Source organism: Populus alba, chromosome 9 (assembly GCF_005239225.2).
Source record: "Populus alba chromosome 9, ASM523922v2, whole genome shotgun sequence".
In the NCBI taxonomy this organism is placed as follows: Eukaryota; Viridiplantae; Streptophyta; class Magnoliopsida; order Malpighiales; family Salicaceae; genus Populus; species Populus alba.
In genome coordinates, this window is record NC_133292.1 from 2,158,602 (window position 1) to 2,230,199 (window position 71,598).

General features: G+C 32.1%; 5 protein-coding genes across 9 annotated transcripts; 3 read left to right on the forward strand and 2 right to left on the reverse strand.

Annotated features, from left to right (window-relative positions):
• The first annotated feature begins 14,382 nt into the window (after positions 1-14,382).
• LOC118034714 (uncharacterized) lies at positions 14,383-19,577 on the forward strand. The gene is made up of 7 exons (XM_035040068.2): positions 14,383-14,721; positions 15,148-15,203; positions 15,310-16,211; positions 16,668-16,860; positions 17,627-17,812; positions 17,941-18,317; positions 19,133-19,577. Exons 1-7 carry the CDS (start codon positions 14,552-14,554, stop codon positions 19,271-19,273), a joined length of 2,025 nt encoding a protein of 674 aa, XP_034895959.1. The 5' UTR covers positions 14,383-14,551; the 3' UTR covers positions 19,274-19,577.
• A 2,824-nt stretch (positions 19,578-22,401) lies between these two features.
• On the reverse strand, positions 22,402-33,690 carry LOC118034709 (E3 SUMO-protein ligase SIZ1). Of its 3 annotated transcripts, XM_035040057.2 has the most exons (18): positions 33,431-33,690; positions 33,203-33,347; positions 31,987-32,067; positions 31,612-31,654; positions 30,432-30,504; positions 30,117-30,279; positions 29,198-29,328; positions 27,849-27,917; positions 27,504-27,591; positions 27,357-27,432; positions 26,961-27,034; positions 26,636-26,743; positions 25,767-25,934; positions 24,848-24,952; positions 24,659-24,739; positions 24,295-24,502; positions 23,284-24,198; positions 22,402-23,123 (listed from the first exon to the last, which is right to left on the reverse strand). In XM_035040057.2, exons 2-18 carry the CDS (start codon positions 33,224-33,226, stop codon positions 22,984-22,986), a joined length of 2,547 nt encoding a protein of 848 aa, XP_034895948.1. In that variant the 5' UTR covers positions 33,227-33,347; positions 33,431-33,690; the 3' UTR covers positions 22,402-22,983. The 3 variants fall into 3 exon arrangements, with proteins under 3 accessions (XP_034895948.1, XP_034895947.1, XP_034895949.1); XM_035040056.2 differs by having other exon boundaries at positions 23,284-24,502; positions 33,431-33,689; XM_035040058.2 differs by lacking the exons at positions 31,612-31,654; positions 31,987-32,067; positions 33,203-33,347; positions 33,431-33,690 and adding an exon at positions 30,973-31,312 and having other exon boundaries at positions 23,284-24,502.
• A 15,283-nt stretch (positions 33,691-48,973) lies between these two features.
• LOC118034721 (tetraspanin-3) lies at positions 48,974-53,155 on the forward strand. The gene is made up of 2 exons (XM_035040080.2): positions 48,974-49,663; positions 52,651-53,155. The coding sequence occupies exons 1-2, from the start codon at positions 49,148-49,150 to the stop codon at positions 52,990-52,992; spliced, it is 858 nt and encodes a 285-aa protein (XP_034895971.1). The 5' UTR covers positions 48,974-49,147; the 3' UTR covers positions 52,993-53,155.
• Positions 53,156-55,110: 1,955 nt separating this feature from the next.
• LOC118034724 (L-ascorbate peroxidase, cytosolic) lies at positions 55,111-57,741 on the reverse strand. Of its 2 annotated transcripts, XM_035040082.2 has the most exons (10): positions 57,587-57,741; positions 57,363-57,499; positions 57,071-57,245; positions 56,936-57,001; positions 56,209-56,257; positions 56,036-56,118; positions 55,842-55,921; positions 55,603-55,705; positions 55,430-55,488; positions 55,111-55,323 (listed from the first exon to the last, which is right to left on the reverse strand). In XM_035040082.2, exons 2-10 carry the CDS (start codon positions 57,479-57,481, stop codon positions 55,308-55,310), a joined length of 750 nt encoding a protein of 249 aa, XP_034895973.1. In that variant the 5' UTR covers positions 57,482-57,499; positions 57,587-57,741; the 3' UTR covers positions 55,111-55,307. The 2 variants fall into 2 exon arrangements, with proteins under 2 accessions (XP_034895973.1, XP_073267665.1); XM_073411564.1 differs by lacking the exons at positions 55,111-55,323; positions 55,430-55,488 and having other exon boundaries at positions 55,518-55,705.
• An 11,067-nt stretch (positions 57,742-68,808) lies between these two features.
• LOC118034720 (probable receptor-like protein kinase At1g49730) lies at positions 68,809-71,286 on the forward strand. 2 transcript variants are annotated; one of them, XM_035040078.2, is made up of 8 exons: positions 68,809-69,049; positions 69,279-69,335; positions 69,538-69,793; positions 70,246-70,298; positions 70,376-70,443; positions 70,551-70,640; positions 70,780-70,849; positions 70,932-71,286. In XM_035040078.2, the coding sequence occupies exons 1-8, from the start codon at positions 68,986-68,988 to the stop codon at positions 71,234-71,236; spliced, it is 963 nt and encodes a 320-aa protein (XP_034895969.1). In that variant the 5' UTR covers positions 68,809-68,985; the 3' UTR covers positions 71,237-71,286. The 2 variants fall into 2 exon arrangements, with proteins under 2 accessions (XP_034895969.1, XP_034895970.1); XM_035040079.2 differs by lacking the exon at positions 69,279-69,335 and having other exon boundaries at positions 68,810-69,049.
• The last annotated feature ends 312 nt before the right edge of the window (positions 71,287-71,598 follow it).

Consider the following 71,598-nt stretch of genomic DNA (forward strand, 5'->3'; position numbering starts at 1 on the left):
TATTAGATGTATGGGTTGATATTTAAGTTAGTTTTAACAAATTTTTAGAGTGAATTTTTTTTTTTTTGGTTAATGTGGATAGGATACTATCTAAGATTGATGGATTAAAAGTTATTTAGATAACATGATTTTTGAGTATTTGAATTGATTTGATTTTTGTAATTGAGTGCCTTGTTTTTAAATTGATTTAAATCGGTGTTCAATTTTTTTACTTTAGTATAATAAAATGTTTAAGTGAATGTCTATTACTCAAATATTAATATATTCATTAAATGATGATATGTACATTAATATTTGCAAAGAATGATATGTTCAATCAATATTTATTCTTATATTATTTGACTTAATATTTCATCTTTTTGCTAAACTTATACACTCTTACTAGCTAATTGACCTGCGGGCCGGATATTTTTCTTCTAATAAAAAAGTTGAGCTTGGAAATTTTTTTAATATATTTTTTACATAAAAAATATTAAATATAAATTAAAAAGTTTCTAATTAAATAAACTAAAAACTATTTAAGTTGATTCATTAAAGAAAAAAATCATTAACAATAACTAAATACATATGTAGAAAAGTTAAAATGTTGATATAGATATAGATATTTGATTTCACAACACAAGTAGTTTACTCCAAAATAAAAACAAATACAAAAATCCAAAATTAACCTGAAAATAAAAATCTTTTCGAGCTTGATCTATTTGACTCCAAGATTGATCATTTTATTGATTTGAAATTGGTGTCAAAACTGATTTTTTCTCTACTTCTAAAATTCAATGATTTCTCTCTTTCCTTTCTCAAACTAGAAACTAAAAAATATAAGAAAAATAATTTTTTGTACCAAAATTGAATTGAAAAATCTTAAGGGGCTGAATAAATATAATATGTAAAGTTTAAGGATTAAAATAAACTTTTTGTGAGAACTTTGACACCATTATTCATTTGTGGTATTTTTTCTACTTTTGATCCTTCATCTTTTAGTTTTTTTCCTTATTCAACAAACTTAATTCAATTGTTTTTTTTAATTTAGCCTAAAAAAAATGCAAATGTGCAAAAAGAAGTTTGAATATTAAGATGAAAAAAAAAAACTTTAAACATTAGATTGATAATAAAATATGAGAGAGTGAACATTGCATATATGTACACTGAATAATTCATAATGTTTACAGTTTTGTATAATAATATGATCTCACCGTTAATTTAGCAAAGATCCTTGATCTAAATAAATAAAAAATCCATGAAGAACATGTAAAAAAATAACTTTTATTTGGTTCTTCGAAGAGATTTATATATATTTTGTACGTGGTTTTTTTTTTTTTTTTTAAAGGAAAAGAGTTAGTATAAGAGGAAATATACTCTCCCATTTACTTGTTAACATGACATATCAGACTTAAATATAATCTTAGATAATAATATCCATTTTATCACTTAATGAAAACATTAGCATTTAAATAACAGACATCTACTTAGACACGTGAAGAAGAAAGGTTTTGGATTTTCTTCTTCACAAGCTATGCCTAAACTTGACGCTATCTCCATATGGTACAAATACAAGTAAGGGAAGTGTACACATCACGTTTGTTCAACTTGATTCGTCACCATCTCATAGTTTTCCAAGGGCTTCTGGGCTCTGAATCTGGGCCTATTGGACCTGGGAAAGTCAGTGCACAGCCCACTCCACCAAACTTGTATCAAATTTTCAGAGAGCCTTGGAAAGTTCAAATTCATGGGAGAGAAAAGAAGGGATAGCAATGGAGGTTCATGCATTCCCTTTCATGGAACCCTTCTAGCCTTCATAGCCGTCTTTATCTATACATGTAGTAATTCTCAATTCTCCATATCTGTCTTTATCGAAGGTGAACCTCCCCTTAACGATCAATTTTCGTTAAATAAAGTAATATAGAAAATGAAAAAAAAAAAAAATATTCTGCATTTATCAAGCAAGATTAATCCAAGTAATATCAGAAAAAAACTATGTCACATTGAGTCTGAAGAGGCCCTACCGGTCTCCTATTTTTTACCCGACTCCGTCTCCATTTTCATGGATGCAAAATTCTCTTCATATCTTCTAAAATGGAAGCGGGTGTAATTGTACTATCACTAAAGAAAAGCCTGGTTTATTTACAACTGAATGCTAAATTGTAAATGAATTGTTTTAAAACTTCACAAAAGAATTCGAATAAGCAATGTCTAAAGTCTAAACTAAAACAAGAAACAGGCCATCATATTTGCTGTACACCATGTTTACGGGGAGAGGGTGAAAATATACCCTGGATGTTATCATCAATATCTATTTGGTGTCCGATGAGTTTTTCCCAGAAACATCAGTAAAAGCATCTGGGATTTTATCTTGAGAGCTTGTGCTGCAAATGTTCATGACGCCTAGACAACATTCTGTTATTTATAGCCCTCCCCCTTAGTTTAGAAACCCTACCAGAAACTCCGCCATGGACGGGGAGCCAGGAGGGTATTATGTTTTAGGATTCTTTCTCCGGTCATCAAGTTAGATGGAACTTCTATAATTCTATGCATTTGGCATTTCTACAGTAGTATTCATCGCAGGATTGAAGTCAAGACTGCCCAATTTATAAACAGCGGAAGTAACAAAGCATTACAGAGAATCTCAGGTCCCTTTGATCCTTTCCTCCATACAGGCGTCTTTGTTGCTTTACAACTAATGCATTCCGGGTTGCATCTGGCTGCTTAAGAGAGTTCTTCTTCATCTCTGGCATTAGATAGCAACCACACTTTCTGCCATAGCTGAACATGGAGATGCTTTCTAGCAGGAAACCTTTGTATATTTAATCCATGTGCAATGTGCAGGAGGGATTCAACACACTCTTATATGGCACATGAAGTTTCGGCAACAAGATTGTTAATTTTATGTCAGTTTCGAACAACATTATTTTGTGATATTTTTATATGTTTTGTGGATTTTTAACTAATTTTGGATTTTCTATTACGTGTAAGAACGTTAATTAATTTCTTTAAATATGAGGATTTTTTATTTTTATTTTATTTCCTTATCATGCAAGAAGAAAACATAATTAAAAAACAAAAAACAAAAGAATCCAAGCTAACTTAAGAAAACACATGTGACGACAAAGTTTCCTTGTTATTAAAGGAGAATAATTCGGCAATTTAATTGTGATTTCTAGTATTGGAAAGATACTAAAAGGCAGCAAAAAGAAGCATTAAAAGCAACATCATTTTCCTTCTAAAAGAATGATAAATACAAGGCTGAGATCATAATTACATTCTAACTTGGAAACCAAAGGAGCGACAACTTTTTTTTTTTAGTTCCAAGAATTATTGGGCAACATTATAGGCTATAAATAAGTCTTATATTAGATTTGCAATGTTTTATTTTATTCTTCTCTTCTCACGTTAGAACAAGAATTAGACTTAAGAATTTTATTTTTATTTTGTTAGTTATAACCCAAGACTTATTTTGGCTTAATTAATACTTTATTTTCAGTTAGGATTCAAAACTTATTTGGATCAAGGTTTGGGCTTACTAGTAAAGGTTTTGGATCAGTTTTGGTAAGTGGGTTAATTTAACCCACAATAGTAAATTCATTAGGGTTAATTTCTCAGAACTATTTAAACATATGTAAGCCTCAATTTCAATACTTTTTGATCAATAATACTTTTGAACTTTTTAGTTTAACATGTGAGAGAGAGTCTTGCATTCTTTGGTTCTTGAACGAACTAAATTTGACTTATCTAAGATTAACTCGTTTTGTGACGTCATTCAACTTCATTCAAATAATGATGGTGCCTTAAGACAGATTTTCATTTTGTCACTCCTATCAAATCTCTTTAAGCTTTATATGATCAGATCTTAGTCTTGATTGTCGGTTGCGTGACCACGAGGTTCACATCAACTAACCCATTCAAAGCTTCTTTTAATGCTTTTGCTTTTGACCTTGTGATTGGCCCATTTAAAACATGTAATGGGTCTTTGGTGTTCGTGGGCTGATCCACATCATAGCTTGTAATGAAATATGTCATCTTAGAAAACCTATCAATCACAACAAAAATAGTCTCTACCTTTCTTTAACCTATGTAAGCCTATAACAAAGTTCATTGAAATATCTACCCAAGGTTCAACAAGTATAGGTAATGCTGTATATAGTCCATGTGATTGTATTTTAGATTTTGCCTTTATACATGCAACACATTGTTCACATATTCTTTGCACATCTCTTTTTATCGCTAACTAATAAAAATATTCATACAATACATCCAAACTTTTAGCAACCCTAAAGTGACCCATTAAACCACCCTTGTATGCTTCATAGATAAGTAATTCACCCAAAGAACTAACAAGAACACACAATCTATTCTCTTTAAAAAAGAAATCGTTCATCATATAAAAATTATCAAAAGCCAAATGTCTATTTGCTTTGTAAGTCTCAGAAAATCAGAATCATTATCATACAACTCCTTTAGATACTCAAAACCTAGGAATCTAGGGTTTAAAAAAAACATACATGCGTGAAAGTGCATTAACCACCATGTTTTCTTTACCTTACTTATACTTGATTATGTAAGGAAAAGTCTCTATAAATTCAACATGTTTAGCATGTGATACGATCTAGGCAAGGTCAAATTTGGATTTTGACATAAAATGCTCAACTATCCAGTTTTACAAAAATAGTTATAATTCTCAATCCTACCGTTGGATCGAGCTGAAATTTTACGTGGAGGCTCCTCACATGTTTTTTGTACCTTGTGTTAAAATATTATATCAATTGGAGTTCAGAAAGGCATCCAAACACGGGTCAACAGAGGCTGTACGGGATTTGTTATTTACTTCCTTTTGACTTGTGGACTTCCTATTTGGCTAGGATTCTTTTCCTAAAAGGATGCGGCAACTTATTTTGGAAATCTCTTAATTCTACAAAGGTCTTTAATGGGCTGCAACATAGTTTCCAAGTGTGGAAAGAATGCATAAATGTTTCAGAATCCTTTTCTTACAAGGATTCCTTATTCATCCTAGCTACAAAAAGGAAAGAAGATTTCAGAACTAATTCTACCTTCAGATTTGATTCTCCTAGCTTATATAGGACTTCTAAAGGAGTAGAATCTGATCCTATCATATTTAGGATATTAAATTCGGATTTATTTATTTTATTGTTATTTTCTTCTTAGTTTAGGGTTTCTTTATATTATTTGGGTTTAATTGTAAGTGGGCATCATATAAGTCCATATAAGGGGTTCATTAGGGTTTATTTTAGTTTGCAGTCACTATAAATAATGGCATAACCAGACATGTAAGGTCAGACAATTCATATTAATAAAACTTCTTGTTTGCTGCACTTTGTGTGTGTGTGTGTGTGTGTGTTGGTGAGATAATTTCATTTCCATGGTTCTCTAAAGAACTGAAAACGACTTATCGAAGAACAACTATCTTCGTGGTATCATCCTTATACTTCTCGTTCGCGAATCAATATTTGTTGGGTGGGGGTCTTCGTTTCCAATAGTGCTGCTGCCTAGGTACAAGTTATCTTTGTGTCACATTCCTATCAAACCTGATTTACTTGGCTTTCCGAGAATTGGTGTCTTTGTGTATGGGTTGCATGACCATGTGATCACGAGGTTCGTATCATTTGGTATCAGAGCTTGGCTCCATTAATCAGGTTATATTCTTCTGAAATTTTCGTTTCTTGTTGTTTTTGTAAAAAAAAAAAAAAATCCTTAGTGTCCAATTTCTTCTTCTCTTGATTTGGTATCATATTAAAAAAAAAAGAAGTAAAGTTATTTTGTTTGGTTCCTGACCAAAATATATCAGTGACATTAAAAAAAGAAAAGAGAAAAAAAGAAAAGAAAAAAAGTCATTCAAAAAGGCATTCGTTTGTTTCTGCCCGAGAAAACTAAACAAAGGAAAATTTGACCAAATCAACTCGGAATGAGCTCAAATTTGATTATGTTATTACTGGGACCCTAATCGCACCACATATTGATTTCAAATTTGTTTGCTTTGGGTTTCAAATTCGGGTCTAATGAGGTCTGATTCATAACATTTTTGCGTCAGTCTATCAAACCTTATCGTAAATTGCTCAAATTTCAAATTCTGTCTATTTGGATTGGTAGAGCGCTATATCTGAAATTTTAGCTCAATTGGATATCATTGACTTCAGGTTCCAGATTCGGACTTAACTCGTCGTAAACAAGTCTGTTTTGCGTCAACTTTTAAAATTCAGTTTCTCTCTGTTGTTTTCATTTCTTTCAGTTTATTTTCATCATATCAAATATATTTGGGTGTTGTTTCATCGTTTTTCATGTTTTGTTTCTGTTTTTTTTTTATTCGAGTCTTCAGTTTCGTTCATATTTTGGATAGACTCGCTTGCTACTCGCGAGACTATAATCATAGTTTTGTTTTTTCTTGTTTTTCTGGTTTTTATTGCCTCTTGAGTCATATATACATATTTGGATTGCACTGGTAAGATTGGTTATATTTGGTGTTGGTTTCAGTTCTGCAAAAACCACAAGAAGGTAAGACGAGAGGTTTGAGCATGTGAGGATATTAAGAGTGTTTGAGCGAAACACAAGCGATGTGAGGATTTGTTTTCCACTAACCAATTTTTACAGGCACTATGTCAGAACAAAACAACACACCGCGCCCTCCCGATGAACAACTTAAATTCCAAATGCAAGTCATGACGAAGATGATGGAAAGAATGAATTTCACGATGAGGAATGTGTGTGACAGACTTGAGAAGGTGGCAAAACATGATAATGTGGCTGAAACATGTACCCAAGATGTGAGAAAGGTTGGGGCTGAATTGAAATCATACCATGGCAGTGGGGCTGAAAGGCCAAAGTGGGATGATTATGAGGATTTTGAAGAGGACGTTAATCATAATGGTGATGGTGGTTTTAAGGATGAGACCATAAGCCATCGGGAAGGTTTTCGACAGCTTAGAAACCGAAGGGATTTCATGTATTTTGATGAGTTGTTATGGCAAAAGAAAAGGAGGATTCAAAAGGAGAGGTGATATCAAAGGGACAGAAATAAAGAGATTGGTGTTCTAAAAAAAGAATCCAAGAGTTTATCTCGTATTCTCGGGGAGATGAAGCAAGAACTTGATGTGTTAACGGCAGCAGTCAATGCGCAGCAAGCTTCAAAAAGATAGGAGAAAAAATGTTGCAATGATGAAATACGAAAGAGAACGGGTGCTCTTTTCATCCAATGTTGTTGGCGACGATTGTTGGCAAGAAAATAATTCCAAAGGCTTCGAAATGAGGCTAAGTAATTGTCCATTCAACTTGTTGGTGATTCAAGGATGAATCATCTTGAAGAGAGAGGGAATGATATGATCCAGGCAATGTTAAATTCGGATTTTGACATAAAATGCTCAACTATCCAGTTTTACAGAAATAGTTATAATTCTCAATCCTACACTTGGATCAGGCTGAAATTTTACGTGGAGGCTCCTGACATATTTTTGTACCTTGTGTTAAAATATTATATCAATTGGAGTTTGGCAAGGCATCCAAACACGGGTCAACAGAGGCTGTACGCGTTTTGTTATTTACTTCCTTTTGACTTGTGGACTTCTTATTTGGCTAGGATTCTTTTCCTAAAAGGATGCGGCAGCTTATTTTGGGAATCTCTTAATTCTACAAAGGTCTTTAATGGGCTGCAACATAGTTTCCAAGTGTGGCAAGGATGCATAAATGTTTCAGAATTCTTTTTTTACAATGATTCCTTATTCATTCTAGCTACAAAAAGGAAAGAAGATTTCAGAACTAATTCTACCTTCAGATTGGATTCTCCTAGCTTATATAGGACTTCTAAAGGGGTAGAATCTGATCCTATCATATTTAGGATATTAAATTCGGATTTATTTATTTTATTGTTATTTTCTTCTTAGTTTAGGGTTTCTTTATATTATTTGGGTTTAATTGTAAGTGGGCATCATATAAGTCCATATAAGGGGTCCATTAGGGTTTATTTTAGTTTGCAATCACTATAAATAATGGCATAACCAGACATGTAAGGTCAGACAATTCATATTAATAAAACTTCTTGCCGCACTTTGTGTGTGTGTGTGTGTGTTGGTGAGATAATCTCCCTTTCATGGTTCTCTAAAGAACTGAAAACGACTTATCGAAGAACAACTATCTTCGTGGCGTCATCCTTATACTTCTCATTCGCGAATCAATATTTGTTGGGTGGGGGTCTTCGTTTCCAATAGTGCTGGTGCCTAGGTACAAGTTATATTTGTGTCATACTCCTATCAAACCTGATTTACTTGGCTTTCCGGGAATTGGTGTCTTTGCGTGTGGGTTGCGTGACCACGTGATCACAAGGTTCACATTAGCATGTCTCCTATTAAACTTACCTTGTCCTTTCAGAAGTTTCAAGGATCCATGATCTAAATAGATTATGAACTCTTTTGGACACAAGTAATGCTATCATGTTTCAAGTGCTTTTACCAAAGCATATTGTTCTTTGTCATAAATGAGATAGTTCAAAGTAACTCCATTTAACTTTTTTACTAAAATAAGCTTTTGTAAAGTAAAGTAAAGATAAAAATAGGTGCACAACATAATTTATCTTTCAATAGATTAAATGTCGATGCTTATTCATGACCCCATTAAAACCAACTAGCTTTTTAACAATTTCATTTAATAACTCAACTAATGTACTGAAATCATTCATAAATTGTCTATAAAAGATAACAAACCTATGAAAAATCCTTACCCCGCTTACTAATTTAGGAGTAGGTCAATCCTGGATGGCTTTAACCTTCTTCTCATCCATCTTGATACTTTGTGCAGTTACAACATAGCCAAGAAATATAATTTTATCCATGTAAAAGGCATACTTCTTAAGATTAACATACAATTTCTCATTACATAATACATTAAGTGAGTCTAGCCACAAATTTACTTATGATTAGGATGCTCATTCAAGCTCTTGCTATAGATCAGGATGTCATCAAAATACACAACCATAAATTTACCTATGAATGCATGCAATACATGATTCAATAATTGTATAAACGTATTAGGTGTATTTGTAAGTCTAAAAGGTATGACTAACCATTCATACAAACCATGTTTAGTCTTAAATTCAATTTTTCATTCATCCCCTTCTTTCATCCTAATCTGATGGTACCCACCTTTTAAATCAATTTTAGAGAAAATACACAACCTATGCAACTCATCTAACATGTAATCTAGCCTAGAAATAAGATGTATATACTTTACCGTTATGTTGTTGATAGCGCAACGATCAACATACATTATCTAAGTTCCATCCTTTTCTAGCACAAGTAACACGGGTACAGTACGTGGGCTCATACTTTTATGAATGTACCCTTCAACATCAACTCACTAATTTAGCTTTGAAGCTCATTTGCCTTATTAGGATTGCTCATGTAGGTTGGTCAATTAGGAATCACAACTCCGGGTACAAGGTTTATATGATGTTTTATTTCCCTTAAAGGTGGTAACCCGTTATGAATGTCATTGAAAAGTATATCATCAAATTCTTGTAATAAAGAAATAGTCATTATGGGAACAACATGATTAAGTTTGTTGGAGTTAAAGTAAACCTCCTTATACTCATGCAAAATTATTGGCTTGTTAGTATAAAACATAGATTTGATCCCACCCTTTCTTACATAAAAATTAGGTTGTTTCTTTAGTTTTTCCATATAATTATCATCAAACACTCTTACTTTCTTCACTCATTATGTCTTACCTCTATTCTCGACCATATTTGAGTTACTTTGTGAAGTGGTTGAATGGTTTAATTGGTTTTGGAATATGGCTAAATGTTTGTGTTTGTTTAGAAGAGTGGTTGAATGGGTTGCAATGAATTTTAGGTGGTGGTCAGATTTGATGGTCTTCTCTCCCCTTGTTCATCATTTTGGTTTTCTCTACTAAACATACCATCATGGCCTCATTCTCTCTTTTTAACTTTGATTAATCATCTTACACTTATTTGGTTGTAAGAGGTACAAGAATGATGGTTCTACCATCTCTTATAATAGTATACGTATTTCTAACTTCATCATGTGTTACCTTCTTATCAAACTACCATATTTAAGAACAAATCGTTAGGAACAAATCATTTTTTTGAACTCTAATATAAACTCTATAATTTCTTAAAAAACTCTTTGTAATTAAAGTTAGGAATAAATTATTTTTTCATTATGGCTTTCATGTCATCTCATGACTCAACAGGCCTTTCACCCCTCCTCTTGCTCAAAACAAGTTGATTCCACTATATTAGTGTATAATTTGTAAACTTAATGACAAAGAGTTTTATCTTTTTATGTTTTATGTAGTGATGAAAATCAAAGATCCAATCAACCTTCCTTTTCCACTCTATATATAACTCCAAATCATTCTTTCCATATAATGCAAGTATTTTCAACTTAATAGTGTCCAACTCTCCACCTATCCTTTTGGCAAAAAACTTCATCGTGGCCGAAACTCACATTCCTTCTTGCTCTGTTCAACCTAAATTTGTTTCCATGGCCAACAGATGCAAAGTCATATTCATCATCACCTATATTTGCATTATCATCAATAAAATTCATCAACATCAGTTTAACATTCTGCATAGCCTTTTAGACAGTATTTCCTCAATTATTAGCTCTACTAATCTATTGCTTAATCGAATCCATATCATATTTTAGCTTATTGGTTAACCTAGCCAAAAGTTTAAGTTATTGGCCAAAAACTCGATCTAAAAAGTGTTTCTAGTCTTTGGTGTCACAAACTTGTTATTTTCAAACAAATTTGAATCTATAAAAATTGATTAGTAGCATAAAATATATCCTCACAACTCTCGTGTCTCACATAAACCAAGGCTTTTCACTCTAATATGCCCAATATGCCTTATACCTCTTAACTTGCTTTTTTTTTTGTTCTTTCGGAAATGAAAATCAACAAATCAAAGTCAGGGGCTTTTGAAATGCAATCCAATTATGTATTTAGACTCAAAAAATCAATAAATATACTAAAAATAAGCAAAATAAAATTACAATTATGATTTCACGAGTAGCAAAATGAATTCGTATGAATTATGGATGAACTGAAGACTCAAAATAAAATAGAAGCAAAAAATTAATGAAATGCTTATATGACTCTTATTTAACCCAAATATAATTGAAATAGATTGATTTGGTTGAAACAAACAATAGATAATATGTTTTGGGCGGGTTGAAATTAGCTAAGAATTCAACAATTATATAATATTTCATGCAATTCATCATAAAAATAACATGAATTAGGTTTAATGTCGACAAATTTTGCGTTGCATTGAATGTTTGGATAAGTTGTTGATTTTAGAGATTCTGTATGGATTGGTTAGAATTAGCTATGAATTCATGCAATTAAGAGTAAAAATAACATGAAATATGTTGATTTTTAAAGAGTCTTACATGGCATTGAATATTCAGATAAGTTGCCAAATTTGGGGGTTTTGTATGAATTTATGAGTTGTCGAAATTAGCTATGAATTCATGCAATTATGGTTGTGCGTGGATAATTAAAAATAACCTGCAATTCATAGGTATAATTTCATTCAATTAAGCATGAAAGTAACATCAACTTGGTTAAAATTGGATAAATTTAGCATTTCATTGAATGTGTGGATAAGTTGTCGAATTTGAAGATTTTGTATGGATTAGTTGAAATTAGCTATAAATTCATGTAATTAAGTATCATTTCAAGCAATTGAGCATGGAAATAACATGAATTGTATTGAATTTTGCTAAATTTTGTGTTGCGTTGAATGTTTGGGTAAGTTATTAACTTTGAGGCATTTATATGGATTGGTTGTAATTAACTATGAATTAATGTAAGTATGTACCATTTCAAGCATACAAGCGTTAAAATAACATGAATTAGGTATATTATTAATGAATTTTATGTTGCATTAAAGGTGGCGACTCCTTATTTATTTTTACTATTAATCTCCCGTTACATTCTGAATAAAACTTGATTATTAATCAATACTTTAATTATTGTATCCTGGATCGATGATTAATTTTAGCTATCTCATTTTAATAATGGTCAATCTATTATCTCTACTAGTTTGCTAATAACATATAATAAACAACTATTGTTCTTGATAATTGAGAGGGTGTTTGGGAGTGTGGTAGCGGTTGCTTTTCAAATAGTTTTTCGTGCCGAAAAGCATGCCAATAATGTTTTTTCATTTTTTAAAAATTATTTTTGACATCAGCACATCAAAACGATCCAAAAAGTACAAACCACACTCAATTTTAACAAAAAAAAAATTTTTGAATTTTTTCAAAAAGCTGGTTTGGCCGCAATGCCAAACAGGCACTGAAACTTGATTGTTTATTTTGAGTATAAAACACTAATATAATTACTAATATAATTTACATGGTACTTAGTTAAGTTGTTGAATAATTATGATGCAATAAATATAAATATTTAATAATTTATAACTTGAAGTTACTATCATATGACCATAAAATTGTTATATTAAAGTTTTTTTTTTTCAAGAAGAATATGAGGGGAAAAGGAAAACTGATTAATATATCCTTATATTTTTGTGTTTTAAAAGTGTTTTTGAAAAAAATTAAATTTTTTTTATATTTTTATTTACTTCAAATTAATTTTTTTAAAGTGTTTATAGATCTTTTTGATATATTGATATTAAAAATAATTTTTAAAAAATAAAAAATATATTTTAATATATTTTTAAGTAAAAAGTATTTTAAAAAACAATCGCTACCACAATTTCAAACCCTCGTAATGTTAGACATAAAAAAACACATGAAAAATCACTCGTGTGATCTTTTGCATTCAAAATTTTCTCATATTGACCTTCATATGAATTTAGTTTATAACAACTCCTTGTACTATGCAACTCTGTATTTATTGAATCATTTGTACAACCTTATTATGCAACTTTTCCAACCTATATTTTTAAAAAATTTATTTATTTTTTGCTAATTTATTTTTTATGTTTTTGGATTGATTTGATGTACTGATCTAAAAAATAATTTTTTAAAAATAAAAACAATATTATTTTGAAGCATTTTTAAGTAAAAAATACTTTCAACCGCAACCACAATTACAACTAAAAATTCCAAACAGATTCTAAACTTACCGTTTTAAAAATAATATATAAAAATAAATGATACGTTGAGTTTTTAAAATTAATACCAACCAAGTAAAAAATAACTTGGTTAATAATAAAACTAAATGTATTTTTTAAATAATAAAATTTATATTAATTTGTTAAAAAAAGAAAAGAAATTGAAGATTAGAATCTCATAGAAAAATATAATTCTTTATTTTTTAAAATTATTTTTCTAAACAATAAAAACATACTAAATTTAATGTATTTAAATAAAAATAATTTATTTAGTAATAAAAATGAAACAAAATACTTACTTTTCTAACTTATAAATAAAGGGAAGATTAGAATCTCGTGTGCTTATCCTAAAAAAATACAATTCTTCAAGATGTTTAGATATTTAATAATACTTTATGTTTTTAATAATAAGAATAAAATACACATTTTAAGCATTTTTTTTAAATATTAAAGACTATTTAAAATTGTAACAAAAAAAAAATATTAGAATCTCATATTCTTCAATTTGTTTTTCATTTTTTTCAATTTAATATTTTTTAATATTTTTTTATTTAGTTGTGATAAATTTTAATAATTTAATGTTTTTGTATCTACAATCTAGACATTTTATTTGAGTCAATTAATAGTAACATCAGTAAATAAAAATTAACGGGATTTTAAAAACGGTATTGGATGAAAGAGTTAAAAGAGTAATTTTATAACGCTTAATTAGTAGTTTTATATTAGTTACTCATTATAATCTATTTAAAAGAAAAGATAAATACAAATACGTGAGAAAAAAATCACAAGTAGAATTTTATTTTTTCTCCCCTTGTGTCCATCATTGTTTTTTTTTTTCTTTAAAAGCAATTTTAGAAAATTATTAATGAAATCTTTTTGAGTATCATAATTGTTTTTTAAAAAAAATACCAACTTGTTTTTATAGTAAAAAAGTTACTGTAGATCAAGATCATTATCATGGTATATTCAAAAATATAATAACAATTGCTTTTTTAAATTTTTTTATATAAATATATCAAAATAATTTTTAACAGGAGCATATTAAAATAATTATAAAATATTAAAAAAATTAATTTTAAAAAATAAAAAAATAAAAATTTTTAAAATTATTTTTAAAATATAAAAATAAATAGATTAAACCCATAAAACTCGTAAAATATTTAAAATAATACCCGAAACCCCCAAAGGGTTTGAATTAGAGTCACGGATTCGGACTCGAAACAACCCAAACGAAACCAGGTAAGGCCTAAGGGCAACACGGTAAATTAAATATTTGAACAAGATTGGTGAGGTGAAGGACGAGGGTACTTCCCGTTTGAGCACCAAAAACTAAAAACCCAAGCCAGCCTGCGGCGAAAAACGCCTTGCTGCTCTGCCAATGAGTTTTTTTGACATGATATAAAGCAAGCAAGCAGAAAAGAGAGAAACAAGTAGCAGTGTTTTGTTGCAATGGAAACACGAGGTCCTCCAACTCCATCTTCCAAGTTTGCAGCGTACCAAAACCCAGCATTCTCTGCTGCCCTGACCGCCAAAAGCCTCCGGCCCTCTAAATCCGCTCTCCTCTTCATCGTTTCTCTATCCTCCGCTTCCGCCTTTTCTCTTCTCTCAACAATCTCCAGGTATCTAACCCCATATCTCGGAGGATGAAGATTCAACTTTTGTCTTCTTTTCCTGATGTTATGTTAGCTAGGTTTTTTTTCCTGCACAAATCAATATTGATGGAATAGTTTTTGATTGCCATATATAGTGGATGTGCTTTCTTTCTTATTTTCTGAAAAATGTTTGCCATTAAGAAGATACCACACAAGTTGATACTTGGAAACGGGTAATTGATTTTATCATCTGGTAAATAAAACCACTCAGGCATTGTGCTTTCAGTTGTCAGTCAAGTTTTACCCCTTGTGTTTCTCGGCGATAATATGTTAAGTTTGACAAAGTTCTTTTTGGTTTAATCACTTTTCAAAATTTTAAATTTATTCCTAAAGACAATTTGTTCTAGTTATATCCCATTTGAGTAACACTATATTGGCTTCTAAATGATGAAGGGAAAATGGGTTGATCGAAAAGATGAGCTTCAGAATTTTTTCGCAGGAAGTGGCTTGTAAGTTGCTGACTTTAAGCAGAATCTCCTCAATTATTATCTTAAATTAACTACATCCATTACTTTTACTATGTTCGGAAGTTAACTTTCATTATAATTGTGTCAGATTTGTTTGCAAAGGCAGCACAGGCAGTGGTGGGTTTATTATTTATTGGATCTGTATTCTCCATCTTCAAGGCCATCTCTTTGTACAGAGTAAAAATTGCTGGTGTGCGTATAACCTCTCCCTCTAAAGATGCTAGAGTTCAACCACAGCTAACAAACCGTCAATTGGGGCTTATAGGAGTAAAGCCAAAAGTTGAGCCTGTTGTATCTGAATCTTCAAAGAAACCTCCCAAGTCAAACCCCACATCATCCGCTTCCAATGTTCTTGTTCCAATTCATCAGCTAATTACCTGTTCGCATCAGAAGTCTCGAGTTGGCTCTGATAAATCAAATGCCGGAAGTGGAAATAAGATGACCTCTTTTAGCACCCCATCCAAATCACGGAATTCTCCATCTTTTTATCTTGTCCCTGGGGCCAATTCACCTCTGCCTTCTGTTCAGAGTCCAGTGATCGATTCAGCAGTCTCAACCCCTTGGTCAGATAAGCGAGCCTCTTATACTAAAGAGATAAGAACAGAAGAACAACTTGAACAATTCTTGGCAGAAGTAGATGAGAAAATCAGTGAATCAGCTGGTAAATATGCCACTCCACCTCCCACCATAGGGGGCTTTGGCATGGCTAGTCCTAATACTGTAGCAAGTCCAGCTAATACCTCTGGAGTTACAAGGAGCACACCCTTAAGGCCTGTGAGGATGTCTCCTGGTTCCCAGAAATTTACCACTCCCCCTAAGATAGGAGAGGGTGACCTTCCTCCACCAATGTCCATGGAAGAGTCCATTGAAGCTTTCAAAAATTTGGGCATTTATCCTCAAATTGAGCGCTGGCATGACCGCCTCAGGCAATGGTTTTCATCAGTTTTACTTAATCCTCTACTTGACAAGATTGAAAGCAGTCATATTCAGGTCTAATTGTTACTTCTATCTTTTCAGTATTGTGACTACTCTAACTCAGCAAGTCATTTTTTATCATACCATTGCTTATCATCTATCAGGCTATATTATAATGGACACTTGAGAGTTGACAGTGTCCAATAATTTGGCATATCCAATACATGTGCCATTTGCATGCTGGGAGCACAAAAATACACTTTTGTGCAGTCTGTCTAGACTCTATTTGAGACAGAAGCATATTTTATTGCTGAGTTATTTTTACTCATTTGAGAAATTTCATGGTGCATGGCCATTAATTTTCCATAATTTGCAAAAGCTTAAATTTTGCTTTGTCAATTTGTGTCCCTAATTTTGCAGAAGCTGAACATATTATATGGTCAGTTTCTATTTCTGTTCAATGTCCATGATCATTTTTTTTTCCTTAAATAAAATGTTTGATGCCCTTATTTATACTCATCATGTTTCTAGGTAATGCAAGCAGCTGCTAAGCTTGGTATTTCAATAACAATTAGTCAAGTAGGAAGTGATACACCTAGTGAAAATCCTGCTACTGTGTCTTCAACTGATAGGAAGGAATGGCAACCAACATTCTCTCTTGATGAAGATGGACTTCTCAGTCAGTTTCGTGCTACTCTTTTGCAGGCTCTTGATACTTCCACCTGTAAGTTGCTTCATCATAAAAATTTTGTTTTTAAAAATGAAATTTTTGGATTGGGGTTATTATGTGAAGTACAATCAATTGATTAACACAAGAACAAACACTCAAGAAAACCAGTGTTTGGAAAGCAACTCAATGTATTTAATCAATCACTAGTCATAGCATTATTTCAATATCTAATCAGGGTGCATATTTATAAGTGCCAAACCAAATAGACATTGTAACTTAAGCTTTAAAGAAAACCTCAAGTTTCTGAGATATAATGTTGAATAGGAGTAGACAATGGCTATAATTCTATTTTACATCCTACTTATACCGGGGTTGCAATAAAATCAACCAACTCTAGATTAAGGTCCCAAACTAATCTTCCAATCCTAGCCATCCAAATATTTAAAATGTTACATTTTAGTCCCATGACTCTATCTTAACTAATGAATAAAGCAGTATTGAAAAGATAATTAAAAGTTCCTTTGTCATTTTTTCCGTGTCTTGGGAAAAAGCTCCTTCATCACTAATAGTAGTAGGAAAACTAAACGTCCTAATAGGAATAGAAAAACATACTAAATATAAAATGAATTAGATTCATGCTTTACCTAATAACCAGTAAATACAAATTTTCCTAGATGATATACTAAAAATCTAGAATAATTATACTAAATTAAATTTCCTAAATAGTCAAATATTAATTCTCGTTGTTGGCTTTGTTCATTTCTCATCATTATGTGGATCAATGGTAGGAATTTCACTTGGCTCATCTTATTGGATGCAGTGAAGTTACCTCTATCCAGTCCCCAGCAATCTCTGCAGCAAAATCCTATGATATCAAATATGCAGGAGTGTGTGGATGCCATCACTAAACACCAGAGGCTTCTTGCGTTAATGAGAGGAGAGTGGGCCAGAGGTTTGCTGCCACATAGCAATGTTCGGGAAGGTTATATGGTTCAGAGGATCCGAGGTATGCAGAGTCTTATACCTTACACTTTATGCCTATAGCCTATAATGAATCTCTATATATTTTCTTCAATTTGCCTCCATCAATTCTACAAGTTATATTTCGGCTCCCTGCTTGTGCAACTGTAACAGAGCTTGCTGAAGGAACCTGCTTGAAGAATTATGAGTATCCGGGAAGCGGGGAAGTTTATGACAAAAAGAACAAAAAGCGTACTCTTGGGCTTCCAGATGATTCTCATTTGCTTCTATATCTTTTTTGTGCTTTCCTTGAACATCCAAAGTGGATGTTGCATGTAGATCCCGCATCTAATGCTGGAGCTCAGTCTAGCAAGAATCCATTATTCCTGGGGGTTCTGCCTCCTAGAGAAAGGTTCCCTGAGAAGTACATATCTGTCATGTCTAGTGCTCCTTCCATGCTTCACCCAGGAGCTTTAGTACTAGCTGTTGGAAAGCAAAGCCCTACAGTATTTGCTTTATACTGGGATCAGAAGCTGCAGTTCTCTCTCCAGGTAGGTAGCTAATGGGGTATTTTATTTCCGAGTAATAGATGGAAAGACAAAATAATATAATTAAAAGGAAATGTTAGCATTCCTAGTATAAAGATTAGTGCTGTGTATAGCGTGGATAGAAGCTAGGTTACATGCCAAAGTTGTAGAGAAATTTAAAAAAAACTCTCTAATGTTTTATTAAAAATCTGAATAATAATATTCATCTTAAAATAAATTAGGCATTCATGTTTATATTAGTCCTAAAATCTCTTATAGAAAAGGGACTCCTGATTAAAACTAAAATCTTTTATAGAAAAAATTCATAATTAAAACTTATCTAACTAATAGAATTTATCTAGCATTAGGATTTCTAAATAATAAAATTCTAATTAAATTAAAATTTCTAATCTAAATAAGAAAAAGAATCCAAATACAATAAGATAATTTTTCACAGTAACTCTCCAGCCTTGTTTGAAAGCCTTCTCGATCTTCAATCATGAAATTTTAACTCAATGAGAAATAAGGCCTTCAAAATTTTCTATCAAGATTTTAACTCGATCCAATAATCAGATTAAAAGTTATGCTTGATTTACCAAACTTCATATTCTTTTTAAACTCTGCAAAACCCAAAAATCTTAGTCATTAATGAAATAATACAATAAACATCATTATGCTAAGAAGATGGAAGAAATTTCCCTACGTCAGTCCCTCTACTTCCAAAAAACTCATCCTCGATTTATCTACAAGAAATAATGCTAATTCTTGGATGCAGCAGGGATACGTGTGTGCTACAGCAATAATGTGTTTTGCTTGAAAGAATTGTTCTTTGTTTTCAGGGAAGAACAGCTTTGTGGGATTCCATCTCGCTCCTGTGCCATAGGATCAAGGTTGGATATGGAGCTGTAGTTCGGGGCATGCATCTTGGTTCTTCAGCCCTGAGTCTCTGCCCGGTTCTCGAGTCAGAAATTGAAGACTGACTATTGTCAGGCATGCCTTAATGCTGCTTGATATAACAGCCTGCTTACCGTAGAGATGCAGACCTTACTGGACTTATTGAAATCATTTAATTTAAAAGAGCTGTCTAAAGTTGTTTCATGTGTTTTCTGTGCCCTTATTTTTGGAACTTGGAGGTGCACTTTCTTACACCCAACTGATGATCAACTTAGAGGACTGATGATGGCTGTTTGAAAGTTGAGAGATTGCATGGTATTAGCTAGAGATCTCGAGGGAATTTTTGTCAGAGTTCTAATTTCATTTCATTTCGAGTCCTTTCATATACAAGTCCATTTCTAGTCTTATTTTCCTGCCCTAAGAAAAGATAGGATGATTTTCAAGGAGTTGCATGTTAATTAAGAGGGTTTTTTTTTTTTTTTCTTCCATAACTTTTCAGGTTCAAACCTAGGGCTAGTATTTGGGAGGATTTATTAAAATTTCTTTGAATGTATGATACTGATATAGGAGGGGTTCGCCTTTCAAGATCCTTTAGAAAGGGATTGTTTTGAATTACATGCAAGCTGATTTCTTTACTGTCGAACCAAGAAAAGAAAAGAAGAATCCGGGATTAGATAACCTTTTTGTTCATTACCATGCTGATAAATACACGTTCGATCAATTCACATAATCAGGTTATCTTTAGTAGCGCTTGAATCTTGTCTCGCCACTGAAGTTATGAGATGAAATATAATAAATTACTAGTGAGGTGGCTGTGCTATACCATGGGCTTATCTTTACCTTTTAAAAACATTTAGGAGCGGAACTCAAGCTGATTGAAGTTATGAGATGAAATATAGTAAATTACTGGTGAGGTGCTGTGCGACACCACAAGCTCACTTTTAACTTTAAAAAAAAAAATTAAAAATAAAACCCAAGTCTATTTAGATTATGCTTAGATTCCAACTATATTTAGGTTCTCTGTGTTCAGGACTCAAGGTTATTCTAGATCCTATCCAACCTAGTCCAAGTCTAGTCTTGAGCTAGCTTTGGACAGCCGTGCAGGACACTAAGTTACTTAAGTCGTGTACCTAGTAAGACCAAGTTTATTTTTGAGTCCTGCAACTAATAATTTGTAAATGTAAAACTAAGTATAATTTGATAAAATTATTATTACATTGACATTTGGTAAAATTAGTAAATGATATAACATTTTCTTTCAAATTCATCAATTATTTTTATTAATAATATTAATTACAATAAAATATACTCTTATAAATTTTATTGAAAATAATAATATTTATCATACAAATCATAATATTTTTAGTATTAATATTATTAATTATTATAAAAATAATAATATTTTTTAGATTAATACTATTAATTATACCAAAAAAAATAATATTAAGAGAACAAATAATAATAGTTTTGAGATCAACACTATTAATTAGACTAAAAATATATATTTTTAACACCGATGCTATCAATTATACCAAAAAAATAATATTAAGAAAAAATATAATAATTCTTTTAATATTTAATTATACTAAAATAATAATATCAACAAAACAAATAGTAATATTTTTACTAGTAATGCTCTAAAAATTAATTATACTAAAAAAGAATATTAAGAAAACTAATAATAATATTTGTAATACTACTACTTGTAATTACACTAAAAGTATAGGCCGCCCAAGGCCCTACGTGTTGCTTGGGTTGCACTCAAGAGGAAGCAAACCAAGCGCCAGGTGGCTATCGGCCTAGGGCGGTGCTGCCCAAACACTACGTGGCACTTGGTTTGCCCGCGACCAGCACCCAATGCTATTTTGGATCATGCCCTGCCAGACCCAAGGCTAGCCTTGAGCAGTAGTGCCCAAGCCACAGTGTCACCTAGAGCTTAGACTGCAGCGTAGAGGAAACAGGCCAAGCATCAAGTTGCACTTGGGTTGTCCGCCCTCAGGAGGGAACCCAAAAGCCACGTGTTCCAACATAGTTTTTTTCATAATAATAAAAGTTTTTTAAAATTTAGTAATGATGATAATAATATTTATACTCTTATAAATTTTAATGACAATAATAATATTTATAATACAAATAATAATATTTTTAGTAGCAATAATATGAATTATAACACCAAATATAATAATATTTTAGAGATTAATACTATTAATTATACTAAAAAATAATATTAATAGAACAAATAATAAAAGTTTTGAAATCAATACTATTAATTAGACTAAAAAAATAATAATATTTTTAATACCAATACTATCAATTATACTAAAAAATATATTAAGAAATAATATAATAATACTTTTTACTATTAATTATACTGAAAAAAAATATTAACAAAACAAACAATAATATTTTTACCATTAATACTCTAAACATGAATTATACTAAAAATATATATTTTTTAATATAATTATACTAAAGTATAGGCAACCCGAGCGCTTGAATTGCTCCCAAGAGAAAGAAAATCAAGCGCCACGTGACTACCTAAGAGCATGGCAGCCAAAGCGCCACATATGCTCTTGGTCTGCCCAAGGGCCAGGGGACAGCAGCTCCATAGGGCTTGCCTCTAGGCTAATGCCCTCGCTCTCTAGCCTAGCAACACCCATGTCAAACAATGCAATTCACAATAAAAGCTTTTATAATTCATAGTGAAAGCACTCACAATACATCTATAATGCAATCCACAATAAATTTATTTATAATTAATAGTATTCTATGCTATAGTAAAACACTAATAGTTATAGATAATAAATTAATACCTAACTTTTTAATTCAACATTATTTTGTTTTAAAAATGTTTTTCTTTCCCAACAATCTTTTCATATTATTTACTTATTTTTTTTCCTTTTTCTATTTCTAAAAAGAGCAGTTGAAAAGCAGCATGAAATGGAGGAAAGCGACCAATTATTTACTTTTTAAAACTAGAAGAACAATACAGAAGGATGATGAAGATTGATTGATAGCAGTACACAACAATATCATGGATAAAGCAATATAGCAAGCTGTAGACTTTCTTACATTATCTTATAATTTTGCTGAGTTTTTTCAAATCAAAGCTTTTGAAGCTAAATACTAAAGATCAAACCAGCACAAGCCAAGTTCCGCAAGAACATTATCCACTCAGAAGATGCCATCTTTTTTTATGGCGACAATATAGCAATAAAGCGAAATGTGGTGATGTCAATTTATTGATTTTGGGAGAATTGATTTCAGAAAAGGATGATGGTAGGCAACAAAACAGAACAAAGGGTGAAGAGTGAAGACAGATCAAAGGAGGAGTGTATTGGCTCTGAATCTGAGCGATATTTACAGGCTACTTGGCTCTCATCATTAAGCATATGACCACGAAGATCTTAGTAAATGGGACAATCCTGAAAATCCAAGGGAACCAATGGATTTAATTGAATTCTCCGTAGGCTGTACAAATTTACCAGCAACTTAAATAAATCTGTTGAAAAGTGGCTAGGAGCTTCTTGACAATATCAGAAACCATTGTATGCTTCACAAAATTGACGAAGGCGCGCTCACAGCTCATCGATTGCCAAAAATATTCTGGAAAACCTTTTCACCCCCAACCCCGCCATGTGCGGGACTCCAACGTCGTATGGACTACAATTCTTTCCACATTCTACGTACAGGTCTTTAACTTGAAAATCACCTTATCACCCCAGCAAATGTCTTCTGTCCGCAAAAATCTCAAACAAAAGCAGCAATTATCTCAGCAAAATAGATTCACTTCCCTTCACTCAGAGTCCGAGTCATCAATAGAAAGATACATCCGTGGTTTTACAGAACGTTTTAGGCAATGAAATGAGGAAGGACTGTCTGATCTTTGTCTCCTTGCCCTTTCAGATCTTCCATCATTGATACCATGCAAAGAATCTGCGGAAGGGGGTATAATCAGTGTTGAAAAAATTATAAGATGAACACCAAATCATAGAAAGTGGATACAAAAGTAGCATAACACAAGTCTAAAACTTGCACACTTTCCTCCAGAAGCATTAACCAACAATTATAAAGCCTTAAGAAAAACGAAACAAACCAGTGCCAGCCAAAGAATCCGTGCCATCTTCTCTAGATAGCATCTGCTGCCTTGAATTCAGTCTATTTGTTGAAGGAACTGCCTCGCCATGATTGCCAGTAGCACCACCACCACCAAGCCTAAGAGAGATCCAATCGTCAGTACGGACACCATTTGACACATCAGCTTGATCCCTCATATCAGACTGCATTGATGCATCTGAAGGCCCAGTTGGAAGAAAGATTTGAAGACTGGGATCTTCTCTGCCAAAAGCCAAGGGATTATCAACCAAACCATCATTTACATCCGTGTCTGATCGACCAATAGAAGAATCTGGAATTAAACAAGTAGATCTCATGACAGTTTCTGGAGCTAATGTGTAGCCATCCATTGATGAGGGACAATTAATGGGATCATGCGGTAAATCAACCAAGGCATCTGAGACATCTGAATTAAATAATTGGAATCCTGGACCAGCTTGGTTTCCGGGAGGTAGTGGTGGCCAGAGGGGCATCCCATATTCATCAGCATTGAAAAGACCCAAGCAAGAATTTCCACCAGTCCCAAGTGTAGGATCTTCCAGAAAATGATCTGCAATTTCAGGAGAGGGCACAGAAATAGTAGCAACGCCATTTTGATTACTCTTGTAGACAGATCCAGAGGAAATTAATATATCATTTTCATCATCTGAATCACTAAGAACAATGACTTCTGCATTCCCTACTGGTGCAGATAAATTTTGGTCAGTGAATCCATACGTTGGAAATACATTCAACGATAAAGAATCAAGCTCCATTCCATTGCTTGTGAAATCAAAATTTTCACCAGTATCTTGATTTACACTTGGATCTTCCCCATCACGACCACTACCAGTAGCACTGCTGCTCATAGGAATAACTTTCTGTTCATGGTGTTCAAAGTTTTCTTGCAATCTACCTGAAGAGGAGGTGTTCATATCGTCAGGTTTACTGACTTCCCAAAACCCATTACGATTCTTTCTGATTCCAAGTTTCAAACTAGCACCAGCATTACCTTCTGAACCACCTTCCTGCTTGATCTGCTTCATTTCCACTTTTGATTTGAGTTCTCCAGTGTAAGGGACACAGAGAGTGCTATCAGGATTATGCCATTGACCAAGTTCTCCAGCATCCCTATGGTCAGATTCAGTTTTTGTTTTCACTCGCCAGGAACCATCAGGCTTCACCTCAATCTCTGTTATATCTTCCACGCAATGCCTCATCTATATAACACAAGCGAACAAGTATAAAATACACAAGTACCATAAACTATCTTCCACGCAATGCCTCATCTATATAACACAAGCGAACAATTATAAAATACACAAGTACCATAAAGTAAGGGTTGGGATGGACGGACAAGGACAAGGAAGCAATACCTTAGATGTGATGCGATTGAAATATGGGTCAATGATTATATTTTCCAAGGAGTAGTTCTTGAGACAGATGGGGCACTGCCACTGTGTAGAGTGCAATGGTAGCTCAGATACATAAAACAGATATAACAGGAACCTATTCATATTCCTATATATATATATATATATATTAAAAAAATTATTAGTGCTTGCCTTCCTAGAACGCTGGTTCAGCTCCACAAAAACTTCCAGGTCAAAACAGCCCATGTGCGCACAAGATTTGAATCTTCCTGCAATCTTCATTCTTGAACCGCTCATCTATGCATGGAAATCAATTTCATGAAACAATTTCAGCAACTAAGCCACCGAATTTATGACTGCACTATATACCTAATCCTAATTTCTTGAAGCTTGCTACCAATGAAGAATGCTACAATTCAATAAAGCAATTTGAAGAATGAGGTAACAATATGCTGGAAAAATAAAACATTGTTTAGTATGAAAGCATTAGATATTGCAACGTTGACATCATGCACGTTCACAAAAGTGGTACATCCCTAAGAACATAATATCACTAGAGAAAGTATATTGCATTCATAATTGGTCAAATATAACCCATTTAAAAAGAGAAATTCTGGAATGGATGTCACAAGTGTAACAGAGACTCCACTCCTGTACATGTTATGCTTTCATGAAACATATTGTTACGCATACAAGAAAGATCCTAGACTGGTCAAAACCAAAATTTAGCAGCATTATTTTCCTTTGTGATCCAGTAGCAATGATCATAAATAGCATGCTTAAGGAAAAGAACTGCATGATCTTTTCCAGAATGGTTTTTGCCACCCATGTTCAGCCCTCACAAACCCCTAACTGCATTTACAGTGCCTGCTTAGAGAAACTAAAAGACTCTGAAAGAAAAAAAGGACCTATTCCACACACCCAAACCCGCCACGTGTTGCAACATAAGGTAGCTGTTTCCCTACTATCAAATTAATAGACATAGGAGAAGGGACCAATATTCAAGACAGTGACAATCAGATATTAACTCTGCATAGAACAAAGCGCTCAGTGCAACACACATGCATGGAATTATGGACTTGAACTCTCATATCATGTTCATGTAACATACAGGACAACGAAGATTGACACCAAAAGAATCTGCAACAACTTCCAGGTCACTGTCACTGTCACTATATGCATTATCTGTTGCAGTTCCACCACCAACGCAGCGACAAACACGAGCAAGTGCATCTTCAAAACGCTCACCTTCAGACTCCTTGGGAATCAAGTTGAGTATCTAAACAATAAACAGAAAATGAAGCAGTGTGAGATGAATCCCAGGTAGTGTAAAAGGTGATGCGTGCTTTAATTGTAGCTCATTATATGCAGCAGGAAAAATATGTGAACCACAGCAAATAAAAATTCAGTAGTAAGGTACCAAAATTGAAATATGCATGCACATGAATAGACACATGCACATGTACATATGCACATGTTTACACACATATGGGGTGCATTTATCTCTGCATGTATACATGTATAAACATGCACAGAATGGCAGTAAAAATAACATATACACATAGGATGTCTAATCAGTACACTAACTACCTGTAGTGATCTCTGTGACACATTGCCAACAAGATCAAATATGAGTATTTGTGATCAAGCTTTCTGATACAACAACAAATATCAGAGATTAAATGCAAATGATGTTGAAGGTGCTCAAGTGCAAGGCAATTTCCCAAGCCTCAAATAAGATATTTTTTTTAAGAGAAAAAACTGTCAGCTGTCTTTATTTGTTTCATTTCAGAAAAAAATTCTATTAGAACATAAAATTACAAAAGTCCATCTATCTTACAAAATCTCTAAGAACTGCAAAGACATTTCAAATGGTTCAAGCCACCACCTTATTTTCCCTATCAACATAAAAAAAATAAAAACTAATGATATCAAACTCAATTGATTCAAAATTATCTTATTAAAAATCATTAAAATCACCTGTTGAACTGTTCGCCGCTTTACAATTCTAACTCCTAAGCAGAAGATTCGAGCATCACATCCGGTTAACGATATCTTATTGATTCCATCTTTTGCACATGACGTGATCTAGGAAAAGGAAAAGAAAAAATATAATTGAAATACAGAAAATAGTCTCAAATTTGAAAAATGACAAGCCCAGCTATGAGCCTGCTGATGAGCAATAGAATGGTTGAAACAAGAGGGTGCACCATCACAAACAACAATATCTAGTAGATAAAATGTATGTGACAAGAGGTATTGATAACTTAATAGAAAATTTGCCCTAGTGAAGTCAGAAACTCACAATTGGACCATCATCACGACCATTAGCGCCTAGCAATTGCGAGCCAGGTCTATTAATAGCACGAACAGGAATACCTGTACATCATACGTGATTTTAAGAATACAACATGCAAGCAGCATTGTCAGAAACTCTGGACCAAAAGAGACACCATAATACATATTTCACAACTGCATGAAAGATGCAGCTTCAAGAGAAAAATGTAAAAATAGCTTCTCTGGCAATATTAATGGGAAGAAAGAAACGTTGGGTTCTTTTTAGCGTGTGTATGTGTATGGGGGGGGGGGGTCGGGAGGCCAGTTCACACAAGTACTTCCAAACAACTCATTTCAAACGTAAAGAATTGAAGAGTAGGAGAGACATCAACAGATTAGTGGAACTAAAAATTCAACTGCATACCATTAACCTGGAGATCTGCATACTGCGGCCATTGCATCCTAAATGGAACTTTGTCATTCAAAAGCATGCACCAGGCCTAACATTATCAACAGACCATTAGCACATCAATAACTTACTAAACTATGAAAAATGTATGCACTCACCAACCTGAACATCATATTCTTGTTTTGCCAGTAGATCCTTGTCTGCTCTAGTGAGATGAAATGTTTTCTCTACACCCTGCACTGGGCTCGAACTGGAAAATGTTGGATATTAAAATATTAAATAAAACAAAAGTATACAATTATGAAGTCTTCATAACAGGAGGTCAACCTGATATCCACAAGTTGAATCTACCAAGACAAACAGTAATTGCAGTTCAAATCACTTTATTGTATATTTTTCTTCATCAAATCAAGCAAACATTGGCTAGCAACTAACTCCACCCCAAACACAAGTGCTAGCACATCAAACCATTGGTAAGATACATGACAACTTGTACAGTTAACTTACCCATCAGTTGGAACATTTGTAGCAACCAGCTTCACAGGATATAGAGGTTGTGCAACTGTAACCCAAAAGCTGTATATGAAGGAAATTATAAAAAAAAACATTTTATGAAAGTGCAAATAGCAGAATTGAAAAGGATTAGTCAGGTAAACAAACCAAAAAGATCAAAGATTAAAAAAAATCACACAATACTAAGATACATGACAGCAAGAAACCTTGTAGAACTCTAGTTCTTGCAGGTTACCCCACATACTGGATGGGAATACAGGTGCGTGCACAAGGTGCACATGCGCACCATTAAACCATGTCATTCTTCAAAACAAATGTACAGGCCACCCATACAACTTTCCAGATTATTCTAGACAAATCACATGCTGATTAGGATACCTATTAATTAATCACATGATATTTTTGTTCTGCATAGAACTATTATATGTTTCATGATAATGAAAGGAAAACTTATTCTATGTTTTATTGATGCCTTGTTCTTTGTCAAAAAATTACATTGAAGGTTCTCCTCCACAAACACATTTATTTCTCTCAACCATCTTTCTTAATTCTGGCCTCTCTTTCCTGGTTATATGCTAGACAAATAGCATTCTGATTAGGATACTTAACAATTTAGGTTTCCCATTCATATTACACATGATTTTTCTGTTCTGCATAGAACTATTGTAAATTTCATGATAATGAAAGGAAAACTTATTTTATGTTTTACTGATGCCTTGTTCTTAGTCAAAAATCTACATTGAAGTTCAAACACACTTATTTCTTCCTACCTCAATCTTTCTTAAGTCTGACCTCTCTTTTCCAGTTACATGTTATTTCCCTACTTTTCCCACACCAATCTTGCCCTCACCACCCCTTAATTACAATCAACTTATCCTCTCTACTAGCTCATAGGTCCAAATCATATACAAGAGTTGCTTGTTCTCTTAGCCCGGGTTGATGGCGTCTCCAACTTGGTTAGAATATCACTGTAATTCTTTCTTACCTTAAGAGACCTGGCCACTCATCTAGATTCATCTCCCTACCAGCACTTGATTAACATTTTACAGACCAGTGGCAAAGGAGAACACAATTTGTTTTACACCAAAGTAAAGAATTACCATACCAACAAGCAGTATGATAATGGCAAAACAAGTTCAGAAGAAATCATAAAAGCAATTAATGGTTTAATAAGTCAATCCCAAAGGTCAAATTGTGGCTGAGATGTGATGTCACACCACCAGCAAGAAAGAAGCATATTGTCAAAATAAATAAATAATAAGTATCCTAGAGCAGGGAGGGGGAACATTTCATTCCATACATAAAACAGTAAACAAGAGAGAAAAAATATATATGATGCGTACGGGTCAGCCCTGCTTAGTCGACAAGTCTCACAATAGAACACATCCGGAAATTGTGGAGTGCCCTCCATGGCTTTTTCTGGAATTATAACGCAACCAATGTGTTGCCACACATGACATTTAAAATCCTCACACTGTCATTGCAAGAAAATAAAAATAAATAGGAGCTCAGCAGATTAGCAAAGCATTTAGGATAGAGTTAAGTGCAAGAGTAGTGAAGAAGGAAAGGGGGAAAAGAAAAGTAGCTTATGTCTCTATTCTAAATGCAAGCTGCTTCTTCAACATGAATGGGTAGAAAACAAGATAGTAACAAATCATGCTATTGTCCATACATACATAGACAGGCACTATAAGGATTTCAGCATATAATCCCTCAGCATTTCCTCTAAACAATGTATTTGTCGATAATTAACATGATGTGCTGTAAACATAAACAAGTCCAACATTGTGCCTCAACACTGATTGTGATGGCTACATCATGTAATAACTCAATATAAAAATCACATGCAAAGCATAAAACATTCTTGAGAGGCAATCAATTAACTTAGAATCTTGGTGACCAACAAAGTCAAAGGAGCTTGCTACACTTCGATTGTTAATTTCCAACAACTAGAAATGCAAACATGAAAACCCATGGAGATGGTATAGGTATAAGAATGAGGTACAGAGATTAGGGTGCATAAAGTAGGACACCAATTTAGATCCCATTGTAGTACAACTACACCATTTAAGCAAGAAAGTGATACATAACATGACCAGGCATTCCATATGCTTAAAAATGCTGAGGCTTAATTTTCATGAAACTTAAGACCATGCCTCAGATAAATTAGAAGAAAAAAAATATTCCGTACAAGCAGTCCATCAAGTATGCACATCTAAAGCTTATAATGGATGAAAATTCACTAGAGAAGGATCTTTTAACCTTAATCATCGACTCTGTCTCCAATGAGGTTCCACATGGACAGCGAACTTTTGTATCAGAGTGAAATGGTTCATCCATTTCTCCACTAAATTTGGAATTACTGCAATTAGACACGCCCTGTCCCTTTGATGCTAAATCAGTCGCCCCAGAAACTTGCATTTTCCTGGAGATGAGGACAGGGTGCATGTCAATGGAGGGAATAAAAGCAGGACTTTGAAGCATGCAACCACTCTGAATATTTTGACATGTTAAAAAGAAAAGAGGGAAAAAATCGAACTACATCCTCTAATCGTGGAGTAGCAAGCAATGATGAACCTGTAAGTGTCATCCACTAGTTTTGCTGCCTCTTCCTTTCCAATGGCACTCTTCTTTGCCCATATCTTGGAAACTACAGATAAACAATGACTTAAATTTATTCTTCAAAAGCTATAACAAAGTCACATCCACACACTAGAAGGTGTTTGAACAAGTTGATTATAAACTGGATGCTCAACAGCCCATGAGAAACATCAACATAGACACCCATATTCACATCCGACCATCAAGAACAAGAAAGGAGAGATGGGAAGATGATGCCACGAAATTGAAAACTGATACCAGCCATTAATGGGGATTTGGGATTGCAAACTTCCCTAACATGTCAATAAAAATAAACGAAATTCATAGCTATGAATATCAGATCCATGCCATCAATAAAAACCTATACCTAAACTAGGGGAAATAATAATCAGAGAAAATCTCATTTCTCAATCCCAAAAACCTAAACTTGGAGTTGACTGCATATTATTTCCACTAAGCATATATCAATAAATTTCTTGGGCCTGCAAAAGCATCCATTCAAATAATCAAAGCTTACCATAGTAAGATTATGTGGCACTGGAATCATGAGCATTCCACTTTATTTAGTATGAAGTTGTTGGAAGTGATTGAGAGGGTGTTTGGCATTGCGGTTGAACCTGCTTTTCGGAAAATTTCAAAATTTTTTTTTTTTTTTTTTACTAAAATTAAGTGTGGTTTGTACTTTTTGGATCGTTTTGATGTGCTGATATCAAAAATGATTTTTAAAAAATAAAAAAACATTATTTGCATGCTTTTCGGCACGAAAAGCTATTTGAAAAGCAACCGCTACCACACTCCCAAACACCCTCTGAGTACAAAAATCCCATGGTGCAACGTTTGGTGGTATTACAAGTTTCATAGTTGGTAACCGCTATTAATTATCCTAGCATATGTAGAAGATAACCATACAAGTATCACACACAGATAATAAAGCTTGAAAAAAAGAAGAGTACTAAAACATTAGAATTAAAAGCATTGACTCGGTTGGAGGGAACGAGTGATGATATGAAATAAAATAAAACTGAAAAATATTTCTCAAAACACCTCCAATAAAGGGTTTCTTGGTTTCATAGTAATCAGAGAGAGTCTACATGATCAACATTTATCAAAACTTCCCTATTACAAACAATAGTGTCATGAGGAGGGAGCATTTTACCTTTTTCATCAGACAGAATAGCTAATATCCGGTCAACAAGGTCCTGCAAATTTTAAATTACAATATAATCAAATACAAGAGTTATAAGCAAAACCAAGCCACACAGTCATAGGCAGATACCGTTTATGAAGAAGTCAATTTTTTCACAGGGAAAGGGAGAATAAAACCATCACTAGTGACAAAAAGGCGAGGGATGATCTTGTGAACCATGAGACAGCAAATAGGCACGATTATTCTGTTTTTTCAAGGTCCAGTTTGGCACACTAGTTGTCAAATACAACCAAAGCTTTATGTTTAGACAGTACCATTATGCAATGATGATTTCAAACATCATATACAAGAAAATTTAGCCAAAATCAAGATACAGAATCTAACCTGCTTCTTCCCCTGCTTTGAAAGACCTAAGTGAGTCAGGACATCCTTCAGCTCTTTTATTCGAAAATACACCAATTTGTCCTATAAAAAAGAAAGGACGTTTCATAATCTCTTTGCTAAACAACACAGCAAAAGATACAAGCTACTTGATTACAGGAGATTCTAAGATTAAACAACATGAGAAGAGATCACAGCAGTAGGGAATAACCAATTCTGAGTTCAATCAACCTTCAAGTTAGTATAGCAAACTCTTATTAAGTTTGCTCAATGACTCCGAGATGAGGAAGGAGCCATTGCATGGTGCAATTATGGAGCAGATTTTTTTTTTGTAGGCAAAAAAAATATTATATGGAATTACGTGTTCCTTAAAAAAATAGAGATATTGTGAAAGAAAGAACAAAATTGAAGTGTGTTTAAGGGGGAAGAGTCAGATCTTAACTCATTGAAGGACTTTGAGCTTAATATTACAGATTTCAAGCATAGAGAAAACCTTTTGCAAATAAAGAGGTTTGCTTAAATTCTACAGGTTATTTATTTCACATACGGGTCATAAAATGTCCAATGAATGACCAATGGCTAGTAATTCCTTTTGTGCCCATAAATAGAGCTTATCTTTGTGGGGTTTATGCATTTTTAACTACACAAAAAGCAAAAAAAAAATCTTGGACTTGCAACCACAAAAACAAAAAATCAAGTTATAGGGAGTTGCAACCATACTTATCTCAAAATTTTCATCCAGTGAATGGAGCAATGGTGTTCTTGGCTCCATAATCAAGAAAACCAGTATGAAAACAAGTGGTGCATGTAACTGCCAATAAAGTGCATACCAAGACTCTTAATTTGAAATGAGAAGGTGCAGGCAGAGAGGCGGCAATAGGAGAGAGAGGCTCAATCAATCAATAACATTCAGTAAGTTCATTCGGTAAGATGACTAGTTTTCGTAGCAACCACATGAAGTACAGAACAAGGTCATCTTTATAAATCAAGAGCCCACTTGATAAATTCAACAGTTATTTCCCTTATCAACATATAACAATAAAACTACGAGTTGCACCACCGTGGGGGTATGTTTAGCAGGAGGCACATGGAAATGAATTAATAAATAAGCGAGTTAAACCACAGCTAACATGACTGATCTTTTTTCTTCTTCTACTACAGCAGCGCAGTAAATTTTGAATTCAATAAAAAAAAATTGGTAGAGCCTCTACTAAATTACCTTGCAACTAGCTACTAAATCCATCTTTCAACCTCGAAGAAAAACCGAAATCGATTGTTAGTTAAGCCATGGATTAGTAGATAAACAAACCCACCACCCTGTAGTGTCGCTAAACAGCGATCGATCGATCGATTCAAAAATTAACCTACCAGAAAAAATCGGAATTGTAAATCAATCGCATAATAACAATAATTAAATAACAAAAATAAACAGAGTAAAATCACTTACGTATTTTTTTTAATGATAGAATTGAGAAGAGAAGAAAATCGGAGGTGAATTAGGGTTTCAAACGCCTTTTTTGTTTTTCTTGTTTCCGCGTTTTCTTCTTCTTTATGGTATTATCAATGATGACGGAAAAAAGAAAAAGAAAATACATCTAGGAAGAGCTATCTTCTAATTACAAAAAGTCCCGGACCTATCGGCGATTATCAAATCCGGTTTTTTTTACGAGAACACGTCCGGGTTTCATATCTCTACTTCTAGTTCTAGCGTGTATAGCGATGATGCACGCCCTTACGTTTTTTCTCTCGTTTTTTTCACGTGCGATTTCCCTAAAGGAGAATCAAATGTGGCCTCGTGCGCACGCGTTTCTATTATACAGCAGAAAAACTAGTATTTTGACACAGTTTTTACTTGTGATTTTAAATATTTTTTTAAAAGTATTTTTCAAAAAAATATTAAATTAGTTTTTTTAGTTATTTTTATGATTGCGATGTGATAATATCAAAAAAATTTTAAAAAATCTTAAAAAAATTTATTTTAATAAATTTTTAATTAAAAAATACTTTGTACTATAATTTTAAATACTCCAATAGAAAGGCAAGTAAGATTTTAATTTTGGAAATTACTGGTAAAAAAGCATCAATATTATAAGGGGAAAAGTATCATGATCATCCTCTAGTTTAGGGTTTTTTTTTTTTAACTTTGCTTTCATTCTTTAAAAAAAATACATTGCTTTCATTCTTTTAAAAAATTATAGTTTACATTCTAGATTAAAATAATTTTTTAAATGAAATAAAAAGATCAAACTAAACTCATATATAACATATATAAAAAAACCCATAACATATCATAAATTCTCCTTCAACATGATCTTTCTATTTTCAAACATAATCTCTCTTTTATTCTAGGTTTGCAAATTTCACTCATTTTGAAGATTCATTTCCACATGCATATACTTACAAGCAAAACCAATCACCTCTCTCTTTCTCTCTTCAAGTTCAAGGCTCGTTTAATTCTGTTAGATTTTTTAGTGTCTTTTACATTAGTATGGCTAGGTTCTTTGATAAAGATTTTTGTGTTCAAAGTTTTGAATGTAGGGCATGATTCGAGAGGTTATTGTTCTGGCAAAATGTTCGTTTTAAGAAATTATTTAGGAATTTAGGGTTAGGGCTAAGATTTAGAAATTAGAGGTAATAGTAGGGTTTTAGAAATTTGGGAATTTAGGGTTAGGTAGGATTTAGAATTTGGATAGTTATGCGTTAATATTATGTTTATGATATCCACATTTGATTTTAGTGAGCACAGTTTGTTTGTTGTGTTCTTAGAAATTGCAAGTTGTTTTTAAGTGATTTATTTTAATTATATTTGGTTTTAGAATCTAATAAATAAACTGGTTTTTAGGAGTTAAAGTTACAGTATGGTAAGTTTCACCAATAATAATGAAAAAACTAACATTTGATTATGACAATAGAATTCAAGATAAGTGAACAAATAAATCTTTTTTTCCATAACATGGACTTAGAAAATTATGTTCACATGTTATCGATTAATATTTCATTATACACTAGCTAAGTGAGAGAATCAAATGGGTACCTACTATTCACTAATTATATCAAGATTATTGTTTCTATGGAAAAATAAAGGTGCAATGTGCACACTTGCCTATGGCTAATAAGAGTGATGTAAGGTAAAAAGATGTGAGGTGGTTGGTGTAGTTATACATGTTATGGCAAAAAAATATGAGGTGGTTGTCATGGTAGAGAGAGATGAGTTTACTAGGGATAGAGGAGATGATGGATACAAGGTGGTTATGGTGGCTAAAAGAAAAGGAGAGAAGATAATGTGGATTAACCCATGAACACCAAGGACCTATTACACGTTTCAAATTGGCCCATCACAAGGTCTAAAGTGAAGGCATTGAAAGGATTGGTTATGCAAGTTTCGGCCAAAACTAAACTTGGGGATCCTTTGAAGCATAAAGAGAAGGCCTTAGTACATTTAATTTATGTGCAAAAGGGACCTCATTCACCTTTATTTAGGCCATGTGGTCTTTGACAATAAGGCTGCCAATTTTGTATTAGTTTCAACCAGCTTTGTTCAATGATGTTTCCATGAGTTTTGCAAATTCCTAACTAATTTTGAATTTCCTATTATAAATGGAAACATTAATTATTTCCTTTAAATATTAAGATTTATTTATTTTATTTTATTTCCTTGTCAAGTGAGGACAAAATATAATAAAGGAAACAAAGGAATCCAAGTTGACTTAGGAAACACATATAGCAGCAAAGTTTTCTTATTGTGCAAGAAGAATAATTCAGAAACTTAATTGTGTTTCCTAGTATTAGAAGGATATCAATAGTTGGCAAAGAGAAGTATTAAACGCAGCATCTTTTTCCTTCCAAAAAAAGGATAAATACTAGGTTGAGATTAGAATCCTATTATAACTTGGAACCCAAAGTGGTGACAACTTCTCTTTTAGTTCTTAGGATTATTGGACATCATTATAAGCTATAAATAAGTCTTGTACCACACCTACAATGTTTTCTTTTCTTCTTCTCTTCTCACAACAGAATAAGACTTAGATTTATGGGCTTTATTTTTATTTTATTAGCTACAACCTAAAGCCTGTTTGGGCTTAATTAATACTTTGTTTTTAGTTAGGATCCAAGTCTTGATTGAATTAGGGTTTAGGCTTCCTAGAAAAGTTTTTATCAATTTTTGTAAATGAGTCAATTCAGCACACTAAGTTAGATCTATTGGGGTTAATTTCTTAGAACTATTTAAACACATGTAAAGCCTAAATTTCAACACATTTGATGAATAAAACTTCAGAACTTTTTAGTTTAACGTGTGCGAGAAATTTTTGTATTCTTTGGTTCTTGAACAAACTAAATCTAACTTATCAAATATTAACTAGCTTAGTAATGTCATTTAACTTCATTCCAATAGTGTTGGTGTCTTAGGACAGATTTATATTATGTCACACTCCTATCATATGCTTTTAGCTGTCTAGGATTAGATCTCAATCTTGATTGTGGGTTGTGACCACGTGATTATGAGGTTCATATCAGTTGGTATTAAACAAGACTTCTTCTTCTTTGTGTTTGTAGAATACTAGTGAAAAAACTAATATATTGTTTTCTTACTATTTTTAAACATATCAGTAGTATAAAAGTAAAAAAAAAAGGACGTTATTCAAAACTTGTTGCAATTCTACCATAGAAACACATCTCATAGAAAACCCTAAACAAAATACCTCAAAATTAATTGAAATTTTGTATACTTTTTACTAAGGGTGAAATCAAACTATATATTAAATTTAGGCTTATTTAGATTTGTTTTCTTGAGGTTTTAATTTTGGTTTTAATTATGCTGCAAACTAATCATACATTGGTTTTGATACCTAGGCATAAAAGAACAACCTATAAACTGATATATGTAGTTTTTCGGATATCAAGATACTACATATTGAATTTTAGGTCATTTTGATATCATTAGATCTGGGTTTCAATTTGATGCTTTAAAATTGGGTAACAATCAGATTTGCATCAAATTCCAAAATGTGTTTGTCTATTGTTTGTTTCAACCAATTTAGCTTGTTTCTATTATATCTGAGTTATTTAGGAGTCAAATAAGTTTCTTCATTAATTTTTGCTTCTATTTTATTTTGCGTCTTTTTTTAGTTCATAATTCGTACAAATTTGCATTGCTACTTGTGAAATCATAATCGTAGTTTGATTTTGCTTGTTTTTAGTATATTTATTGATTCTTTAGTTTATATTCATAATTGGATTGTGTTATGAAAGCCTTTGACTTCGATTGGTTAGATTTTTAGTTTTAAAAGAACAAAAAAAAAAAAAAGCATGTTATGAGGTAAAAGGCTTAGTAAGTTTATTAAAGTGAAAAACCTTAATTTTATGTGAAACAGAAGAGGTGTAGGGATATATTTTATGCTAGTCACCAAATTTTTACATATTTTAAAAGATGTTTGAAAACAACAAATTAGTTACACCAAACGCCGAATTCTCTTTCCAAATACGAGCTATGGGCCAGCAAATTAAACTCTTGACTAAGGTGACTAAGGAGCTGAAAGATAAAATGGACTCAATGAACCATAGAATAATGGGGTTGATCACCAAAAAAGTAATGTTAGAAGGGGTATACAAAATGATAGAACTGATTTTGATGAGTTTATTGATAATAACATAAATGTAGGTGATGTTGATTATGAGTTTAGGCCAAGGAAACAGGTTTTGATTGAATAAAGTAAGAAGAAATGTAAGCTTTGGACATGTTGGAGCTTTCGATTAGAAAGAGAATTCCTGAGATTATAGGCATCGTGATGATTCAGATGGAGAGTTAGAAATCAATAAGTTGAAAATACGTGTTTTCTAAGGAAAGAATGACCCCAGAGTATATTCAAAGTTGAAAAAGAAGATTGATTAGATATTTGACAATCATCACTACACATAACACATTCTTACTAACAATTCATTCCAAAAACTATAACTCACAAAATTCTATTATGCTAATCAAATTTGATAACATGATCTAATTCCTTTTAAATCATTGGTTTCCTTAAGTTTTCCCAAAGTCAAGCTAAAAGAAATGAAGAATTTTAACTTTCTCTTTCTCCTTTATAAGTCGTTGGCCACACAGGTATATAAAGGAGGATATTTATTAATTCCTACCATGTGCTTTTCTTTTATACCTTTTATGTTTTTCGAATAATATTTTTTAGATCCCAACCCCTATTTATACCTAATTGAAACTGGGTGATATTGATATTCACTAAACTTTATCCCATAACAATTCTTTCTTAATATATTACTCTAATTTACTTTTTATTCGTGTTTCTATATATTATTTATTTTTTAGTCATTTTTCATAGTTTTATTTTTAAAATTAACACATAAACATTTTATTTCAAATTTCCAAAATCTATTATCAACCCCTTAATGCAAATATTCAATCTACTTATTTAACATAAAATTTATTTTCCAATCCTTATATATTTACCCAGGGTTTTAATAATAATAATCATAATGATAATAATAATGATTGTCATAAACCAATTTTTGACCATTTTTATTTTAATTATTATTATTATTTTATTTACTAAAAAGGATAAAAAATGATGATAAAAAATAAATAATAATGATGATGAAAACAAGTAAAATGAAATAAATGAAGAATGAATTAAAATTTGGGTTAAGGGCAACATGATTGGAAGTTTTGAAGTTTAATTAAACTTTGAAATTAATCTAATTAATCCAATCAAGGGTTTAATTGGAGAATTGATATGTTTTGAGACTTAATTAAGCTTGAAAATTAATTTAATTAATCCAATCAAGAGCTTAATTGGAGAATTGATAAATTTTGAGACTTAATTAAGCTTGAAATTAATTTAATTAATCTAATCCGTGGCTTAATTGGAGAATTGATAAGTTTTAGACTTAATTGGACTTTGGATTTAATTGAATTAATGGAATCAAGGACTTAATCGAAAAAGTATCAAAGTTTGGAGTTTAATTAGGGTCTAAATTGCAAAAATTAGAGTCCAAGGACTATTTTGTAAAAATACGCTGAAATGCTGAGGTCCAATTAAAGTTTATCCAGGGGCTTGATTACAAAAATCTCAAAACTTTAAGGACCAAAACATAAATAGCAGTTGAATGGGAAAACATAGTTGTTTCTTGGACACAACTGTTCACTGTCTTCTTCCTCCGTTTCATCAGTTTCCAGCCAACACTTAAGTTTGATCATTGAAGGCGTTTAAAGGGTCGGTTACAGGGCATTTAAGAGGCCACCCGTTACCACCGATTTTGGCCTTAAAAAAAAGAGGGAGTCGCAGCCAATAAGGGGGGATTTTTTGGACTGAAACCGGGGGAAAAACTAGGGAGAAAACATGACAGAACCGAAAGAAAAAAACCACAAACGGTAGAAACCAAACCCAGGGGGGAGGAACCACAGAACCGGGGAGACTAAAGGAAAAGAAAAGGAGCAGACGTTCGTTCCCTTGGTTTCTTCTCAAAGAAACAGAGAGGTGAACGAACCCGAACAGAGGAAGAACGCAGAAAAAAAAAAAGCAGGAGACCTGAAGAAGACAGAAACAGAGAGAAGCGTTGGCCAGCCAACGCATGAGCACCAGCCTTGTCTCGGGTTACACCACCTCTTGAACAGACGAACACAAAGAAAAATGGAGAGCACAGACGAGGAGAGAGCAAACACAGTAGAGAGAGAGAGAGATCACAGAAGACGAAGGAGCCTGTAAAGGTAAAGAAAAGAAAGCAGAGAGAAGGAAGACTACAGGAACACCAAGAGGAAAACAGAGGAGGAGGAAAATAGCATCAACCGGTCAGCCCTCCATCACCATCATCCTCATCTTCGAGTGCAGCGCCAGGTAAGCTGCTCTTTCCCTCCGTTCATTTTAATTACATGCTTGATACTCCTGTAGAAAAACTAAAAAAATGGCCAGCCGGGTCAAGCCTGTGACCTGGCTCGGCCTGCTGGGTCCAGCCCAGCCCAGCCCATGTGAGCTGAGCTGGGCCCAGCCCAAAAAAATAAATAAATAAATAATGTGTATGCATGAATAAAAATAATGTAAATTTATTGGTTTATTCACTGACGCCGGAGTCAAGAATAAAAATACCGGTTTAAATTTATATTATTTTTATTCGTTGTATTTTTATTTTATTTAGCTAAAAAAATAAAAAAAATTTGTGCATGCGTAAAAATAAATTTATTTTTATTTATTTATTCACTGGCGTTAGAGTAGGGAATAAAAAAAAATATATTGATCTAATTTTTTTCGTAGCTATGAATTTTTACCAACGCCAGAGTTGGAATTATTCGAGCTCGGATATTCACTGGCGCCAGAGTCATGAATATTATAAACAAATCATCATAGCATAAACTAATAAATATTTAGCAATTTAAGACAAAACTAGCAATGCAGTCTGCCTCAGGCAGAACGTTTAAGGGGTGATAATATCTTCCATTTTACGTAACCAGTCTCGTACCATAGAATCTCTGTTGACCAGTTAGGGTTCCTAGTGAACATAATACTAGGTGGCGACTCCTTAAACAAGACATTTCCCCTAAAAGAACAAGATACCAGAAATTTGTTCTTTTTCCAGAATCGAGGATTATTTTTAAGGTCGCCGCGATGTCGGGTGTGACAATGATAATAATCTAATGAACCTTAATTTAAATAAATGTCCTAATATCTCTAAAAGGCCTAATAATAACTAAAAGATAAAGAAAACAATAGTTCAATTAATTTAAATAAGATTTAAGTTATTTTTGTAATATGTTGGCAAAATCAAAGCCTAGTTTCAAATGCATGATTCTCTCACATCTTAATGAATTAAAAGGTGTTGCATATATTAATGGAAAACTATGGATGCATACTTTCCAATGCAATTAAAATCACATTAAAAGTCCTTTTATAGCTCCAATTATGACAAAAACATAGCAAAATGTCAAAATTAATAGGTTTAAATCTTTTTATTTCAATCTTTTTGTAATGTTTAAATGCCCATTTACAAACCCTTAATGAACATGAATCAAATAAATTAAGACTTTTACTTCATTATTTAATATTTTTTTAAAGTTCACCTTAACCCATGTGTCTTGAAGAAGTCTGTTAAAAGCCTTTTTTAATATTTTAGCCATAAGTCTTGTCACTAGACCAATTAAAAGCTCTAACGGATCTCTTGGCATTAATTGGATCACATCAAGTACTAATCTTATATCAATGGTGAAGGGATTTGAATCATTATTTAGCTTTTTCAGTGAACCAAGTCATGTTAGACAACTACTAAGGTTCCGTTTGCTTGGACTTTGACCACCCATTTGTGATATGAACCAAATCAGGTCTGAATTTGATCTTAAAATATTTGCTAACCAGTTCTATAAGATCAAGCATATCTCTCAAACCATATATTGAATTTTAGATTTTATAGGGATATATTAGAAACAAAAATATATTTTGATAAATTTCTAGTTCACATAGAGTTCAAGAACATATTATTTTAAAGGGTCGAAGTTACTAAATGAATCTTGTCAAATCTACCAAACTAGACATTTGTGTATAGTTTAGGACCTATCTAAAGCTATAGGTGGCATTTTATTGCAATTTAACTTGAGATGAAAACTAGAAATCTCAAGATTTTCAACCATATATGTTAGGTCTAGTATCCATCCAGGTGAGAGAGAACGACGTGTGTGAAGTCAAAACTAAAATCTACCAATAATGTGTGAAAATTGGAGTTACGGGAAATATAGAGAAATTTTAGCAATTTGAGTTTGTTTTGGCCTATTAGATATTGTTTAAAGATTTATTTCATTATTGGACTTATATTAGTTGATTATTAGTTAGACCCATTAGCTTACATCTTAGAAAGGGTCCATTAGAGGAGAATATATTATGTTTTTTTTTTAACTGTAACTTGAGCAACTAGTTGAAGAATAAACATGAGTTTTTTTTTATTTGTTTGTGGCAAACCAACCTTTATTTGCAAGGAAAAATATTGTATATTGACTTATAAAAAATTATCAGGCTTCACAACATCATTCGTATTTTTAAGTTTCTTAGATATAAGATTATCTTTGCGTCCAAGTCTTTTTCCAATACATTTAATTCTTAAGTACAGGGTTACCTCTACGTCAGGTTATATCGAATATGAATTTTAGATTTTCAGGTTGTTATCTACTTCGTAAAAAATTGTTTAACCATGTGATCAAGAGGTCCGCATCATTTGATATCAAAGATAGGCTCCAAAATAAGGTTATATCCTTTATTTTCTTCTTATTAGTATCTAATTCCTTAACTTTAGTTGTGTTTGATTTGGTTTTTGGTTATTTTACGTTTAAAGCTTGGTAGTTTGAATTTAAAACGTGTTATTTTAGTTTATTGTGTCTTAAAATATATCAATAGTGTTGTCACCCATTTTTTACCCTATAAAAAAATCATTAGTAATTACCCATTTTTTATCTTAAAAAAATATAAAAAGGAAAATTAAAAAATATAAAAAGAAAGCCTAAAAGATGCCCAAATTAGTGGTAGAGGAATAAGATGACAAGTGGAAAAGTTAAAGGATCAAAATGTATAAGATTGGCAGAATTGACAACCCAATTCTAATTGACACAGGGCTTTATTGGTGAAAATCTTTATATTTGGTGTAAACAAATACAAATTTGGTCATATAAGGACTCAATGGAAATTTTAAAAGACTTAATTAATTTTATTGAGGATTTAATTGTAGGGAAAATAAGTTTTTAAAGTCAATTTGAGTGTTAATTGAAAGAAATTAAAGTCTATAAACTTAATTGATTTTTAAAGGTTTAAATTGGATGAATCAGGGGCCTAATTGTAAGAATATTTAAGTTTAAAGAGAAATTAAGGACTTTAATGAAGAAATTCAAAACTAAGGACCACACTAAAAAATATATCTGATTATAGGGGCTTAAATTGACCAAATCAAGGGCCAAATTGAAAAGAGTTGAAATTTTAATAGTCAATTCAAGTTGAAATTGAACAAATCAAAAACTAAGGACTCGTTTGTAAAAGACGTTCAAATAAATGGATTCAAGTTAGAATTTCTAGAGGTGTAATTACATGTATTAAAAGAATTTTGTGTCAATTAAAGGTGCATGTGCAATGATTAAAAAAAAAAGACTAAATTGATTTTAAGAAAAAATATATTAAGAGCCATAGTTTTTAGTAGACACGTTGTTTGGTTTAATGAAAGGACATGAATGACATGTCATCCATTGGTTTTCTTCTTTCAGCAGAAAATAATGATTGAGTCGACACTTTTCAAGAGCTTGTTATAGAGTTCTAGACCTCTAAATGACATGAGGATTTTTACAAATAAAAGAAGAACATTCCCTCTACAACCTTATGCCTATAAAATAATACGTTTACACCCCGATTCTTCCATAAAATCTCCAACACTTTGTCCTCGATCAACTTTTCTTGCATTTTCAAAAATAGCTAATAACCCTTCAAGTCTAGCAAAAACCACCAAGTACCCCTAAAACCAGAACCACAATTATAAAGCAAGCCTAGTACAAGAGTTTTCAAATTTATTTTTTGTCCAAAACCCTCTCACTTTGATCAAAGGGCTATGTTTTGATCAATTTTTTAAGGAATCCATAAAAAAAAAATGTTGTAAAAAACCCTACAATTACCCCTGAAAATCGAAGCAAAAAAAAGGAGAAGAAAAATGAGAAAAAATATAGGGAAATACTCTGTTAATAGACCTTATTATGAAGGTTCAAGAGCCTAACATAAAAGGTCTAATAAACTTTGAAAAGAAAAGGAGTGAAGGGTAAAAAAAGAAAAGAGAAGAAAAAACAACAACCTATGGTTAACAAGCTTATAGAAGATATAACCATATGACAACTTAAGGGTAGAGTTCATATAATTTGCTCATTCATGCTTTCTTAATGTTTAAACCTCTTTTTATGTTTTTTAAACTTGTTTTAGTATTATGATTTTTTCTAATTTGGTTTTGATTAATAAATAAAAATATCATTTTTATTGTTTAAATCTTGTTTACAGTTATTATTGATGTTACTGAGTGTCGAGACAATATGTTTGTGATTGAGTTTGATAAAATATGGTAGTTTTAGATTTTGCTAAAAAGTGTCAATGGGTGTTTAATGTCATTGGGGTTACAGTTATGAAGTTCACACTTCATGCATGTTATTGATGATTTGATGTTATTTTGTTGTTCTTTGGATTCATCTATACTTGGTATTGATAATGTGGTTTGTGAAGATAAAAAAATAGCGTGTTTAGAAATCTAGAAGGTCAAATCTAAGTTTTGGCGTTAGTTATTCAATTTCTAGAAATTTTTTAGATTCGAAGTTTATGTTTTTCACATGAACTTTGCCTTAACCCTTTTTTTTAGTGTTTTGGGTTAATTATTGACACAAACATGTTAACTTGTCATATTTAGCAAATAATATAGGGTTAAAATGCATTAAGAACACATATTCATGCATTTAGATTCTATGGTTCTTTTGACTTACCTAACACATTTTGATCAAATCGTGGCTTTTGAGTGTTAATAGAAGAAAATGGATGCTTGATTCTTGATCAACATATGATTACAAAAAATACCTTGCCTTTAATTGCATGAAAACTTGTCTGGTTTGTGTTTTGTGTTTGTTGGGTTTCATTTTGAATGTTCATCGAGTTCTTCATGTTCTTGGTGTTTGATTTGTTTTAATAATTTTTTTATGATTTTGAGTTTTTTTTTTAGTTTTGATCTGTTTTTTGGTTTCATTGCTTGTTTTTCTTTAGTTTCAGGTCAAACCTTGATTTTTAGTTCGGTTTAAGGTTGAATCAATGTTTTTGAGTCAACTTGATTGTTTTTGTTTTTGGTGAGATATTACGACTTTGTTTGGTTGGTTACTTTTTTATTGAGGAATTTTTTGCCTAAGGGGTTGTTTGGCAAACACATTTTAAACCTATTTCGATTGTTTTTGATAAAAATGGTTTTTGGCCAAACATGCCCCAAATAAATTCCTAAAATTTTTAAAAACTTTCAAGGACAAATTTAAAATGCGTGGGTCCCTTGCATATTTTTCCAACAATTTTATTTAATATCATAGATGTAGACTTACATTATAATATGCTGATCTGGTATTAAAATACTGGTTTTTCATCAAAATCTCAAAAATTTCTAAAAATAATTTCTCATTTTCAAAAAAATCCAAAAATGTATTTTATTTAGTGTGCATTTAGCCAAGTCTCTCAAAAGATAAAAATCATATTTTGCTTAAAATATATATATATAAACAAATGGAATGATTTAGCATTTTTTTTATATACATAAAAATTTTAAAAAATATCTTTACCCGTATTTTTAGATTTAATAAACAGTTTATTAAATTAATGAGAACTTGGCTAATATTTCAATAACCCCTAAAGATTTTAATTAATGAGAATTAATGGCCAACATTTTAGTATAAATGTTGAATCTACAAGTAAGCTGACATTTAAATACTAGAAGTTGACTAGAAGATTTCTAAAATTGTTTTGGGTATTCAATAATTTTAATTAGGAGTATTTTTCACCACAATATACGAGTTGTAAAAAACACTTTTGCCTTTCAAGATAGGTGAACCATGTTGGGGCATCTACATGGACTCTTTCACAAGAATTTATTTGGGCATACGAGCCTATAATGAATTTAAAATGCCAGATTTATTCATTAAAATAAATCTTTATTCTAATCCATAGACGAAACATTGGTTAAGAACCCATCAATACCTTTAAATCACATCTAAATCATATAATACAGCTTACCCTAGGTAAGATGCGTTAGGGATGTTAATATCTTTCTTAATCACAACCAGTCCTTTACCATAGAATTCCATATAAGACTAGTCAACTTGGGTCTTCTAGAATTTTAAAAGATAAGTTGCCTGAGAAACTATACCAAATCTTTTGAATTTCAAAATGAGTGGGTTGCTCGTACAAATAGACTAATTTCAGAAAAGTATGATATTTGCTTAAATTTCTTTTTGGAATTTAAAAAGGGTAAGTCACCTGTCAAAATAGACCAAAACTTTTGGGTTTCAAAATGGGCAGGTTGTTCGTGAAAATAGATTATTTTATATAAAAAGCAAAGTCATTGGAAGGATGGATCACCCAACAAGTCAGATAGAGACTTTTTCTTTAAAAGCTCACTATGAAAAAACTTTAATGAGATTTTGCTTCGTAAACATTGTAAAGAGGAGGCATTTGTTGTTATCACTTTTGACCCCATAAAGAAAATCATCAGTGATTACCTATTTTTTATCCCAAGAAAATTGAAAAAATAAAATTCAAATATACAAGGTAAAAAAAAAAAAAGATTGCTCAAGTTGATGGTAAAGAACCAAGATGACAAGTAGAAAAGTTAGAGGACCAAAATGTATAAGATTGACAGAATTCACAACTCAATTCTAATTAACAAAGGGCCTCATTAGTGAAAATATTTATATTTGGGGTAAAGAAATACAAATTTGGTCATATAGGGACTCAATAAGAATTTTAAAAGACTTAATTAATTTTATCGAGGACTTAATTGCAGTGAAAATCAATTTTTGAAGTCAATTTGGGTGTTATTTGGAAGAAATAAAAGTCTGGGACTTAATTGATTTTTAGGAGGTTTACATTGGACACATCATAAGATAAATTGTAAGAATATTGAATTCTAATGGGAAATTAGAGACTTGATTGAAAAAATTCAAAACTATGATCAAACTAAAATGGTCGTGTAATTATAGAAGCTGAAATTGACCAAATCGATGCCGAATTGAAAAGAATTGAAATTTTGGTGGTCAATTAATGTTGAAATTGAACAAATTAAAAATCAAGGACTCATTTGTAAAAGGCGTTCAAATAAAAGGATTTAAATCAAAATTTCTAAGGGTGTAATTGTAAGGATTAAAAGGATTTTAAATCAATTAAGGATGCATGTGTCATGATTAGGAAAAAAAAGGGACTAAATTGATTTTTAGCAAAAAGCAATTAAGAACCCTAATTTTTAGGGTTTTTAGTAGGTGATGTGCTATTTGGTTTTAATGAAAGGACATGAACAACACGTCATCCATTAGTTTTCTTCTTCTAGTAGAAAATGATGATCGGGTTGACATTTTCTAAGAGCATGTTATGGAGTTCTAAACCTCCAAATTACACAAGGTTTTTTACATATGGAAGAAGAGCATCCCCTCTATAACTCTATGCGATGAAAGTAGACATTACACCCTAATTCTTCTATAACAATCTCTAACATCTTATCCTTGATCAATTTTCGTTGCATTTTCAAATTCTAAGATGATCAAGTTGTCAATTTGGATGAATGAAGATGAGGTTACAAACCTCTGAATTGAGCAAGATTGGATCCAAACAAAAGACGTGCACCTTCTTTACCAACTTTAGGTAGTTTATAATGATGTTTACATTGGAGTTTCTTCGACGAAGCCTTAAAAGTGGTCAACTTAGTCAACCTTCACTGTGATACCTATTTGTTTCGTGTGTTCATACTTAAAGTTTCTCAAATGGTTCTTATCAATGACTTTAAAACCTCTTTCTCAAGATCTAAATACTAGAAATAACTCCTTATCCTCTAAGTCTAGGAGAACCACTAAGTACCCCTAAAACCAAAATCACCATTGCAAAATCAACTTAGTAGAAGAGCTTTCAGCTGTTAGCTTTTGTTCATAACCCTTTCATTTTGATCAAAGGGTTAAGTTTTTGATTAATTTTTGAGGGAATCCACCAAATAAACCTAAAAAATTCCTATAAATACCCCTTGAAATCAGGGCTGAAAAAGAGTAGAAAGGAAAAACATGAGGAAATACTTTGTTAATAGACCCTATTGGAAGGTCCAAGAGCCTAACATAAAAGGTCTAATAAGCTTTGAAAAGAAAGAGAGTAAAAGAAAAGGAAGGAAAAGAGAATAAAACAACAACATTAAACATTGTTTAGGAGTTTATTTTATTATTGGACTTAAATTAGTTGATTACTAGTTTAGGCCTATTAGCTTGCAAACCAAAAGGGTTCCATTAGAGTGTTAGTTAGAGGAGACTATATTATGTTTTTTTTTAGCTTCAAATTTGAATAGCTAGTTGAAGAATAAACATGAGTTTATTTTTCTTTATTTGTGGCAAAACAATCTTTTTTTGTTGGGACAAAGATCGTACATTAACTTATCGAAGATTAACTGGCTTTATGACGTTATTCACATACTTAAGATTATCTCTGGGTTTAAGTCTTTTTTCTTATATCTTTGGTTATCAGGTATATGGTTACCTTTAAATTAGAGTTATATTAAATTTGTTTTTTAGCTTTCAAAATTGTTATCTTCTTCATTGAAAATTGCTTAACCATAGAATCGAGAGGTCACATCAACATGTCATTTGATTTGCACCTCACCAGTATTGCTTGCTCTTCATCTCACTACATGCGCTCATTCTATTTGAATGATGTGTCACTACTTTCATTGATCAAAACACTAACTCTTATTGCTTTAATTAATTTTCTAACCTTTTATGAACTTTTTTTTTCTAAAAAAATTTATCATACTTAATCTAAATTATGATCCACTTCAAGGCTCGAGTCACATATTGGATGAATTAACTTTTAATATTAGGCATTAACATCTTAATGCATTGCAATTTAGACATTGATTGATCTTTAATCAAATAACATTAATTTTTTTTTTAAAACATGATATTATTTTATATTTTTTAAAAATATAACAACGATATGATCATGAGTACCCATCATGTTGATTTTTGTTTTTTGAAATTTAGTCTACACCGTGTGCCAGGTGAAACTGAATTTTATAGCTATGCTTAAGAACTCCCACGTGCGGAGCAAAACGACATGTTGGTCAGCAGAGCAAATCTCCATAACCCGTAACAGGCCGGGTCGGAGCTTAGAAACCGGGGCCCGTACCTTGAAAAATAGAATCCAACTTGACGTAAGCCCAGTACGGGCGCGAGGATATTTATGAGCGTAAAATATCACACCTGCAGACAAACGTTATATCTTTGCCTTCGTTGCTATCATTTCTCTTCTTCACCTTGTAACTGGCCACCCCAAAAATTAACAGTAAAGAAAGAAAGAAAGAAAGAAAGAGAGACGGAGCAGAGAGAGAGATCTGACGCGCTTGTTGCAGAAAGGGAGAGAGAAACAGAGAAAGATCAACCATGAGATCTAGCAATCACTTGATAGGGGTACTCAACTTCCTGACTTTTTTGCTATCAATCCCCATCCTAGGAGGTGGTATATGGCTAAGCAGCAGAGCCAACAACACAGATTGTCTGAAATTCTTACAGTGGCCATTGATAATAATTGGGATCTCAATCATGGTCGTTTCTTTAGCCGGTTTCGCTGGCGCGTGTTATCGAAACACTTTCTTGATGTGGGTTTACCTATTTGTTATGTTCTTCATCATCGCCGCGCTTTTAGGTTTCATCATCTTTGCCTATGTTGTCACCGATAAAGGGTCGGGCCGCCCAGTCCCGAATCGTGCGTACTCTGACTATTATCTGCAGGACTATTCAGGGTGGTTGAAGGATCGAGTAGCTAGTGATAGCTACTGGCGCAAGATTAGCTCTTGTATACGAGATTCTAAGGTTTGTGCTAAGATGGGGAGACCTTTTAATGGTGGCGTCCCTGAGACTGCAGATATGTTCTTTAGCAGGAAGCTCAGCTCTGTTGAGGTATGTGCCTTATTCGTTTTCCATAATATTTTGAGTTCAAGAAATATCAAATCTATAATTTCTTATCGTGTTCCAAGTCTTGAAAAGTTTTGGGTTTTAGCTAACGATTTGAGCAGAATACTGAACTTGTTTTGCGATTAGAGATGGGTCGGAGTAGTAGAACGACTCAAGATCTTAGACTCAGTGGCCTCAACTACCAATCAATTAATAGTTGAAAATCTCAAATACAACAGTAATAATAAATTATAAAACAAATTAAAATAGTTTCTCTAGTTAATTTGATAGAAGAATTTTTTTAATATTAAATTAAATTTGATTGATATCAAGGAATTAAATTTAGAAATTTGAAGGATTATTTAACTCGTTTTCCAAAAAAAAAATGATTAATTTAAAATTTGCATGCAGCATTAAGGAGGCCTATCGTACGGGATAAAGAAGAAGTTCAGATCCTAGATTTGAATTCCGCATGAATAAACAATAATATTTTTCTTCCCCCACCACTCCCGCTCCCTCCCCGATAATTTAAAGACCTCTTGATCGAGACTTTGAGTAGTATTTTATTGTGGTTTACAGTTATTGTTATGAATATTTTTTTATTTGAAAATTTATTAAAATAATATTTTTAAATTTCAATCTTACGTTTTAATAATATTGTATTAAAATCGTTAAAAATATCTAAATTTAATATTTTTTTAAACAAAAAATATATTTTTAAAATTCATTCCAACACAATTCTAAACAGAAAACAAACTGGACAAGATAAAAAATATAATATTTAGTCAAAAAAATTTTATATTGTATTGTGCTGGAATCTTCAACTAATTGCGCTAATTTTTTTTCTCTTAAAATCCCCCCAATTATTGCTAGGGAGAAGGGACATCGACATGAGGGCATGTGAGAGCCACCGGTTGTCGCTGTTTCTTATTTGTCACGAAATTGTATGTCGGCCGTTCACAGCCCCACCATTCTTTCGTAGAAAGGAGCTTAGCTTTATCCTACTACTGTCCAAAGAAAGAAAGTTTAGTAGCTTAGCTTTATTCATCCATTGACATAGAAAAGAAGGCGATGGGACCTTTTCATTTTTAGTAAGAAAAACCATCATTACAAGATTCGTCTCATCCCTGCCGACCTGCCTTCTCCTCTCCCTCTCGCATCCCCATCTACATGCTGTTCTTTAACAATTATAATTAAATTAATTATATTATATATGTTTTATATATATATATACACACACACGCTAGTTTTTTTGGCACTTGTTTTGCTCATGTATTGTTTAGCTAATTTATATTATTTTTTATAGATTGTTTAGAATATTTATAAATGAATAAATATGGATGTTTATTAAATATAAAAGTGTTTGATTTTCAAATAATTTTATATAAATCTTGACAATTATAATTAAATTAATTAGGGACATAAATTAAAAAGTAACCAATGTAAATGATTTTTAACTCATCTTGAATAAAAGTTAGGGATATATATTGAATTATCTTTCATAATTTAATAATTAATAGCTAAGATAGATAGATACATAACTCTTAAAAATAATAATTACTAAAACCGTTTTCACTTGGCATTATATTATTGTAAGATTTTTTTTTTTCAATTATATGTGGCATGAATATAAATTAATGTAATTTTACTCAAATTAACTTATATATATACACACACACACACATCCATTTAGCTTTGATACTTAAAACAGGCATCAATAAAAGCCTGTTTGGAACACTAGGATTTGATTATGGATAAGCTCAATTTTTAAAATTTTGAGAACTCTCTTGTTTGGAAAGAATTCTAATTCAAGAAATTGAAATCATAAACTTAAAAATATTGTACAGAAATCGCAGCTCTACCCACCTATCTCTTGTTCACCTTTGTCGACCCTCCCCTCCTCCTGAACAGTCATCGTCAACACACCCCATTAAACCTAAAAACATTCATCCTTTATACTCACAATCTATATATCTTGCATATTTTACAAGAAGAACCAAAGATATTAGCCTGATAAAAGAAAAAACACCGTTGGAAGAATAGTGCCTTTTGTCAGTCTGAGTACGGTATCAAGAGTAGAATCTTAGTGTATTTATTTATTATTTTGTTTATATGAATATTCTTTTCTTTTCTTTGCATACTTCAAGTTGCAGCTCCTTTCAATATGAAAAGTAACGGCTAGAGAATAAAAAGATGAAAGAGATAAAAAGGGGATGCAGAAAGCTGGAATCTTATCTGATTACCCTACTATCTTATATTAAAGATTTGAGAAACTTAATACAGCTTCATTGTTTATGGACTATACTAAAATACTTGGTTCATATTAACAGTGATTTTTTTATATATATAAAATTAGTCTTTTTTTCTTTCAATTTCATCTATTATTTTTCAATCATTTCTGGCAATTCCCGAACTGTTTAATATCAAACCCAAGCTAGACAATAGATCGAGTTGAGAGATTTTTTCTTGTAAATTTTATTTATTTTTTTTAATTTTATCTTTAGATTTTTTTAACTGGTCAACTAGATTGCTTTTAAATTAGTAATTTGATTAGGTCACGTCATAACAATTTATACATTGTTTATTTTTAAATTTGAGTTAAACAAAAAGTTAGGTCAGTTTTTGGTTACAAAAAGTTAGGTCAGTTTTTTTGGTTTCCTTTGGTGACGTTGAGGCACCTCCCACACGCATTTTTCAACTTTGCTTCAAATTAATCAGCTATCGAATATTATTTGAACTTGGGCGACGCCATTGTCAACAATGTCAGGTTTTAGCATGATGCAAAGTTGTAGAACTGTCATCCAATTTTCCATCGCTGCAGACATGACAAAAAAAACTAAAAAAATCAACAATCTTCAAAATATAGTGAACACCCCACTCTGTATAGTATATTCTCCTCTCTCTTGTATTTATTGTATAGATTGGTGGTATTCGGTGTGTAATTATCAATACATTTTACGTAACAACAGATTTGCGTTTGGTTTGTGCTGTAGTCTGGTTGTTGCAAGCCCCCTACAGAATGCGGCTTCACTTATGTGAACGAGACTTTCTGGACATCATCTGGAGGGGTTGTTTACAGCACTGACTGTTACGCCTGGAACTCCGATCAAGAGCAACTGTGCTATTCCTGCAATTCTTGCAAAGCTGGTTTGCTAGCCAACCTGAGGAAGAGTTGGAGGAAGGTCTCGGTCATTAACATCGTCATATTAATCATTCTAGTGATTGCCTATGTGGTTGGCTGTGCAGCCTTCAGGAATAATCGCCGGATCGATAACGATGAACCCTCCGGGGAAGCAAGGATGACCAAGTCTCAGCCTAGCAGAATCCATCTCTAATCAAGTGAAGCCTGGTTAGATTTCCTTTCTGTGTAAAAATTATGGTTTTAGTGTTATCATGTAAAACTGGAAGCTTTGTTGGATTTCCTTTCTGTCATCATATCAGGGATGTAAAATTATGGTTTTGCTATATTATTAAATAAAAACTTGTTTCTTCTAGCCAGGGGAAGAGCGGTGTTCCTCTCTCTTTTGCTCATCATCATTTGTAAGATGGCTGTGTGTGTAGAAATTTACCCCATTAAACATTGAAAGCAAATTAAAATTTACCCCACGGGTAAAGATATGACAAATTTCTTTTAACCGGGTGAGTTAGGTTTTGCCTAAATTCTTAAATTTATTATTAGTATTATTAATTAATTATTATTTAAAAAAATCGTTCTTAGTACCTCAAACTTGGATTTTGTTTCAGTTTGGTCATCCTCCTATGGATTCTTTCAACTTGATCCTTCAAATTTGTTTTGTGTCATCCTCTATTTTTTTTCATTCTCCTCATGTCTCATGTTAGCATGTGTCTGGAGCGTCAGGGATTGTTTTGGTGTTGTGTTGTGTGTCGAACAATAAAACTAAAACATGTCAGTTTTTTCTATATTATTTTTGTTTATTCTCTCACAAAACACTATTTATAATCATTATATATTTAAAAAAATTCGTTCTTAGTTCATCAAATTTTGATTTTGTTTTAGTTTGTCATCCACCTTTGGATTCTTTCAACTTGGTCCTTGAAAGTTTTTTTTTTGTCACCCTTGATTTTTTTTCACTCTCCTCGTATACCATGTTAGCACGTGCCCAAGATGTCAAGGATTGTTTCAGTGTTGCGTGGCGTGTTAATTTTACATGGGAGGGAAATTAATTATTGTGGAAAACAACATTAAAAAAACAAAGATTAAAATTGACATTGACAAAATAACTTGATCACCTATAATTTTGATTTTTATATTTATAGATTCATCTTGAAGATAGGAGCTTAATGGATGCGGTTTGCACCTTCAATAAACAAAAAAAATTAAAATTAAAACTCGAGTAGTTTTTTTATTTGATTTAATTTTTAATTTTTCAGTTATTAAAATATGTTTTTGTTGTTAGAAATAAAATTAATTTTTCAGTTATTAAAATATGTTTTTGTTGTTAGAAATAAAATTATTGAGGTATATGATATATATTGCTTTCAAAATAATCATATATAAACCTGCCATACATAATTTTTCTATATGCATATGAAATATTTATTTTTAAAATTTGAGATAATAAAATAAAACATCATATCCTGAATTTTGTAATTAATCATGCTCACCTTTACTTTTTGGCAAAAAAATGTATAATGCCTTAAATTCATTTGTCCTCGATTCTATTTTTTTCAATCCTTCCTCGCAAAACTCGAGCTCGGCTCCCTGCAAACTTACATAATCATTAATTGGCATCATTGCAATAATTTCTCCATTTCTTCGTCCTTTGGCATTGAAAACATGAAATGAACAAGAAGAGAGGAGAACTCATTAGAGCCACATGAGCTGCACAAGACTTTGCTGCCATGAGCAACTCAACTATTTAGACTTGAGTTTTTCCAAACATTGCGACAGACTTTAAGATGGGTTTATTTTTGAATGTGATTGCTAACAAATGGACTATAAGATTGAAAGATGTTTTGAAATATTTTTTTTATCTTTATTTTTCTAATTTATGAATTTTTTTTTTTTTTGGATATTAATTTTAATAGCTTACGACTTCCATGCCATTATCAACCTAGGTAAAGAGAGATACATTTTCAATTAAACAAACATTAATTAAAGAGGAGAATTTATAAGGCCAACTATATTTTTTATACAAAACTTAAATTATTATATTTCTAAAAATATCCATTTTAATGTCCATTTTAAATCTTCTTTTAAAATATAAATAGTTTTTAAACAGTAAACACAAAAACCACCACACCACCAAATAAATAAATAATATTTGTTGCTATGATACTTCGTATTTTAATAATGTTTTTCAATTAGAAATATAAAAGTTCGTGTTTTTTCATGATTTTTTCACATAGACAAATCAAAACTATAATGCACCTGAGAAATATTAATTTATTACTTTTTTTTATATGGAAGTAAATTGGAGATTAGCAGGGGGTAGTGCACAACTTCATATTATTTTCCGAGAGGATGAGTTCAAATCGACAGAACCGAGACATCTCTTCCACCCATCATGAGCAACCAACATAGACAAAACCCAAGTGTTTCATTAAAAACCAATACAGCTGAACTAAATCCTACAAGATCCGAAAACATCATGGCCGGAGCCAAGCACCTTGTGGATCCATCAGAATCTTAGGCATCAGCAAATCTGTCAAAAAATACCAAAGATTACCAAATGAGCAGCAGTCCAAAAATTCAGGTAATTCTTCCAGGTAACCAGACCATTGAAAAGCAAGATTGAAATTTGTAGTTACCCCAGTTCGGAGAGCTTCAGATGAGCCTCAGAATAATCGGCAAAGAAAGCATCTTCATCCTAAAAAAGTAAAAAGAGGAAAGGACAGCATTAGCAGCAGCAGGAAACCAGCAATTTTTCATGTATTTGGCAAGCACCTGAAGCACAACAACAGATGATATTTTTGGTACATACAGCAGCATATTTGTCAACATATGGGCGGAAGATAGGGTCAGATAGAAGAGCCTTGTCAGATGGCAGCTGTAGAAGCCCTTCCTTCTCTCCACTCAAGAGCTCCCTAACGAAGTTTAGAAACATACAATGTGAGGAAAATGAAACATAAAACAGTGCTAGCATAAATTCAATGTTCGTGCACTGAAAATATGACAGAAAACAAGCGAAGGCTCCGAAGGAAACCAACCAACAGAACTCACTTGAAGTAAGAGTTATCAAAGATGAGAGGGTTAGCAGTCCAGGGCCCCTCAAAACCAGAGCGCTCCTTGTGGCACCTTCCCTGCAATACTCATCATTATTAACATGGCAAGCGCCAAAATGTAGACAAAAAACAAAAAAACCAAACAAGCACTCAGGTATTATTTCAAGAAACAATTTGAAACTTGAAACGCACCAGGGTGTGGCCCCCAGAGAGAGCTACAATATCCTTGTCACTGAGGCCCATGTGGCCGAAGACATCCCTCAAGTGATCAGAACCTGAAAAGGCATTATACAACGAGTGATGACTTGGAGCTAAATCAATTTTACATTTTCAATTGCAGACAAGTTGACAAGGAGCAAACAAACCCTTAGTAGCATCAGGCAGGCGGCCTTCTGGAGGTGGCTCAGGCTTGTCCTGAAATCAAGCAGGGCAGCAGAAAATTAAGTGATAGAACAAATTGCTTACACCAAAAACTCTACAATGTGAGGGCTACAACACCGTTTGATAATCGTCACATCAGATAGGAAGAAGCTGTACTATCAGAGAACATAGATCTTCTAAGCATAGACGAGGGGAACATTCTTGTTCATTGTTCACAAAACATGATATTATCAGAGAACAATATATCTTCCTAGCACAGACAAGGGGAACAATGCTTGTTTGTTCTTCATAAAACATAACATACACAAGACATGACAGTACAGCAGGTGAAAATATTAAAAAATTTGCAGCAAACTTTATCACCAAACGGTGAGGTTTGAGATTTATTCAATAGAGATTCTAGGTCAAGCTTAAAGAACAGGAATCAATAAAAAATGGATGAATCCAAAGTTCAACGTTGCGAAATAGTTAAAACACTGCTGTTCCACATCAGGCCAAAATACCAATCCACCTCCTTGCTCCCTCCCCACCATTTTAATTACTAGGTTGAAGAATGACCATGCAAATTTCAAAAGCAAACAGAAAAGCCTGAGGTTAGACCTAACGTGGCAATGACTACCTAAGAAATCAATGGCGATACAAAAGCAAAGCAGGGGATCAAACAATAAATAAACAAAACAAACAGAGGAAGAGAAAAAGAAAATTACTGACCTCTCTCCCAGGGTGGAAAGGAACCTCAGGACCACCAGTGATTTCAACAGCAACAACACCAGCAAGCTACACCGAAAAGAAACCAATCAAAACACAGTAATTAATTTGTTCTTATAAAAAAAAAAAGGACAGTACCTGGTAGAAATCGGCATAGGAGAGGATGGGAAACTGCTCCTTGATGGGCTCAAGGAGTCTGACAGCAATGTCGAGACCATTGTTAGCACCATGTGCCAGCTCTGCCGAGTACCTCATGGTACCAAAGGGCCCACCGGTTTTTGTCTTGACATCGAAAGTTCCAGCTGAGTGCCATCTGAATCATAACCACAACAACCAATCCGATCGGATCAGACTGGATCGGATCCAATCAAACATTTACATGGAAAGAGGAAAAAGAAAAGTAAATGGAAGAAGGGGAAGGGGAATATACGCTAGACGAAGCATGAGAGGAGCGCAGCTCTTCTCAGCAATCAAGCTTCTCAGCTTCTTCTTGGCCTTTTCGACGGCTTTGCTGTACTCTTCGCTTACAGTTGGATAGTTCTTCGTCATTTTTGTTCACTTGTAATTCTACAGCAAAAAAACTAACTATATTTTAGATCGACCACAGTAAGATAAACACGGGAAAAGAACGAGAAAATAGAACCCAAAACAGACCGATGAAAGTTGAGGATGCAGATGGAAACCCTAGCGCGAGGCAGGCACAAGTCAAGCACAGGCTCTTCCCAAATGATAATGATATTTTACTATACAGACGGATGCAAATGGGTGGACCTGATATAAGAGAGATGAGAATGTTCTAGTAGCGTAACTCCAGCCGTTGGATTTAGTTCATCTTGGGGCCGTTATTGATTTTGAAAACGGACGGATGGGATTGGATTCTTGGTTGGTTGTTGACTAATACAGGTACGGTTTCCCCACTGGGGTAGGTGAGGCAGAGGAGCGAGTAAAATTACAACAAAAACTGAAAGTATCAGTTAAAAAAAGAACTATACTTTCTCATAATTTATTATGGGTTAAAGTAATATATATTCTTTTTAATTTTCTATTTAATTCTTAAACTTTTATTTTATGATTTAAATTTTTTAAACTTAAATTAATTCTCAATTGAATATTTTTTAGAAAGGAGGATTGAATTGAAAGCTAAGAGAATGAAGTAAAATTCTTGAGTAAAATGGAGATCGGGTTAAAAGTTTTGTTGAAATACTTATTTTATCCCACCTGTATTTTTTAGATATTAAGTGATTAGTCTTTTAAATTTTAAGACAGTACTAAAGTGAAACTCTCAGGTAACATGAGAAGCAGGTTGAAAGTTTCGTTGAAACATTTATTTTAATTCCCTTATATTTTTTAGATATTAGGTGACTAGTCTCTTGAATTTTAAGACAACAAATTTTGATAGCTAACTTCATTTTTTACTTTTTTTTAGCCCTTTTCTATTGGAAAGAGAGGGGGAGAGTCATCAAATTCTAGTATAGAGAGAGAAAGTGGTTGTTGGGGAAGAGTCCGACTACCAAAATAGTTGATTTTTGTGTTAAAAGGTTCCATTTGATTAGGGGGTTGCGTTTATGTTTTTTTTATTTTTTACCTTGAAAACACATAAAACAACATATCTGAGCTCGAAAGGAATTTTTGTTTTATGTGAATTTCAGGTTTTGGGATAGTTTGTTGACTTTTTTGTGGTAATTGATTGGTTTAACAATGTCTCTAAAGTGTTTTATAGGTGTTTTGGGTCAAAATATGTTTAAAATAAGATTTTGGGTAAAAAAACAAAAGATCTTGTTTTTTCAGCCACCATAATGCATAGATTTTAAGTTTTCCAGGCAACACATTGTCTACTGATATCGGCATCGTATCATTTTTTAAAAATTATTTGGGGTGTATGACGTGTTATTTGCCCCGTTAAACTTTTTTTAAAAATAAAGGTCAGGTGGTGGTGGGTCTAGCTTACTAGGCTTAGCAGTGCATGGCTTGGATCTTTTTATTATTATTTTTTTAATTTTTTAGTTTTTTAAAAAATAATGCATTATTTGTGTATATTGTTTCAAATAAATTTTTTGTTTATGTTTTAATTAGATTGTAATTATTTTAAATGATACTAGGTGTGTTTAATTTTTAGAGAGGTAAGAATGATTCATATGTAGTTTTTTCTTAATTTTATATAAATTAAATTTATTTATTTTTAATATCGATTTTTTATAAGATTTTTCATATGTGTAGCCTTGCATTGTCTGTTTTTTTATATAATTATTGTTCAATAAATTTTATGTGTTTTTCTATTAAAAAATTGTTTTGATAAAGGCATTCAGTAAACATAACAAGGTAAATTTCCCGTGTTGCAATGTTAGATACCTTGATCTTCATTTTTCACTTGATTTTCTTAATTTTATTTTTGTTTATTATTGATGAAAATTATTGCGATTGTTTTTTTGTTGCCTAAGAAAGTTTTAAGGCTTTTGGTGCTCATAGGTTGCTTTCTCTTGGGGAAAATTTACCTTTTAAGGCAAGCGTTTGAGTTATATACCATACTCATTTTATACATTGGATCCAAACATATAGATGGATACATAAAATGTTTTTTCAGACACTTTACTAAGTTATTCAGGTCCTTACAATAACAAAGAGTTGACAAACATTTGTTACTCTTTACTTGCTAACAGCTGTTGGGACTTCACTTCTCACCTAAAAGTTGGGCTTTTAGACTCTTTTTGTTCAACATGTCATTTTTTGTTTTGAGTTGCTCAAACAGTATCTATATTAAATTGATGTCCCTTTACATTTTACAATTTGATTTTTATATGAAATTTGAGATAATTTAAGCAAGTTTTTGTTTATTACTTGTATGTTGCTTTAAAGTCAAACTTTTTAATGCCACTAGATTTTGATTCCATACTTAAAAAACACTTTTTTTATTTTCTTTCAATTGTCTCACAATTAAAAGCAACTCATGTTTTCAGAAGTAACTCGAGGCAACATGCGAGTAACCTATCTAGTGGAAACCAGCATGGAATTGAGCGAGTAAAATTAACAATAAACTATTCATTTCAAATATGATTTTTTTATTTAAAAAACTATTTTTTTTATTTTAATATTTAGTTTATTAGATATTAAACTTCATAATATATTATCATTTATTTCATAACTTGGTCTCATAACTTTATAATTTATAAAAATCTCAAGGATTTTATTAGCACCTAGAAAAAATCAAAACAATATTTTATTTGTTTGGGATGCGATTCATAAACGTTGCCACCCAACTAAAAAAAAGGAAAGGGAAAGTTCAAATTACCTACAACATATTAAAAAACCATTTAAAAAAAAAAAACAAGTCATTGTAAACCATTGTGACCTAGGACACAAAACACTATAAATTAGAATAATGAAATAAAATTTTTATCCTTCTAAAAAAACTAATAAAGCTTGTTGTTGGGGGTTAAATTGTATTTTTCAAAGACTCCATTAGAAATTACCAAATTAATTGGGGACAAATTGATTTGTACGTGTGGGTAGCCCTACATGCCTTTCGAGCGGCATGTTCGAGGTCGTTCGATCACCAAATACTATCTTTTATGGTGGCATTGGAATCGTCATGATATCCCCTCCACAATCTGGTGGTGCGTATGACCAATGAGCCTCCAATTTGACATCAATGGAACTTCCCCCCTTTTGTTCTGCTCCTTAATTTTAGTGTATGATACCTCAATATTTAAAGGCGCGCCCTTCAATTGTTTTCTCCTTCATATTTGGTATGTGTTATTTTTATTACCACTTATTTTATGTGAAGTAGTTTATAAAATTTGTTTGTTTTTTTTTTCAAATTTATTTCAAATTTTTTTTTTCTATGTTCAAATTTGGTTCTCATTCTTTTTATCATCATTTATTTTATTAATTTTTAAAATTGAGTTGTTTTTATGATTTCATCCTTCATATTTTTTCCTATCAAGATTGATCTTCATTGTTTGATTGCTATTTTTTTAAACAAGTTTTTTAAATTGATATTTCTGTTATGGTTTCATTTTTCAACATTAAATTTTTAGGGATTGAGCTTCTTAATTAAGCACGGGTCTAGGACTTAATAGGTAACAGATTTGAAAAATTAACCTAGGTTATGGAGATTCGCTTGAGTTTGCTTCTTCTTTTTTAAGTTTATATTTTTTCTGTTTTATCATTTAACATTTATTTAATTGGAGATTAGGCTCCATTATTTTTTTTAATTTGATTTCTATTGGATGTTTCACTGATTTTTAAAATAACTCAGGTTATCTTGCCCTTCAATATTAGGTTGGTAGATTAAGCTTCATGGTTTTATTCAATTTATTTTTGAAGGGATTACTAAGGTATGACAACTAGGTTAAAGGTTTTGAATGTTAGTCGGGTGGATTTGGTTAGAGTTTTTCAAGCTTTTAATATTTTATTTACTAAAAATTGAGCTTCAAATTATTTTCATTTTACTTTCTATAAGGTTATTGCGTTCTTATTTAATTCTTTATTCATTATTAGATAAGATTCTTAAACATTTGGTTTTTAAAAAATTTACTTGTTATTTTAATTTTATCTTTTAATATTTGATTGATTGCGAAATGATCTCGTGCTTTTATTTCTCGAGGGGTTTCCCAAATTTTATACCCTTGATTAAGGGTCGCGGGCTAACTTAGTTTGATTCAAGTATTTTTTTTTTTATGTTGCTTTTAATTTTCTTTTTTCAATTTCACTCTTTAGCATTGAGTAATTTGATAATTGAACTTAATGATTTTATTCAATTTACTTTCAGCAGAGTAACCTCAGTGTCATGACTAAGTTGTATATTTTACATGTTAACTTGGATAGGCTTGGGTTTGGGTTTTTTTACCATTTTTAAATAGTTTTTTTCACTTTATTTACCATCTTTGTGTTTTTTTATTCGTGTTATTGAATTATTCAAGTTTATTAAACTCAATCAAGTCAATAACTAGAGTCTCATTTTTTTTTTGCTTTTTTTTTTAAAACGTTTACATTGCCTTGACATTTTTTTTAGATTGAAAAAAAATTATATTGGTCAACAATATAGTGCATACCACCTATCTAGTTATACACTATTAACAAAGGCTAATTCACCTTAGAAAAAACATTGTTCATTATGAAAGAGATCACGACTAACTTGAACAATGTAAAGATGATTTTCCCTTTCCATAACAAATTATTGAACTCGAAATTAGGGATAATACGATCTTTTCACAAAATCTATTGGTCATTATCAGATTGATCAAGGAAACATTGAAATTTTCTCATTTCTAAAGCATAGTAAAATGACTCAATTATTCTTAAAAAGAAATTTTTTAAAAGTGGCATCCAAGTGATTTTTTGTATTTTCAACTTAGTTTTTAGTTATAATCAAGTTGACTAGGAGAAATATGGTATTTTAATGAATATAAAATAATTAAAAAATAAAAAATAGTTGATATGTGCAACACATGCGTTAACGTGTGGGAGGCACCCAAATTTTTTTAGCAATGCGTGTGGCATCTCCTGATGATCAAAAATTTATTTCAATTGTGTTGTTGGAATCCTCGACCTCTTCTTTTTGTTAGGAGGTGCATGCATTAATGGTGGGAAAATAACCCGGTTCAACTAGTGTTTTTTTATTTTTAATTTCTCCATTCAACATTGAGTTGTTTTATAATTCAGGTAGGCTCAAATTGTGTTCTCTTTATCCTTTTTTTTTGTTGTCATTATTTTTTTTTTCAATTTATTTATTATTGGCTATATTTTTTCATTATATTATTTAAATTATCAATTCAGCCTTATATTGATACAATAAAGATTCATTGTGTGTATCATAAAGAAAAAAAAAGGTAAAAAGACTAAAGATAACATAACTTTAGAGCATCTTTCATATTGGCTGGGAAATTAATATTATGCAATCCTCAAACAATCTTCACAAACGTGAAAATTTAAGAGATTTGCCTTAAGTTCTCACGGATGATGAATGTCCATGAAAGAGGTGATGATAAGAATCCTACATGGTGAAAATCTTGTTAAGGTGTGAATGAAAAAACTTGGTGTTTGTTAACACTTTAATTGAAATAGAAATCTATATTTTAAAAATAGAAAGTTGTATTTTTTTTTGTTTACAAAAAAAAATATATTCTAATATGATTTTAAGAATGAAAAGAACTTATAGTTTTTTTAAAACTCAATAAAATTTTTATAAATTTTGATTCGCTATTTATTATTGATTGTGCTATCAAAAATAAAAGATTAAGTAATTATTACAAATAATATTGCAATCACCCTGCTAGCACTAAAAAGCAGATAATAAGTTGTTTTAAGGTTAAAAGATTGATCATTATTTTAATCTATCTCTTCAAGTGTAACAACCCTAAAATTTTTAATAATTTATTTTGAATTCATGCTTTTTTTTTTTTTACAAACATTTTAGCAAGGTTTCTTTTAATTTAGTTTATTTCAAGTTATCGATAATATCAACACTAGTACCTAATCATTTTCACAATTTAGTATTTCTATTTTACTCCAACATTTCACAATCAACAATATTTCATATTCTCTAACATATCAATTCCAGAAATAATTATGTTAACTAAATTAAAGAAAATCAATTATCTTAACAATTATACATATAATTACAGTTTATACATTTAATATTCCTCTTTCAATCATATTTAATCTTTTAAGTATTATTATTAAACAAATGATATTAACTAAGTGATATATATATATATCCCTATTATGCTTGGAAAATAATTAGACACCATAATACGAGTTAAATAAGCTAGTTTATTTAAGTTCATACATACATAACAAAGTAATCTTCAAAATATACAGGAAGTATATTATTATTATTATTTTTTACATAGATTTACTAATAATAGGGGTAATCTTACGAAGATTTAAAAGATAATCATGGGCAATTAAAATTTGTATATATATATATATTATAGTTACTCACAAAGAAATTTTCAAATTTACAACTCATCTCTTGAGTACTAGTCACAAATCAATAATTCAAAATCTAAAATTGTCAATGCCATAAGACGCTAGTTCCAAACTAGGATAACTAGACTACTAGTTGCCCATTCACAGGGCACCAGTTCCAAACCAGAATAACTAGTCTATCAATTGCCCATTCACAGGGCACCAGTTTCATTTTAGGATAATTGATCCACCAGTCGTCCAATCACAAAACAAATTATCATGGGAAAATTTATCATCATAGTGTATAACATTTCATTAATCGTGGAGATAATTTAAATATCAAAGGTTTAAAAAAAATTCAAGGTGTTAAACACTTAGCTGATGTTTGTGTCTTGCTTGCTAAACTTGTCTACTGAGTGGTTTCTATAGCCTCATCCACTCATGCAGATTCATTTCGTTACCAATTAAATTACTAAATCAATAATGTCATCTCATCACTAATTTAATTACTTCATTAATCATCTCACACCTAATATTATGGATTGCTAAATCACAATTCAAATCAAATAAACACATTTTCATTATATGCATATTTTATACCCTTTAGCCAACAATGGGTGCTTAATATATGTATGTCTTCTTCATTGATTTTTTTTTTTACAAATTTGACACCCTTATAAAACTCATCTAAATAATGTTATCATTAATTATTGATTCAACATTTTCATTCTTTTTTTTTTCTAGACCGAAACCCCCTCTCAAAAAAGGAAATTGATAATTTTTCTTCATTTTTTACATATTAAAATTTACCCAATATTATTTCATTTATATAAATATTAATTCATCACAATTTCATAGATTAACTCTATCAACCTCACAACTTATACTATAATTATACACTAACATAATTAAATAAAATCTTAATACACTAAATACATCAATTTAATAATGAGGAAAGGATTTATTACCTTCTAACTCTAAGATATAAGAAATAAAAAGCTTAAAATCACCACAAAAATTTATTTCCTCTTCCCCCCTTATTTTCCTCCTCTCAATGCGGCCCTTTAAGGAAATATTCCTTGTTTTCCTTTCTAGATTTTTTTTTTTTTAGTTTAATGTAGGTGTCCGGGCCAGCTTGCGCGTACCTCGACTAATCCTCACGGGCCCTGAAGTTAACGACCATATGTAAGCCTCCAGTGGTCATCATATGAACAACCTAGAGCTCGAACCTGAGACCATAAAAGAAGTAAATCTCTTGGTCTCAAGCTTTTACCACTAGGCCACCATATAGATGGTTCCTTTTCTAGATTTTCTTGTTTAAACACTTCCTAGTATACTTTAATCACTTGTTCTATAACCCCAAGGTTTATACACGGTACTCAAACACAGTTAAGCAGAAAGAACAGAGTGACTTCCTGAAAAAGTACGCAATAAAATCAACCGATACAATGTGCAAAGCAAAAACGATTCAAAAAGGGATACAGCTTCAATAGTTCAGAAGCTTCATCGAAATGATGCACAAACCTCCTCAAGAATGTAGAAATTCCAAACCAAACCTTTCAATACTAGAAATTCCAAAACCGTAGCCCAGAAAACGAGTCTCTTCTCCAAGCTAAATGCCATAAGCACTGAAGACTCCCAATCCAACTTGTTAACAAAAAGATCCATTACAGCCATAATTTTATCCTTAGAAGTTTCCATGAATCTTTTCTAAATGCAGTAAGAATATCTGCCTCAGACAAGTCCCAACTTTTATAAACATCAACCTTTTTTTCCCATGTCGATTTGCTCATTGACATGAGTGAACTCATTCCCGCAACAAATATACGCTTAGAAGGATCAAACCCCACATCCCTCGCTTCCTCTACAAGGTTTTTGACTTTATCAAAATTCAATGAGAACACCCCGGCCAGTAATAAACCAATTTAACGATATTCGATTCTTACTCTCCACTCTCACGCCAAAGGTTGGCCTTACTTGCCATATCCCTTTCGCAATAGAGAGTACGAACAAAAAGGTAGCGATTGATAGCTACAACAGTCTTCTCATCAGATTTAACTAAACCTTTCAAGAAACTAAAAGTTCGGATAATGTGGCTTTTTAAGCCTCTGAGCAAAAGCAAAGGGTGTTTTGCAATATCAGAGCTACAAAGTCCTATGGAGTTGAAGAAATCCAATTTGGGAAAAAGGGGCATCCTCAGGATTGCAGATGAGGAGTTTAGGATGTGATTTGACAATATTTAAGATTTGGGTTTGAGAGAAACCATGATTTTTGAGCAAGGAAAGAACCGAGTCAGGTTGAGTTAGGGTTTCAAAACAGACATTCTTGGAAACAATAAGAGCAGATTTAGGAGAGAACCCACATGAATTTATGAGGTAAGAAACAGTTAACGAGTGTTGATTTGTAGCACTTGTAATGCTTGAGATGCATCTGGACGAAGACGATACTGAGATTGATGAATTTTTTCCAACAACCCTAACATTTTTGCAGAGAAACCCAACAAACTCATTACTTTTTAAAATGTTCGTTTTTAAATACTTTAAAATAATGTGTGTGTGTATTTTTTTTAAAAAATATATTATTTTTTATACATTAAAATAAATAAAAAATCATAAAAAAATTAATTAAAAAAAAAAGTGACACCAACAAAACGAATACTCTCTTCACCTTCTAGTGAGTCTTTGCTCTGTAATAGATTGCGCAGTTAGGATACCAACCGTAGTTTTTTTATCACCCTTTTATTTTCTTAAAGAGTTCAGAACAGCTTAGTCCCTATAACTTTAACAAAATTAATTAATTAATCCTTATAATCTTAAAATTATTTTCATTCTTCCTTCATAAACTTAAAATTATTTTACTTCTTACCTTGTTAGATCATTTATAACTTTTAAGTAAGATAAGTGCTTCGCATTACATTGTGGGCTGTACTAGAATGTCTTTTATCGTAAAAAATATATTTAGATTGTGAATTTTTTTAATAATTAATATGTCAATTTTAAAATTTCTCAATCTAACTCTTTACCCAGCCTAAATTTCAAATTAAATAGTTTGGGAGTTATCCTAATTTGATATAGTTACTTTGACCGGTCTAATGGTAACCCAAACAACCAACAAAAACATGTTAAGGCTTTAAATAAAAATATCAAAGTCACACCATTATTTCTAAGATATTAATACGATGATATTTTGGATTGATTTGGGTTTTGCAGCCTAACCCGCAAACCCATGACCTAAGCTGTAGACTTTATCGGGTTTAACATTTGTTAAAACTATTTTTTATTTAATTATATGATAAGAAATAGCTACTCATAAAATTGAGCACCAACTCAATCTTAAGATGTTTGTTTGAGATTGCAATAACCCCATATAAAACAAATCAAAACAAAATACAAAGCTTGATTCTTAATCAATCTAAGTTAATTTGTCAAACTCGTAACCCAGGTCATAAAATCCATTGAGTTCAATAATTTTTTGTTTCATTATATGATAACAAAAATAAATGCCTGCAAAATCAAGTATCAACCAAATATCAAGTTGTTTGTTTAAGAATGTGATAACTCCATAAAAAAGCAAACCAAAGCAAATTATGAAACCTATTTTTCAATCAAACCAAGTTAACCAAAATATGTGATTTGGGTCATAGGCACCGCTATGTTTAATAACTATGTTTTTTCTAAAGCTATTTTTGTTTAAATATACATTTAAAAAATATATGCTCGCATAATTAAGCACCAACTAAATGTTGGAGCATTTGTTTAGACCGTGATAAACTTACATAAAAAAAATCAAAACAAATTACATAGCCCAATTCAAAATCAACAAAAATCTTGAGGGATGAAATTTTTTAAAAAAAAGTCAGTAAGAAAAATTAATAAAGATTCTATTTTGAAGAATGAAATTGAATAAAAAAATCAAAAAAAAAATCCCAAGCACATGAGCTTGGAGAAGGCTTGTGCGACTAGGTTGCTTGTTTAAATGATGGCTCGAAAGTATGACAGTCCAGTTCAAGGGGTAAACCTATTTTCAAGTTGAAAATACTTAAGAAATACCTTATGGATCTCAATAAACTTGTTTATGGTCTTAAATTAACATTTAATTGCTTTTAAAAATAAAAAAAAAAAACAACCTAAATAAAAATACCTCTTGAGTGCTAATCTATTTTTTTCAACAAGATAAAAAGAGAAAAAAACCTAAACAGAACTTGTCAACATCAAGAACAACGAGTTTTGTCGTTGAAAATTGGTTATTCATCAATTTCTTTTTTCTTTATTGTTTTTTAGTGATTCTCTTTTTTGCTCTCCTCTTTCAAACTCAGGAATACAAGAAAAATAAAGTTTTGAATGAATCCATTTTATTTTCAAGCTAAAGAACCTAAAATGATTTTTGACAAAACCCAAAGAAAAATATTGTGGAAACGATGCTAACACATTTCAATTAGCACAATATGAAATGATTTAATTAAAAAAATATATAATAGATGTAAAAACAAATAAAAGAACTATAGTTGACACTAATTAATTTTTTTAAAAAAATTAAAAGCCTGCCATGCTTAATGTTTTTTTAAATTCTGGTCCCCTCACTTTGATTAAAAAATAATTCAAAACAAATCATTAACCCCAAAATTTAATCAACACAAAATAATAATTTTTTTTAAAATCCAATGATTGAATGAAAAAAAACCCAAAATAAGCAAGACATTGTACGAATTTACAGCTTTTTACCTCATAAGCCACAGTATTTCACTGATGGCCCTTTTTTTTTTTTTTTTTTTTTTTTTTTTTATTGTAGGGGAAAAAATCACTCTTTGTGATTGGCATCTTTCCTCTTACGCATGGGATCCACATATAATTATTATTGTAGTGAATATCGCAGTTCACATAGGAAAAAACAATTGCAAGGTTAAATAAATAATAAAGAAATATCTTCAAGTTAAATTATCCATATATAATAATATATTACAGCCGACTTAGCAGGGCAGGCTGGTTGGCTAGAGAACCAGGTTGTAGTGATCATAAAGAAAAGCAAAGAATCTTAACCGTTATTAATCCTTGTATTATTATTTTTCAAGAACAAGAAATGGAAAATTAATATAATTTAGCAGTACAATAATTGCAGAGATATCAGGGTTGACAAGATAAGATATTATGGATCGCCTAATCCGCAAGATGAGGCCTTACCTTCTGGCTTGGCATCACCGATCTCGTTCTAGTACTGCTACTTTCCTTTCTGACTTCTTGATTTCTTCCCTCTTCTTGTCCTGTAACAATCTTTGTATGTGGAAAACAATTCTCATGTCTTTTGAGTTCTTTCTCAATGACTGTGATCATGTGATTATGGTTTGACCAAAACTTTCTTGTGATTCAATTAGTTCCTGGATTTTGATGAATTTTATGCTTGGAAATGATAATCTGTTGAAACCCTCGACTCAATTATGCAGAATCTTTAATGGGGCAGTGCTCAACTTTTCTACACTCCTTGCATTGGAGTTTTAATGGTAGGAATTAAGCTTAGAATGAAAAAAAATGGCAGTTTAAGAAACTTTCTCAATGCGACAGTCAAGTTTCTCTCTATTTATATCGATTCTGCTGAACAGATTAGTAACAGTAGATTGAATGGCATTAAAATTGATTGTGTAAGAAATCTTGTATTGGTTTGATTAAGGTTTTCTGTGTCTCTCCGACGTGTTTCTGTTTCAGGTCCAGAATCGTCAGTGAGGCGCTTCTCATACAAAGATATAAAGAGGGCGACGGATGGTTTTCATCGTATAATATACAGCAATTCTCATGGAGCTGCCTACAGGGCTAGATTTCAAGATGGTGAGGTCGCGTTGGTAAAGGAAGTAAAAGACTTGAATCAAGGAAAGGACGATTTTTTAAAAGAAGTTCAACTTTTGGGGCAGTTGCATCATCGCCACCTTCTTGCACTCAAAGGCTTTTCCACAGGACATAAGAGGTTTGATGGCTGCCTTCTGAATTGTTTTATAGTGGATACTGCTTCTACTTTCTGTAAAGCACAAAGATTTAGAGTCTTAGCTTATTGTGAGGATTTGCAGAAAAGTGCATATGGTGAGTTTGAGATGGGCAGTCATAGGTTTTAATCTCACCTAACGTCACCTTGTGATCCAGAGTTGTTTGAATTAAATTGAAGATTGAATCCAAACTTCAAATTGTAATGTTGGGACAATGTACCGTGTTATCATGCTCAAATGTGAATATAAAGCTACGAAAAGAACTAACATGGTCTGTTAATTTAACAAAATGATGTTTTTCCCAAAATGTTGTGAGATTGCCAGCTCAAATTGAATCGTTTATGTTCCTTCTATAGCATATCTGTTTTCATGGATAACTCCGCAATGGAGCAAAGACTGCTCTGATTTTTCACTTGTGTTTTATCACATTTTGCAGGTTGCTAGTGTATGACAACATGGAAATGGGAAGCTTGAAGGAACATCTCAATGGTAATCCTCAGGGAAGAATTTCTATCTGATGCATGGTTCCAAACTTCAATTCTTAACAAGTGATTGGCTCGTGGCAGATCCTCTTAAAACTCCCTTGAATTGGAAAACAAGGTTACAAATAGCCATTGGTGTAGCAGCTGCTTTGGTAAGTCATGAATCATGATATTGAAATGTTCTTGGCTTTTGGCGTAGCGTGTGCCGCAGGCTCGCCCCAGTCGATAGCATCATACTCATGGATATTCGATTCTGCAGGAATACTTGCTTCTCTTCAGTAACCCACCAATATATCATGTTTCCGTCAGCGCAAGTAACGTAATGCTAGATGAAAACTACATCGCAAAGGTATGTTTATCTTTCTTTCCTTTACATTGCTAGTATATGGTCACAAATAGTTCGATTTTCTAATGTTTAAGTAGTGTTGATTGTGTCAAACTTGAGAGGGACATTATGCAGTAAAGGATCATCCCGTTTCTCTTGACAGATCTCCGATGTCGGCCTTATTAATTCCGTCGGAGCTAATGTAACAGTGCCTCATTCCTCGAATTCGGAAGGTTGTTTTCAGTCATCATCCCTGCAAGGAATTCAGATGCTTTCTTAGAATTGCTTGTGACTTATTCTTGTCTCACACCGCAGATTGCATGGACAACACATATGGAGACTTAACTTTTCAGCTTGGTGTGCTAATCCTGGAGCTGATAACTGGCCAATCATCGGAGAACGGAACCACGGATTTAATCCAGTGGATCCAAGAGTCCCGTTATCGCAGTTCGATTCAGAAGATGATTGACCCGGATCTAGGAACCAACTATGACTCTAGAGAGCTTAAAAATCTTCTAGCTGTGGCAAGATTGTGTATAAAATCTGGGGATAAGCCAAAATTTTCTATTCCCCAGATATTTAGGTATCTCCAGAAGAAAGCAGAAAACACATGTAATTAGTGTCTGCACTCCCACACTTCTCTTGAATGAAATTCTTTCATTTGTTGAAATCCAAACCCATTGTCTTCCTGTACACTGTTTGTTCCTTTTAACCACATTTTTTTTTTTCCAATTTATCATCATCATCTGATAAACAAACTTGTGGAAAAGTAGCACAAGAGAAATCACTATTTATTATAACAGTGGAGTGACAAGTTTGGCTGTCTCATAGAAAAAAAGAAAAAACACAGTTTTCTATAAGAGGTAAGAGGTAATTGAGTTCTTGATTTTTTGCAAAGTTTGTAAGTTATAAGAGGTTATTTTCTACTTTTTAGCACAATGAAATTACTTAAATTTTAAAGATTTGTGTACTTGGGTCTAGT

What these genes read in the sequence shown, in the direction of transcription:
- LOC118034721 (XM_035040080.2), top strand. Translation starts at nt 49,148, where the DNA reads ATGAGATCTAGCAATCACTTGATAGGGGTACTCAACTTCCTGACTTTT. An exon ending in GGAAGCTCAGCTCTGTTGAG is followed by an intron (nt 49,664 to 52,650) that starts GTATGTGCCTTA and finishes TTTGTGCTGTAG; the next exon opens with TCTGGTTGTTGCAAGCCCCC.
- LOC118034720 (XM_035040078.2), top strand. Translation starts at nt 68,986, where the DNA reads ATGGATCGCCTAATCCGCAAGATGAGGCCTTACCTTCTGGCTTGGCAT. An exon ending in GCATCACCGATCTCGTTCTA is followed by an intron (nt 69,050 to 69,278) that starts GTACTGCTACTT and finishes TCAATTATGCAG; the next exon opens with AATCTTTAATGGGGCAGTGC. An exon ending in ATGAAAACTACATCGCAAAG is followed by an intron (nt 70,641 to 70,779) that starts GTATGTTTATCT and finishes TTCTCTTGACAG; the next exon opens with ATCTCCGATGTCGGCCTTAT.
- LOC118034714 (XM_035040068.2), top strand. Translation starts at nt 14,552, where the DNA reads ATGGAAACACGAGGTCCTCCAACTCCATCTTCCAAGTTTGCAGCGTAC. An exon ending in GGCTCTTGATACTTCCACCT is followed by an intron (nt 16,861 to 17,626) that starts GTAAGTTGCTTC and finishes TATTGGATGCAG; the next exon opens with TGAAGTTACCTCTATCCAGT. An exon ending in AGCTGCAGTTCTCTCTCCAG is followed by an intron (nt 18,318 to 19,132) that starts GTAGGTAGCTAA and finishes CTTTGTTTTCAG; the next exon opens with GGAAGAACAGCTTTGTGGGA.
- LOC118034724 (XM_073411564.1), bottom strand. Translation starts at nt 57,481, where the DNA reads ATGACGAAGAACTATCCAACTGTAAGCGAAGAGTACAGCAAAGCCGTC. An exon ending in CCTCTCATGCTTCGTCTAGC is followed by an intron (nt 57,246 to 57,362) that starts GTATATTCCCCT and finishes GTTATGATTCAG; the next exon opens with ATGGCACTCAGCTGGAACTT. An exon ending in CCTGCCTGATGCTACTAAGG is followed by an intron (nt 56,119 to 56,208) that starts GTTTGTTTGCTC and finishes ATGCCTTTTCAG; the next exon opens with GTTCTGATCACTTGAGGGAT.
- LOC118034709 (XM_035040056.2), bottom strand. Translation starts at nt 33,226, where the DNA reads ATGGATTTAGTAGCTAGTTGCAAG. An exon ending in AACAAGAATATGATGTTCAG is followed by an intron (nt 27,433 to 27,503) that starts GTTGGTGAGTGC and finishes TGATAATGTTAG; the next exon opens with GCCTGGTGCATGCTTTTGAA. An exon ending in TCAATCGCATCACATCTAAG is followed by an intron (nt 24,503 to 24,658) that starts GTATTGCTTCCT and finishes TGTGTTATATAG; the next exon opens with ATGAGGCATTGCGTGGAAGA.